Raw genomic sequence first — 64,703 nt, 5'->3', positions numbered from 1 at the left:
TGTCGTCGGGGTCGGCGGAGAAATTTACCTCGGACGGGTCGGCGGAGTCGGATTCGTCGAAGGTGGGCACGTCGTCGGGGCTGTTGATCTTTTTCCCCGCCGCCTTCCTCTCCTGCCTCTCGCGGTTCTTCCGATTCTTCTTCTTGCGCCGCCGCTTCTGCGCCTCTGTCTCGTGCGCACGCTTCTTGCTCGCCGGTGCAGCCACCGTCCTCTGGCCCCAAGCGGAGCTCGGATCCGGGGCAGCTCCGCCCGCCGATGAAGCCGCCAGCCGGGTTTCCTCAACCGCCGCCTCCTTGCCCTTCCCTCCTTCCCCTTCCCCCTCTCCATAGACGAGCGCGAACGAGCACGAGAGCGAGCTCTGCTTGTTCTTGACCTAGGGTTTTTTGCCCGATTTGGGGATTGCTTTTGCTTTGGATAGATGTGGTGAAGAGGACGGGGGAGAAAGACATTTATATGTCGGCGGTTCCGTCGTGGCCGCGCGTGGACACGTAGGCGTATAATACATAGAGGTATGGGTCATACGGGCTTGTACGTGGGCTGATACGAACCCAGCCAAACCCGAAGTCCACAGGAAATGACGATCATGCCCCCAGACCCGAATCGGTATGACCGAATCCTAACCGTCCACGTGTTTTCGCGGTTTGGCGAGTTTGTGGTGGGTGCGTACGGAAGCAAAAACGACTGAAGCCCACCTGCAATATTCTTGTATCTGCATGGTTGCATCTTATGGGCTGAGACCATCTCCTTCTACCAAGGAAAGCTTATCAGAGGAAGATAGAGAAGTCGCAACAGCCGCGCATCCTTGCTTATTCACACGAGATACTAGTATCTCGGTCACATACTTTGTTTGTGTAAGATGCGGCCCCTCTGAGACCTGTACACCTCAAAACCGAAGATCACCTAAATCCTTAAGCACAAACTGATTAAGGCCATGAAGTAGTGCTGCGACGGCTGTGGAGGAAAATCCTATGACAATGATGTCATCAACATACATGAGAACATAGATCACAACCACTCCATCAATCTTCATAAACAGTGATACGGTGAGAAGCCAAGTTCCTGCAATCTGGAGATAAGTCTTGAGTACCAAACCCTATAGATGCATGTTTTAATATACATTGCCTTGTCTAACTTGTAGACAAAGTGAGTATAACTCTTCTACTCATATGGGTATGGTAAAGAACATAAACAAACAAAAACTACACAACTCCTAAGCTAAGCCTTCAAAAGAAAATACCACACATACACTCGTCGATCTCGGAAATTTAATTCCCCAAGACCAGTTTCGATCCACCACTTTCAGCAAGGACACGACACATGTGCGTTCGACATATCCTGATCGCATACTCGTCGATGAAGCCGCCTCTACCATCTTTCTTTTCGAAAGGAATACAGTACATGAAGCCCCTACAGTGTTTTTTTAAATAATAAGAACCCAAATCTGTCTTGACATATTGCACTAGCAGCCCCGGCCTCTGTTACTCACCCTAGCAATGTATTAGCTTATGAAATCAAAGGTGGACGGACAAAAGACTTAGCAAAATTTATGGGGACATTGCCTACCCACACAAAATTGCACGCTAGAAGAAAAAAAAAAGGCCGCCCCAGATTCCATTTTGCAAAACGTAGACAATAGTAGTATTAGCTTGAGAAACCACTGCCGTCACCTTCCAAGAGGCGCACATCGTGTAAGAGATTAGAGAGAGAGGCAAGTATTAGCGTATGAAACCAAAGGTGGACGGACAAAAGACTTCGCAAAATTTATGGGGACATTGCCTACCCACACAAAATTGCATGCTAGAAGAAAAGAAGAAAAAAAAGGCCGCCCCTGCAAGGATGACGGGCTATTTGGTTAGCTTCCATAATTCATCAGCTGGGCCGCTTGTGTAAATCATAGAGAGTACTAGTATTTACCTGATCTAGAGAATCCTTATCGCAGGGGTTAATCGCATATGTTTTTATTTGCTGAAACCGTGCTTGCCGCACGGTGTGAAGCAGACTCCCGAACCAAACCTTTTAAGAGCATCTCCAGTCGCGTCCCCCAAAGCGTCCCCCAAAGGGATTTGGGGCGCGCCGGACGAAAAATGCGTTCCAGCCGCGTCCCCCAAAACCCTTTTTTGTCCGGCGCGCTCCTATACGGTGTCCGGCGCCCCGAGCCCGTCCCCGTCCCACAGGGGACGCTCCGGGGACGCCGGACACAACGAAAAGCGAGGCGGGCTCCCACATGTCGGCGACTATTTGCATAAACCGTTGGTTCGCGCCTCTTTTCTCGTCGCTCCTTCCTTCCCGCGCCTCCCACCGCCACCGCTGGATTTCCCGGCCGTTTGGGCGTCGATCTCTGCTGAGAGTCGGCACCGTTGTCGCGGCTGGGGCTCCCGCCGGTCGTGCCGCCGCCGCCGCGTCGCCAGCGCGTCCCAGAACGCGCCGTCAAATCCGCCCCGCCTCCGCGCACAGAAGGTGCTCGACGACTTGCCAGGTTGGCGCGATTGGCCGCTGTTTGTTGCGTCGTCTGCCTCGGCGCAATTTTAACCATTGATTTTGCTTTAGCCATGGACAGCGACGATGAGATGGTTGCCCTGCTGCTGGAGGATGAGCAAGAGTTCGACGACGACCTGCGGGAGCATTTGCTGATCATCGCGTCCCTCCAGGACATGCTTGACGCTGAGGCGGAGAAGAGGAAGAGGCCGCGCCGCGGAGGATCAAGGCCGGGAAGAAGGAAGTCGAAGCCCCGGCAGAGGATGGAGGGGCATGCCATGCTGCACAACGACTACTTCGCCGACGATGCAACACAGGCCGACAATTTTCGGCGCCGGTACAGGATGAGCAAGGGGCTGTTCATGAATATCCTCCACGGCGTTCGAGAGTTCGACCCCTACTTCAAGCTCAAGCTCGACGCTGTAGGCGTTCTCGGGTTCTCGTCGATTCAGAAGTGCACCACCGCCATGAGGATGCTTGCATACGGAGCACCTGCCGATACACAGGACGACTACCTTCGCATGAGTGAGTCTACTGCCATTGAGTGCATGTACAAGTTTTGCCGAGCTGTGGTGGAAAAGTTTGGCAAATACTACTTGAGAGGGCCAACTGAAGAAGAGACTGCAAGGATCATGGCACAAAATGCTGCGAGAGGATTCCCTGGAATGCTTGGAAGCATCGATTGCATGCACTGGGCATGGAAGAACTGCCCGTTTGATTGGCAAGGTATATACAAAGGCCGTCAGGGATATTGCAGTGTGGTGCTTGAAGCTGTGGCAGATTATGACCTGTGGATTTGGCATTCTTTCTTTGGCATGGCGGGATCACACAATGACATCAACGTGTTGCAGCGGTCTCCGGTGTTCAGCAGACTAGTGGAAGGGCATGCTCCACCATGCAACTATGAGATCAATGGCCACCAATATATCAAAGGCTATTATCTAGCTGATGGTATATATCCAAAATGGGCCACTTTTGTCAAAACAATCTCGAATCCATCAGGTCTGAAGAATTCTCACTTTGCTACGCGATAGGAGGCTTGCAGGAAGGATGTCGAGCGGGCATTTGGTGTGCTTCAAGCACAATTTGCCATTGTCCGGTACCCTGCTCTAAGCTGGTCTCACGACCAAATGTGGGAGGTGATGCAGGCTTGTGTGATCATGCACAACATGATCATCGAGGATGACCGCAAGAATCATGTTAGGTCACATGTTGGTCCCTATGAGTGTCAAGGCCCTCTCGCGGAGGTTGATCATGAGTTGCCTGCAGATTTTGCTGATTTTCTCGCCATGCACGCAGAGATCCGTGACAGCAATGTGCATGAACAACTTCAAGCTGATCTCGTTGAGTATTTGTGGAGGATCAAAGAAAATACCGTGGCACCTTGATGTAGCATCTAGTCCTATTTATTATATTTGATTACTTGTTTTATTGTTTGTTGTAATTTAATTTGAAAACAGTCCTCGCAAACATTTTTATTCATATGTTACATTTGATATAAATGGTTTATGTGTTAAAAAAATTATTTTAAATATTTGGGGGCGGCGTTTGGGGGACGCGGCTGGGGAGCGACGTCCCCCAAACGCGGCACGAATAAACCACGTCCCCCAAACGCGGCGCGCTTTGGGGGACGCGGCTGGAGATGCTCTAACCTAACCTTTTAAGCGGCTTCATGTAGCTGTGAGTTAGCGATGTGGTACTAAACAAACATAACACACCCCTAGCCCCAGATACGGCATTTGGAGGGAGGAAACGCACTCATGTTCCAGCGAGAGCCGCGTCGCGCGCCTGCACGGCTGGCAAACTAGGAACCGGTCGCCGTCAGTGGCGGCCTCGCCCTATAAATCCATTTTGCAGCAAAATATGCGTTACGCTGAACTTATCATAAATTTTGACGTGGCATTATGGCATAGCGTAGGAGTAGGAAGGAAACAAAGTTAGCCAGACAGTAAAATCGCCATAACCTGAAACATAATCCATTATTTCTTCCTCAAATGTATCCCCACTCGTCTACCCGACTAGGCCCCCGAGCGACGTTTTTCCAATCCGGACGGCGTTATTCGGCCCAGTCGCGCCCCCGGTTCCTCGATTTCGTCCGGATTTGGGCCTAAATCCATCCGGCGAGCCCACGCCATCCCCGGTCCCCCGAGGCGCGCTCGGGGACTCCGGACGAAAGAATTTGGCGCGAAAGAGTCGTGTGGACCCTCGTAGTCGGCGACTGGACCGCCAAATCCTGTCGATTTCCCTCCAATTTGCTTGCATATCCCCATTCTCTCCCGCCGAATTTGTGTAGCCGTCTCCATTCCCCTCCTCCTCCTCCTCTTTCTCGTCCACCACCATGCCGTCGAAGCCGAGGAAGTCGCGGCCGAAGAAGAAGCGGCCGCCGGGTGTGTCCAACGCAGAGTGGGCGGCGGACGAGCTCCGGCAACAGGTCGAAACAAGCGCCAGGGCGGAGAGAGAGAAGAAACTCAACGCGAAGAGGGTGGCGTTGGCGGCGGAGGACGAACAAGCGAGGAAGGTCTCCATGGCCATGAGCATGGGCCATCCTCGCGGCGGCGGCGGCGCCGCCATGTTCCCCGGCCACTGGCCGATCCAAGGTACAAGCACTTCCCCGTCGGCTTTCTCCCCTTCGAGCTTCTCCCCGTCGTCGCCTGCCATGTTCCAAGAGGCGACCTACGGCCAACCGTCCAGGTTCACGCCGTCGCCGCCCGATCTCGCTGGCGGCAACCTGAACGAGGGCTTCTCGCCGGCCCTGCGACGAGGGCCACTCCCGTTCGGTGCGACGGCGGCGCCGAATGACGAGGTGATGAACGAGATGATCGACTCCGGCTCCGCGGCCGCCGCTGCGAGCCCGGGGTTCTTCACGCAAGGGGAGGCGAGAGCGACGGCAACTGTCGCGGAGCGCAACCGGTGTGTGGAGGATGTGGCCGACGGAAGCCAAGCCATCAAAGAAGAAGAAGAGGAAGAACCAACCCAAGTCGAGGTCGCCGACGACAACCCGCCGCCGAAGGGAAAGAAGAAGAGGAAGAAGGACACGCCACCGGCCGAACCGCGCATCAAATGGACGCCGAGCGAAGAGGAGTGCCTTGCCGAAGCTTGGATGACCGTGTCCATGGACGGCATAACCGGGGCGAATCAGTCCTCCGACACGTATTGGCTTCGAGTGAAGGCGGCATTCGACGAGCGCAAGCTCGTCGATCCCTACTTCAACAAGACGATCATGAACCGGGGAGACAAGGCCATGGCCACCCATTGGGGGATCATACAGATGGCGTGCAGCAAATGGCACGGTATACAGGAGGAGCTCAAAAAACGCCGGTGAGCGGCGAAGACTTTGAAGCGAAGGTATGCATACGCCGTGCCTCCTCCGTCGACCCTGCGTGTACTGATCGCCGTGAGCTGACCCATATCGCCGTCCTCTTTTTCCCAGGTGCGTCGGGCTTTCGGCATGTACCACGACGACACCGGCTCGCAGTTCAAGTTCCTCAACGTCTACTCCCGTATCGAGAAGTGCGAGAAGTGGACGGAAATCCGCACAAGCCTCTCGAAGAGCAAAACCGAACAGTACAACCCCGACGCTCCGCCGCCAGGCTCGTCGGATGACCGCCCGGAACTCAGCCAGAAAAAGCTCAAAGATCTCAAAAAGATGGGCCATCCCGCCGAGAGGATGCAGGCGTCGTTCGACAAGTGCTGGGCCGACGCGAGGACGCACGCCGCCGGGAGGGACGACAAGTTCGACGGCAGGTGGAGGGAGATGCTCGCCAACCAAGGCGCCCGGATCGCCCTGCTGAAGATGACGGCCGCGGCGAAGAAGAGGAACACAGACTTGGCGTTCCTGATGGGCGGCAACACGGAACTGATGGACGAGGAGACGAGGAATTGATACGAGGGACATCGCAGCGACATCCTCCGACCCACTCCAGCCAGTTCTTCGTCGTCTCCGGCACCTACCTCGTCGTCCTCCTCACCATCTACAACGTCGACTGCGGCCGCTGCGTCGGCCGCCGCTTCGACCACGACGTGTGACACCGCCGTGCCAGACGGGACTGCCGACGTCCCTGTTTCAGTGTAATTTCCCTCCGATCGCCGATCTGTGGCTGATCCTTTTGCCGATCGAATTTGTAGCGGGACGACGACTTGTTTGATTTTCAACTTTGTCCGCCGAACTCCGGGTGGACGACTGGAAATATTGTTCTCCCCACGAATTAATTTCGTCCAATCCAGCGGTTGTTTCGTCCGGATTTTGGCGTAGGGAGGCCAAACGAGTGGCTCTCTAAGCGGTAGCTTTCTTCCCGACTTCAGATTCTTGCAGAAAACTTGAAGACAAGGGCGGGAAAGATGCAGTGTTTCACTGCTGTCTTGTGATATGATCTGTGCCTACTTGGAGAGGACTCAGAAAAACTGTTATGCCCCAACAAAATGCCGACTATTTGAACTGCATGTACACGAAATAAGAAATTCCCAATGCCAAATTTTAGCAGCTCTCCTAACATTGCTCAAATCTCGAGGGTCACAACAAATTATATCCCCATCAGAGGTTGGCTTTATATAAGACGAAACATACCTCTCAACTCCCTAGCTATTTCTATCAGGCTGGCAAAATGAGGACAAAAGAGATCTCAACTTAGTTTAGGGCTTTAGGATTTGATTTTGAACAGTACAATATTAGACAGGAGTTGACATGTCTCTAGTTCATACCTTCCAAGACCATCATTGGTAACCATCTCTAATCTAGAAAAAAAACAGGCCTACTACATGAACTGCATTGTTAGTGCAGCTCTACTATTCTTTTTTCCTTTACAAAATCCTTATAAAGCAGAATCCTACAGCGAAAGTCAAATATGCCTTTGAGTTGCTATTATCTATTCAAACTGACAGCCTGACGTAAGAAATGTAACCACATCATGAACAAAATACAGCCACATATGGTTTGTGCCTACTTGGCGAGAACTCGTAAAACAGTCATAGTGCATTCCCAAATCCAATACCGAACCTGTATGTTACAAAATAGCATGTTTCAATCTCCAGTTTGAATCTGCCATCACAAATCCCAGCAACTTGGTCACTGAGTACGTGACAAATTCTCAGTAACATTCTGAGAGAATATAGGGGGATAATAGAAAAGGGCAGCACATTTTATTCCCATCAGAGTGGGTGGTTTCATCTACTGATTTCCTGGAGAAGGCTACTGCTGCTTGCTTTAGCTGTTACTAATATCAACCATTAAGATTCACGGCGAAGATAATATAAGCAACTGAAAGCTAAAAACAAACTCGCTGAGAAAGCCGGCAAGTGTGAGGCAATTTTAAAAGAGGCATCGTCATCTTGGCCTACGCACCATATATATTAGACAGATGACATCTGTACTCCACATATTTTTCTATCAGAGAAAGCTAGCAAGTGAGGGCAAAAGGGAGATCAACTTGGTTCAGGACTTTAGGGTTAAACATATATTATTAGACAGAAAAGGACATGTCTCTACTCCACAAATTTCTATCACATGTTTACTACTCTTGGATGTATCGCAAATCCAAGCATTTTACATACAGGCAGAAAACTCACTGTCACCAATCTGTGACCTGAAATTATGCGCATACTTTCCAAAACCGTTGTCACTAACCATCTACTAATATAGCAACAAAACAAACCTGCATGTTTGCTATCTTTTTATGATCCATCCCAAAACAGCATCACAATCAGTACGTGTAATGGTAGTGGGGACATATTAAGGGCAACACACTGCAATAAAACAGTGCCTTGCCTTGGCAGGGCAGAAGGTGACCTAACAAAGTTTGGCCAATGGGTCCAAAATATATGCCAAGGAAGAATCTTCAAACCAAACAGCTGCATATTAGGGTTTAAGGATGCTTGGTGCTTGCATTGCATGAATTCTGTTGTTAGTGCAGCTCTACTCCTCCTTTTTTCCTTTGTTAAATCCTTATACTAAAATCGTACAGCAAAAGTCAAACATGCCTGTTAGTTACTATTATCTATTCAAACTGCCAGTCTAGCTTCAGGAATGGAACCATGAGATGAACACGATAACACCAAAATACATTATCAACAACAGGCATGACATGTTATATACGCAATAGAAACTACAAATGATCAGTCCTTCGCTGAATGTATTGACAAGAGTGCCTCCAGGTCCATGTAATACATTGGATGATCATGCTAACTACTGACCTATTGCTTGGCAAGAAGTGGTCTCATTCAAACAGCATACTCACATAGCGACAATCCGTGGCCATACCATACTCTCCGACCAGCAGCATCTATTACCGGAAAATCTTTGAAGCACGGAAGAGAAGAGCAAGGATGGGACAGGTTTGTTCCTCAAAAAGATCTGGAGGGCATAGATGGACCAGCTTGCGCTTGTTCATCACATCACAACCCTGCACGGGAAACAAAAGGAGGCAGCCCTAAATTCTCTTTGCTAACAGAGCCCAAGAAGCAGTGAGTTACACTTAATGCTAATTTAAATAATACTATGTTGCAGAGCAAACTACTTCGGCGGTTGAGTTTAACAACAATCAAGAAAGGCATTAAAGATTACTATAGCAATGTACATACAGAAACTGTGACACTAATAGCAACATATATGCGTTTTCACTCTTTTGAGAAAGCAGTACAACAACTTGCATTCAATGATAACACATCTACCAAGTGAGAAAATACATTTGATCAATCTGATAACAATATAACAAGAACGAAAGATTAAAAATTCCAATTTAATGAAGTATGCAACTTTATTATTTAAGTGCTAATTAAAGCATACATATTTCCGAATTCCTAAAACTCCCGCATTTCTTATACTATGTACACTCCACTCAGAGACAAACTCTCTCAACACAACACCTAGACAGAAGATTAGTTAATTCAAGAGTGCAGCAGCAAGTGCACGTCTTCATACCTCATCATCTCGGCGTATCCGACACCCCCAAAAAATGGCGGGTGCTGCTGGCCTAGTCACGTAGGATGACAGAGTCCGCGATCTGCATGAGCGGCTCGAGGCACTCGGGGGCGAATTTGCGGGCAAACATGTAGGAGTAAGTGGCATTGGACTTCCTGAGCTCCCTGATAAATCTTGCGGACACCTCCCCAGGACGATAGGTGTGCGGATGGCCCTCGACTTGATCTGTCCAGTTGACCCTGGTGAGGCTATACTTGGTGCACCCGTCGGGGTCCTGCATGTCGAGCAACGTCGGGAAGTAGTGCTCCTCCGGATAGCACGAGTCCTTGCGCTCGATCAAACAGGGCAGCTTAAACTTCTTCCAGAGCCTCATGTCCCTGACAACCAGGATGGCATGCCTCCTGGTGAGCACGAAGAACTGCGACCCGGAACGGAACCGGTCGTACGGCACCTCCGGCAGCATGACCTCGTCGCCGCGGGCGTAGTACCTGTCATGGAGCACCCAGTCCTTGTCCTTGATCTCTATGAAGCTGCGGTGGCGGCCGTGGGGGCCGGCATTGTCGGAGAGGAGCGCGTTGTACATGGTGGGGAAGGGGTGGAGCGGGATGCAGGACTGCGAGAGCAGCGCGAAGAACTGGTTGGAGGGGTCGTCGAGGAGGGCGGTGGCGAGGAGGCGGCGCGCGGCGGAGATGAGCGTGGGGGAGGCGCGCTGCGTGGCCTTGGCCGGCACGAAGCGGCCGCGGAAGGTGGGCGTGAGCGGCAGGTCGAGGACTGAGGAGGGGTCGGCGTGCACGTAGATGTTGAAGAGCTGGCGGTGCCCGCGGAAGTACTTCTCCCAGAGCGGGGAGAAGACGATGTCGGAGTTGGTGAGGAAGAGGAACGCGACCTTGGGCGTGGGCCGGCGGTGGAAGAAGGAGCTGGTCGCCGGCTTGGCGGCGGAGGTGGAGGAGGAGGAGAGGATGGCCCGGCGGAAGAGGGCCAGGTCGTCGGACTCGTCCGCGTCCGGGATGGCCGGGAGCGTCTTGGGCGGGATGAGGCGCGGCACGAGGAGGAAGACGGTCGGGATGGAGACGAGCAGGAGCAGCGAGAGCAGTAGCGGCGAGGCGTGCGTCGTGACCGACGGCGTCATCTCCGGCAGCTGCGGAATGCGAGCGGGTGGAGGGGGATTGGATCTTGGTGCGAGAGAGTAGGGGAAACAAGAGAGGATTTTTAACGAGGGCAGAGATTGAGAGCGATTGACAGGGACAGTCCCTCCGGAATCGGTTGAGAGGAATGCCCCGCGAATTGGATCTTTCGATCCGGGCTTCGGAGAGGACAAAAGGGCGAGGGGGGAATCGGGAGAATTCTCGTCGGGGAGGCAGCAGGCAGGAGCCAAAATATCAATCCGAGGAGCAAGAGCGGGGCACGGTGTCCCCCCTCCTCGGAATCGAATCAAATGGCGAGTGGCGCCGGCGCCCTAGGCCTCCAACCCCGCCCGGAGCTCGCCCATGCCAGCTGGGTTCCTCGCGAGATCCGGTAACAGCAGGAACGGGCGGGAACGGAGCAACCGACGCCAACAACCAGATGACGCGGCCGGGGGGGAATGGCGGCACGGGGGGGCTGCCGCCGCTGCTGGCGGCGGGCGGATCCGAGCCGATGCCGCGCGCGGGAGGGAGTGGCGTGGAGACGGGAATCGCCGAAGGCGAGAAGTCGGGAGATTTTGGGAGATCTTTGGGTGATGTGAGGCGGGGAAGGGGGGCAGGTTGAGGTTGGGGAAGAAGATGGGAGTGAGGAGGAGGAGGAGGAGGAAGAGGGTAGGAGAGGTGCGTGCGTGGCGTGACGGAGCTGGTCGTTGCTGTCAGGTGGGACCCACTGTCCAATTAATTTAGGAGTGTAATTTGGTGACGCGTCAGGCAATTATGGTTAGTGGACGCCACTGTCTCTGTCCTGCCTGCTGTTACATCGGGGCGGTTGGGTCTGCCCCGAGCGTTGATCTTGATGCACCCAGCGCGTCTACAAGACCTTTTCTAACTAGTGTGCTAAACAAATGTTGATCGACGATTCACGAAAATTCTAAAACAAAGGAGAGGAGTGCATAATTGACAACAAAAATTATGCTTGCCAGTTCCACATGTCAATGGCCTGATACTACTGCAAGCTCGCTTTCCTCAGATGTAGCAAGACAATGCGAATAACAAGCCACATTCCAAGTGTCACATAAGCATAGATAGTGAGTTGGCATGCATGTTCATAATTGATGCATACTTTAATCTATCTATCGCAACTTAGTTACTCTTGGAACGTTGGATATCTAAGTTGAGGTGGTGATTAATATTTTTTTTTCTTTTCTCCTTTGTGTCGTGATCTTCTTGAAGGCTCTCCAAGTGAAACATATAACATAACTAATAAATTTCACTAACATGAATCCACTTTACTCGATCTTAGGGGCTTTGATGGCCGCCACCAATGCGTATCTTCCTATTAAAGGCGCATGTAAATGCATCCGTCCGTGAGATGATATAAATAAGCTCCCGCAAGAACACTTTGGTGCAACCTAGGTAGACAAATAAATCGTGCAAAGCACTATGCATCGAGTTGTGCCGACGGGGGTATACCAATGGGTTTGGGAAGCATCAAGAATTCAACTACCACAAATCTGTCTAGTGGTGCTAATCGTAACCTCTGCAATTTGGTGAATCCATAGTGCAAGCAAAGTGATGTTCAACTGCAAGGTAGACCTGCCGCGGGAGCATGTACGTGTTATAACCATTTTGCATGAACACAAGGGAGCAATGAGGTAGAATGTAAGCAACTGACATGACCCTGAGGAGTCCTTTGTTCTACCTGCAAGTTCCGAGTTACAAAATCCCAAAACAGAGCTGGCAATATTATGGTTAGTTGACCAACATGATTAAGAGCTCAACGAAATTTGTTTGAACTTATGTCACTTGTTTGGCCGGCCTCAAAGAACTAGGTGGAGCCTCTCGGTGCTTACACGTGGCAAGCAATCTAGCCAGCTAATTGTCTAATGAGAACCTTTTATTTTCGTATACATGTACCAATGGCAGTGGCAAATTGGCAATGGTTAATGATCGAGTTGTACTTGGAAGCTTTTTTCTGTTACATCGGGGCGGTTGGGTCTGCCGGGAGCGTTGATCTTGATGCAACCGGCGCCTCTACAAAACCTTTTTGTAAGTAGTGCTAAAAAATGTTTAGACCTACTTGATAATTCACAAAAAATCTACTAAAACAAAGGACGCATTCAGAGTACTAACGAATCATATAAGAGTAGAGGAAATACTGTACATAAATTGGCAACAAAAAATAATGCTTGGCAGTTCCACATGTCAACGGCTTGATATACTACATGCTCGCTTTCATTAGATGTAGAGAGTAGTAACTAGCAAGACAATGTGAATAACAAGCCCATAAGGATGGTGAATTGGCATGCATGTTCCGAATTGATGTATGCTTTAATCTATCTATCGCAACTTAGTTACTCTTGGACGGTTGGAGACCTAAGTTGAGATGGTGATTCTCTTTTCTACTTTTCGTCGTGATCTTCTAGAAGAGTCTCCAAGTGAAACATAAAACATGGCAAATAAATTTCCCTAACATAGATCCACTTTACTCAGTCTTAGAGATTTTGATGGCAGACACCAATGCCTATCTTCCTATTAAAGGAGCATGTAAATGCATCCGTCTGTGAGATGATATAAATGGCTCTCAGGAGAACACTTTGGTGCATCTTAGGTAGACAAAAAGAAACGTGCAAAGCACTATGCATCAAGTTGTGCCAACCGGGGTATACCAATGGGTTTGGGAAGCATCGAGAATTAAACTACCACAAATTTGTTTAGTGGTGCTAATCGTAACCTATGCAATTTGGTGAATTCATAGTGCAAGCAAACCAAAGTCCATCCAGTAGGTACGGGTAATGTATGGGAAGCTACGTATTGATCCCATTGTGCATGAACACAGTGGAGCAATGAGGTAAATAATAGACAAATGGCATGAAGTTGACAACACCCTCGTTCTACCGATAAGTTCCGAGTTGCAAAATCCCAAAACAGAGCTGGCAGTACGATGTTTACTCGACGAATTCTGAAAAACATGTACACATCGATGGCTTTTAGCTCAGTAGGAGATGCAATTTGTTATTGTGGCTGCTCCTACTATACAACAATTGTTGATTAAACATGAAAATATTGATTAATTGAAAGAAAGTGACTATGTATATATCGTGGGATTGAATTATTTTGATAAAGATGAGGATTATACCTGAAGAAGCATGAGCCACACCATAAACACAACTATCACTTTCAATTCGTATTATCTATAGGAATAAAACACTAAGAAAATTTAAAATTGTCCCAAAATGACAGTTTACATGTCAAACGGGTGTGTATATAGTTGTTTTATGATCAATTAGCATATAAACAGTCTCTTTGAGCATCAGGGGTATTACGGACATTTCCAATCAAACCCGCAGTTCACAGTTAGTACAACCAAACAACTTTTGGAAAATCCACAGTTCTCACCTCACAACAGCTTTTTCACAGTTCACAGTCCACAACAGCCTTTTCAGAATTCACAGCTCAACAAAATTTGATTGAACTTATGTCACATGTTTGGCCGACCTCGGAAGAACTAGGCGGAGCATCTCGATGCTTATACGTGGCGAGCAATCTAGCCTGCTAATCATCTGATAAGCACCTTTTCTTTTGCTAGACATGTACCAATGGCAGTGGCAGATTGGCAACGTTGAATGATCAAGTTATAGGCTGGAGCTTTTTTGTGGTTTGCATTAGCAGATAGAAGTAGTCACTCTTTACCTCGGAATTTCATTCCATGCTTTACTTGCGGATAGAAGCAGGATGTTCCCGCACCATTACTGCTATTTGGTTACTAGTAGTCTCCACTTGCTAAACTATGTATATGGTAAGAATCCGGGGGCATATGCTTTGAACTAGCTCCTTCAGGTGTACTAATGTACTAGGAAGCAGAGGACCATCCGATTATGTACAAAACGTGATGTTTGATGGGGGCGGACTGCATCTCACTTGGTTCGAATATTTTGTGAAAACCGCCCCTTTGGAAGCTTGGGATTTGTTTGGTCGCCCGTATGGGATTTTCCCCTTTCCGGGTTTTAGCCCGCTAGCTATTGCATGAGCAAAAACCGAGTCTAGGCCTGTTTAAGCACTCCGAATGCGCCATTTGAGCCCACTTTGATTGGTTGGCAACATTTCAGGATTTTAGGCTATCCTGATGCGACGCGCCTGTTTGGAAGGTTGCGTATGGCCCGTTATGGTCACCACACATCTATATTTGGAATTTTTGTAAGGATGCCGAGGTGCTAGTTCTGTTTCACGCGTTTTTGGTTCCAGAAAGGCTGTTCGGGCAATATTCTCGAATTCAATGAAACAAAAGCCCAAGGCCTTATTTTCCCGGAATGTTCCGGAACAGAAGGAGAGCCGGAGGGGCCAAGGGGGACCCACACCATAGGGGGGCGCGAGTCCCACCCTGGCCGCGCCGCCATGTGGTGAGGGAGCCCTGTTGCCCCTCCGACTCCGCCTCTTCGCCTATAAAACCCCTCGTGACCTAAAAACCCGACACCAATTGACGAGACTCCAGAAAGACTCCAGGGACGCCGCCGCCATCGCGAAACTCCGTTTCGGGGGACGAAGTCTCTCGTTCCGGCACGCCCGCCGGGACGAGAATCGCCCCGGAGTCATCTCCATCGACACCACCGCCATCTTCATCGCCATCGTCGTCTCCCATGATGAGGAGGGAGTAGTTCTCCCGAGGCTGAGGGCTCTACTCGGTAGCTATGTGGTTCATCTCTCTCCATGGTGTGATCTTTATGTGATCATGAGCTTTGTATCACTATTAATCTATGTGCTACTCTAGTGATGTTATTAAAGTAGTCTATTCCTCCTCCATGATGTAATGTTGACGAGTGTGTGCATCATGTAGTACTTGGCGTAGGTTATGATTGTAATCTCTTGTAGATTATGAAGTTAACTATTACTATGCACTCTAGAGGTTACTTTAATATGAACTCGGAATTACTCTCCACGGTGTGATGGGTGACGGTGTGCGCATCGTGTGTGATTCCTTTATGAAGTTGTGGAGCTTGTTTACTTCCGGCTTGAGGGTGCTCTTGTAGCCCTACACAATGAATGGTGTTTGTTATCCAACAAGAGAGTGTGAGAAAGTAGCACAAGTGAAGAGAAGTTATTTATTTATGTGATCATTGTTGAGAGTTTCCACTAGTGAAAGTATGATCCCTAGGCCTTGTTTCCAAATATCGAATCACCGTTTACTGCATGTTTACTTGCTGCCATATTTATTTTAAATTGTTATTACCACTCATATTCATCCATATCACTTGCATCTTACTATCTCTTCGCCGAACTAGTGCACCTATACATGTGACAAGTGTATTATGTGTGTTGGGGACACAAAAGACTTCTTGTATCGTAATTGCAGGGTTGCTTGAGAGGGATATCTTTGACCTCTACCTCCCTGAGTTCGATAAACCTTGGGTGATTCACTTAAGGAAAACTTGCTGCTGTTCTACAAACCTCTGCTCTTAGAGGCCCAACACTGTCTACAGGAATAGAAGCGTGCGTAGACATCAAGCTATTTTCTGGCGCCGTTGTTTGGGAGGTAAGGTAAAAGGTATTCACATCCTCCGACTACTAAGCTATTTCCTAGCACTGTTGTCGGTGTGTGAGTGCTCGAAGTTATTTCCTTTAGATCCTGCAATTGCATCTTTTTGTTTCTTGTTTTTATTTTTCACTAGTTAGGCTTAATGGAAAACAACAAAAAATTAGAGATCTTTATAGTATTTATCTTGAGTTAGGACATGAGGTGTTTGAAGAGAAAATTAAAAAACCAATGGAACTTTATATGCATGATAATGGCAATGTTATTAGTATGAATGCTTTGAACACCATTGTTGCTAATGCTATGGAAAATTCTAAGCTTGGGGAAGCTGGTTTTGATGAGCATGATATTTTTAGTCCCCCAAGCATGGAAGAGAAAATTTACTTTGATGATACTTTACCTCCTACATATGATGATTACAATGATGACTATCATATTTTCAGTCCACCTACTATTGAGGAGAAAATTAATTATGATTACAATATGCCTCCTATATATGATGATTATGGTGATGAGAATAATAATGATAGCTATTTTATTGAATTTGCTCCCACTACAATTAATAGTAATGACTATGCTTATGTGGAGAGTAATAATTTTAGGGATTTCTATTTTCGTGCCCTCGGTTCCTTAGTTGTGCTCAGTTTTCCCCAGCTCCTTAGTTTTTCCTCAGTTTTCCCCAAGTGCTTGTTTGAAACCCGCAGAAGGCAGCTCGGACGGCGAGATTCCCGTTAAGTTGACCGCTCCGTGCTGACGTGTGGGGCCGCGTCGTGTGGGCCCGCGTCGCGTGGGGCTGGTAGAAAGGGACCGCGTGGGACAGGACGAGATAGCGTTTGGTTGCACGTGAGCAGGAGCTGGGTTTTGTCTCTCTCGGCCATTGGCATTTCCCTTTTAACAGTACCTTTTTCGCCTCCTTCTCTCTGCCTTTTTTCACCTAATTAGTATCAAATCTAGAGAAGCTTGCATTTCTGTCTTTCTTCAATTATTATTTGTGCCTTTTGGCCCTCGTTGTTTGCCCAATATGGCAACAAATCTAGTAGGGAGCCCAATCTAGTACTCCATCTAGTCCATATGTATGTAGTTAAATCTAGAAGCAAATCTACAGGGAATGTATAAATTCACAAGGTCATATAGTAGAATAGGGATAGATAATATAGATAATAAGCTGCATTCAGCAACCAAACATAGTAGGGTTCGAGGTTCTTCACAGCAGTACATTACCATCATACTAACAACATAACAACGAGGGATCCCTAGCTAACAACAAAGGGATCCCAACAACAAAATGGAGGAGGCAGCAGCAGCACACGTCCAGGACTCCGCCTACCCCATCTCGCCTCTGCCTCCACTTGTTGCTCCCCTTGGGAGCCTTGGGCTTGAGCGGAGGCATGCGCCCGCCGGAGATCTCCACCGGCTGGATGCTGCGGAGGTGCATGCCGAGCGCCAAGTGCTTGGCGCGGAAGGAGTTGGGGTTCACCGACGCGCCGACCTTGGGGTTGGTGTGGCCGATGTTCTCGGCATGCGTGAGGACGCAGTTGAAGTCAGTGCCGCCGAGCCTCCTAGTGCAGAAGGGGCACCTGTAGACACCCTTGGCGACGTCGAGGTAGGAGACGTACTGGCCGACCTGCAGCCTCCGCAGCACCTGGCGAGTCTTGACGTCATGGTGCTCGTCGACAGCTGATCCATATCAAACGGGAATTTATTAGTGAATGAGTTGCAAACGTGCATGATAACAAAGTTAGGAAAAACATAGGCATCCTCAGTTAGAGTGGACACGATTATATGTCTACAGGGACGGTGTAAGCGAACCAAAGCTCATGCACAACAGATTTGTACACAGAAATGGTTCGTTGAACCCTCCCTGTAAAAATCACGGCCCACCGATTCATCATAGGCAAAGAAACAGATTTCAGATCCGAACTTGAACACATTCCAGATTATTTGCAAATTAAACGGTTGATATCTTTTGATTCGTGCATAAAATAACCGATTGAGATCCTATGATTACTTGCATAAATTAACCGATTGAGATCCCATTATTACTTGCATAAATTAACCGAACGGCCGAACCCCAAATCTTAAACGAAATCAAGGAGGGATCAAAGCAAAATGGAATAAAATCGGCGCAAATATTAGCCCAATACTCATCCATCCACAGATCCATCTACACCCGCACAAATAGGGTTCAAAAAGGAATGGGGAACAAAAAAAGGAAGCAAACCGTAGTTACCTCGTTCCATGGGTCCTCTATGGAGGTGTCGTAGCGGTTCGGGGGCGGGACGTACGGCACCGGCTCGTAGGGGTCCCATCCCGGCGGGATCTGGCCGCGACCGGCGGCAGCAGCCTCCGATGCATCGGCGGAGGCGGCGGCAACGTCCGTTGAGGGGACGGCGGCGACGTCCGTTGAGGGGACGGCGTCGAAGAGGGAGGCGTCGCGCTTGGAGCCGACGGCGCCGTGGACGATGGGATTGGCATTCTCCTTGTCCATCTCGCCGGCGGAGGAGAGGGAGAGGGAGAGGGTTTTTTGTTTTGGAGAAGATGATGGGACGTGAGAGAGGCGGCGTTGCGTAGGCGAGTGAGAGTGACGAGAGATAGTGGGAGGAGGCGTCTATAAAGGCAAGGGTGGTTAATGCGACCCGCGTCCTACGCGATCCACCGCCGCACGTCCGCACGTCTTGGACTTCGCAATGCGCCACGCGTCCACGATTGCACGTCTTCGACTTCGCACCGCGACCGGCGTCTACGCGTCAACAATTGCACGTCTTTCATTTCTGCACCGCAACACGCGTCCTCGAGTCTAACCCCGGAAATTTAGATATACTCGTGTATAACCTCGGCATTATACTAGCATTTTTTGTGTGCTCAGCTTTTCCCCTTGAGTGCTAATACCGGCTAGTGCAATATGCTCGGCTTTACCCTCAAGTAGTTGGTCAACGACATACCAACAAATGGGATTAACTAGTTAAATGAGTCATTTAATGTGCAAAAAATTCCGAAAAATAGTGGCACATACTCATGGAGTCTTTACCACAAATTGCCAGTTCTCAAAACATAGATAAGTCATAGATAAATCAAGTTTTACCACAAATTGCCACTTATCGAAGGCCTTCTCAAATCACCTAGTAGCTATGAAGGTGCATGGTTTTCCACAATAAGCCCTTCCCAAAACAGCTTTCCCCAAAACATACTTTGTCTAAATGAGGCCACAATTCTCACACTCATGTATATTTGTATTGAAAATAGTTTGAGATAGGCCAAGATGGGTTTTATTGTACAAAACACGCATTTTCCATTTTTTAAATCTCATATTTGAATCCCTTAGTCTGTTTTTACATAGGTGCCCTTGGTTTCTTGATACTACTCAGCTTTTGCCCCTCTCCCTCCACAAATTCTCTCACACGTGCAACATTGCCCTGATTGGTCTAGCCCATGTCACGCGGATCGTGCCCGCCAACCGTTGATCGTATGATCTAACCGGCAGGATAACCCCTCTCTCTCTCTCGTCGGCGGTTACCTTCCACTCTCTAAGTATGCTAAAGGGCGGTTTTCGTATTTATTTTCACGCGCTAAAAATTATAAACTCTTTTAGGCATTACTTTTCACGCAAAAAATGATAAACCATCACCGATTTGTTGTAGCCATAAATTTTCACGCAAAAAATGATAAACCGTCACCGATTTGTTGTAGCCATTAATTTTCACGAAAATCCCAAATGATAAACCATCACCGATTTGTTGTAGCCATTAATTTTCACGCAAAAAATGATAAACCATCACCGATTTGTTGTATCCATTACTTTTCACGCAAAAATTGATAGACCATTACCGATTTCTTGTAGCCATTACTATTCACGGTAAAAATGATAAACGAACCAATCTATCTATCTACTGTATTTGAGGTTTTGACCTGAAAACAAATGGGTATTATAAAGGGAAATAAAAGTTCAAAAAAATGTAAAAACGAAACAATCTACCTATCTTTGTATAGAAGATCGTCTGTATGATTTTTGAGGTCATTTAGAAAAGGTAGAAAAAAATCCCTTTTGAGAAGGTCGAAAAAACCTAACTTGTTACAAAAGCTGGTTTCAGTGAGACCTAACCAAATTTGGCATACATTATGCCATATCTATAACAACAAGGAATATCTAAAAGGGAAAGTTTCACAAAATTTGAAATTTATGGCGAAAATGATGCCATACATGATGCTGTTTTTCGAGGTTTTGACCTGAAAATCAATTGGATATTATAAAGGGAAATAAAAAGTTCGAAAAATATAAAAACGAAACAATTTATCTATCTATGTATAGAAGATCAGCTGTATGAAATTTGAGGTCATTTAGAGGAGGTAGAAATCACCTTGTTAGAAAAGCTGGTTTCAGTGAGACGAAATGGCATGCGTTTAAGCAAAGTGATTTTTTCGAACATCTCCAAATGATCCCAAATTTGCCATACATGATGCCATACGTGTAACAACAAGGAACCCTATCTAAAAAGTGTCAAAAAAGTTTGCCCAACCGTATAGCTCTATCAAAAAGAACCTCACCATGGCGCTAGTATAGTTTTGGGCTTAGTTACAAACTTTCGTTACCTAACCTTCAACACGAAACTTGTTTCAAATCACTTTTGGCGTACAAGAAACAAATCCCTCTTTGATTCGAGCACCACAGCCTCCAAACTTTTCCGATGCCGATATCGGCATGGTCGAAGCGGCTATGCTCGACGCCACCGCTAGGTCACCGTCGGGATGCACCCTCAATCCCGTCCCCTCATTCGATCACCGACACACCGGAGATACCGCCGAGGTCAATGCCGAACGTACATGCCGATGCCAATGCCGAACATGCATCCACGCCGACGTGGGCACGGCCACGCCGCCCGCTATCGCTCGGACGCCACGTGACCACCGCGAGGTCTTTCCCTTCGCCACCACACTCTTCTAGCACCCATCTATACACGCCGAGAAAGGAGAGACACTAGTTTTCTCTACATTGCTCGCGTTCGTGTCGGACACGGTCAGTCAAAGTTTTGAGGTAGTCGTCGATGTCGTCGACCATTTCTTCTCTTCTTTGCATGGTTAAACGCGTCTAGTTCATATCTATCTAATGCGTCTGGTCTCGCCTCATGCATTTCTTTGTGGACGTCGATCTCATCTCGGCACCCCGCAGGCCACCTCCTCCGTGCCATCGCTTGTAGAGCTCCGTTTAAAAATCTATTCCTACCCGTGTATTGCCCCTTGTATCAGCGCCATGGCCCACTTGTCATTCGATATACCGAAGCCCCACTCGTGCGTGTTTTGGTCGGGGATACGACGATGCTTACGGTCAAACAAAGATGGATGGTCCGACGTGTCTTTGCGGGCTCTACGTGGCCCCACTAGTCGAAGATAACGGTCAACCGTCGGGCAACCAGCCGTTATAGCATCTGTGATGGTTTCAGACAAGGTCTTGGGGAAAACTGAGGAAAAACTAAGGAGCTGGGGAAAACTGAGCACAACTAAGGAACCGAGGGCACGAAAATAGAAATCCCATAATTTTATGCATGTAGCTCATGATAAGAATGTTTCATGTGATAGTTATATTATTGAGTTTGTTCATGTTGCTACTGAAAGTTATTATGAGAGAGGGAAACATGGTTATATGCATCTTAATAATATTAAGTTTTCCCTCTTTATGTTGAGAATCTTGAAATTGCGCTTGTGTTACTTTTCTATGCTTGTTGCATTATGTCTACATGACTTGTTTATTTACAAGATTCCTTTTCATAGGAAGTGGGTTAGACTTAAAAGTGTTTATTATTTGATTTTGATGCTCTCTTTTGCTTCAACTCTTATTTCTTGTGCGAGCATCACTAAAATTACTGAGCACATCTTAATGGCTATAAAGAAAGCACTTCTTGGGAGATAACCCATGTGTTTATTCTGCTACTGTTTTGTTGTGTCTTGGAAGTTGTTACTACTGTAGAAACCTCTCCTTATCTTTATTTTATTGCATTGTTGTGCCAAGTAAAGTCTTTTATAGTAAGGTTGATACTAGAATTGGATTACTGCACAGAAACAGATTTCTTGCTGTCACGAATTTGAGTAGACCTCTCTGTAGGTAACTCAGAAAAATCTGCCAATTTTCGTGTGTGATCCTCAGATATGTACGCAACTTTCATTAAATTTGAGATTTTTCAAGTTAAGTGCCCCTGAAAAATTCATCTTTACGGACTGTTCTGTTTTGACAGATTCTGCCTTTTATTTCGCATTGCCTCTTTTGCTATGTTGAATGGATTTCTTTGTTCCATTAACTTTCAGTAGCTTTGAGCAATGTCCGAAGTATTAAGAATGATTGTGTCACCTCCGAATATGTGAATTTTTGATTATGCACTAACCCTCTAATGAGTTTGTTTTGAGTTTGGTGTGGAGGAAGTTTTCAAGGATCAAGAGAGGAGGATGATACAATATGATCAAGAAGAGTGAAAAGTCTAAGCTTGTTGGGGATGCCCCCGTGGTTCATCCCTGCATATTTCAAGAAGACTCAAGCATCTAAGCTTGGGGATGCCCAAGGCATCCCCTTCTTCATCGACAACTTATCAGGTCACCTCTAGTGAAACTATATTTTTATTCCGTCACATCTTATGTACTTTACTTGGAGCGTCTGTGTGCTTTTATTTTCGTTTTGTTATTTTCATTCTCTGAATAAATTCATGCTTGTGCGTGAGAGAGACACGCTCCGCTCGTTCATATGAACACTGGTGTTCTTAGCTTTACTTTTAATGTTCATGGCGAAGGTTGAAACTGCTTCGTTCATCGCTATTTGGTTGGAAACAGAAAATGCTTCATGTGATAATTGGTATATTATCTTGAATAATTTGATACTTGGCAATTGTTTTGCTCAATAGATCATGTTTAAGCTCTTGCATCATGTACTTTGTACCTATTAATGAAGAACAACCATAGAGCGAAATTTGATTTGCATGATTGGTCTCTCTAAAGTCTAGATATTTTCTGGTGAAGTGTTTGAACAACAAGGAGATAGTGTAGAGTCTTATAATGCTTGCAATATGTTCTTATGTAAGTTTTGCTGTACCGGTTCATACTTGTGTTTGCTTCAAACAACCTTGCTAGCCAAAGCCTTGTACTGAGAGGGAATACTTCTCGTGCATCCAAATCCTTGAGCCAAAAACTATGCCATTTGTGTCCACCATACCTACCTACTACGTGGTATTTCTCTGCCATTCCAAAGTAAATTACTTGAGTGCTACCTTTAAAATTTCATCCCTTGTCTTTTGCAATACATAGCTCATGGGAAAATAGCCTTAAAAACTATTGTGGTATTGAATATGTAGCTTATGTGTCTTATTTCTTATAAGTTGCTTGTTGAGCGGTAACCATGTTTCTGGGGACGCCATCAACTATTACACCTTTGTTGAATATCATGTGAGTTGCTATGCATGTTCGTCTTGTCTGAAGTAAGGGTGATTTATCATGATCAAATGGTTTAAGTATGCATGTTGTTAGAGAAGAACATTGGGCCGCTAACTAAAGCCATGAATCATGGTGGAAGTTTCAGTTTCGACATTAATCCTCAATCTCTTATGAGAATATTATCTGTTGTTGAATGCTTATGCATTAAAGAGGAGTCCATTATCTGTTGTCTATGTTGTCCCGGTATGGATGTCCTAAGTTGAGATCTATCAAAAACGAGAAATCAAATGCGATCTATCTCCTTGGACCTTTGTACAGGCGGCATAGAGGTACCCCTTTGTGACACTTGGTTGAAATATATGTTATGCAATGATAATCCATGTAAATCCAAGCTAATTAGGACAAGGTGCGAGCACTATTGGTACTCGATGCATGAGGCTTGCAACTTATAGGACATCTTATGCATAACACATATGAATTATTACTACCGTTGACAAAATTGTTTCTATGTTTTCAAAATGAAAAGCTCTAGCACAAAAACAGTAATCCATGCTTCCCTCTGCGAAGGGCCCATTCTTTTACTTTATGTTGAGTCAGTTTACCTACTTCTTTCTATCTTAGGAGCAAACACTTGTGTCAACTATGTGCCTTGATTCCTACATACTTGCTTATTTGCATTCATCATATTACTTTGAATTGACAATTATCCATGAGATATACATGTTGAAGTTGAAAGCAACCGCTGAAACTTATATCTTCCTTTTTGTTGCTTCAAAACTTTCTACTAAGAATTATTGCTTTATGAGTTAACTCCTATGCAAGTCGTATTGATGCTTGTCTTGAAAGTACTATTCATGAAAAGTCTTTGCTATATGATTCAGTTGTTTAGTCATTGTCTTTACAATTGCTTTGAATCACTTCATTCATCTCATATGCTTTACAATAGTATGATCAAGATTATGTTAGTAGCATGTCACTTCAGAAATTATTCTTGTTATTGTTTACCTACACGAGGGCGAGCAGGAACTAAGCTTGGGGATTCTTGATACGTCTCCAACGTATCTATAATTTCTGATGTTCCATGCTAGTTTTATGACAATACCTACATGTTTCGCTCACACTTTATAATGTTTTTATGAATTTTCCGGAACTAACCTATTAACAAGATGCCGAGGTGCCAGTTCCTGTTTTCTGCCGTTTTTGGTTCCAGAAAGGCTGTTCGGGCAATATTCTCGGAATTCGACGAAACAAAAGCCCAAGGCCTTATTTTCCCCGGAATGTTCCAGAACACCGAAGGAGAGCCGGAGGGGGGCCAAGGGGGATGCTGGCGTGTAACTCACACGTTCGTTGGGAACCCCAAGAGGAAGGTATGATGCGCACAGCAGCAAGTTTTCCCTCAGAAAGAAACCAAGGTTTATCGAACCAGGAGGAGCCAAGAAGCACGTTGAAGGTTGATGGCGGCGGGATGTAGTGCGGCGCAACACCGGAGATTCCGGCGCCAACGTGGAACCTGCACAACACAACCAAAGTACTTTGCCCCAACGAAACAAGTGAGGTTGTCAATCTCACCGGCTTGCCGTAACAAAGGATTAACCGTATTGTGTGGAAGATGATTGTTTGCGAGAAACAAGAAAGAACAAGTATTGCAGCAGATTTGTATTTCAAGTATAAAAGAATGGACCGGGGTCCATAGTTCACTAGAGGTGTCTCTCCCATAAGATAAAAGCATGTTGGGTGAACAAATTACAGTCGGGCAATTGACAAATAGAGAGGGCATAACAATGCACATACATGTCATGATAAGTATAGTGAGATTTAATTGGGCATTACGACAAAGTACATAGACCGCCATCCAACTGCATCTATGCCTAAAAAGTCCACCTTCAGGTTATCATCCGAACCCCTTCCAGTATTAAGTTGCAAAGCAACAGACAATTGCATTAAGTATGGTGCCTAATGTAATCAACAACTACATCCTTAGACATAGCATCAATGTTTTATCCCTAGTGGCAACAAGCACATCCACAACCTTAGAACTTTCTCGTCACCGTCCCGCGATATCAATGGAGGCATGAACCCACTATCGAGCATAAATACTCCCTCTTGGAGTTAAGAGCAAAAACTTGGCCGTAGCCTCTACTAATAACGGAGAGCATGCAAGATCATAAACAACACATAGGTAATAACTTGATAATTAACATAACATAGTATTCTCTATCCATCGGATCCCGACAAACACAACATATAGCATTACGTATAGATGATCTTGATCATGTTAGGCAGCTCGACAAGATCCAACAATGAAGCACAATGAGGAGAAGACAACCATCTAGCTACCGCTATGGACCCATAGTCCAGGGGTGAACTACTCACTCATCACTCCGGAGGCGACCATGGCGGTGAAGAGTCCTCCGGGAGATGAATCCCCTCTCCGGCAGAGTGCCGGAGGAGATCTCCGTAATCCCCCGAGATGGGATTGGCGGCGGCGGCGTCTCTGGAAGGTTTTCCGTATCGTGGCTCTCGGTACTGGGGGTTTCGCGACGGAGGCTTTAAGTAGGCGGAAGGGCAACGTGGGGGGCCACACGAGGGCCCCACACCATAGGTCGGCGCGGCCAGGGCCTGGGCCACGCCGCCCTATGGTGGCGGCTCCTCGTGGCCCCACTTCGACTCCTCTTCGGTCTTCCGGAAGCTTCGTGGCAAAATAGGACCCTGGGCGTTGATTTCGTCCAATTCCGAGAATATTTCGTTACTAGGATTTCTGAAACCAAAAACAGCAGAAAACAACGAATCGGCTCTTCGGCATCTTGTTAATAGGTTAGTTCCGGAAAATGCACGAATATGACATAAAGTGTGCATAAAACATGTAGATATCATCAATAATGTGGCATGGAACATAAGAAATTATCGATACGTCGGAGACGTATCAGCATCCCCAAGCTTAGTTCTGCTCGTCCCGAGCAGGTAAAACGATAACAAAGATAATTTCTGAAGTGACATGCCATCATAACCTTGATCATACTATTTGTAAACATATGTAATGAATGCAGCGATCAAAACAATGGTAACGACATGAGTAAACAAGTGAATCATAAAGCAAAGACTTTTCATGAATAGTACTTCAAGACAAGCATCAATAAGTCTTGCATAAGAGTTAACTCATAAAGCAATAAATCAAAGTAAAGGTATTGAAGCAACACAAAGGAAGATTAAGTTTCAGCGGTTGCTTTCAACTTGTAACATGTATATCTCATGGATAATTGTCAACATAGAGTAATATAACAAGTGCAATATGCAAGTATGTAGAAATCAATGCACAATTCACACAAGTGTTTGCTTCTTGAGGTGGAGAGAAATAGGTGAACTGACTCAACATAAAAGTAAAAAGAATGGTCCTTCAAAGAGGAAAGCATCGATTGCTATATTTGTGCTAGAGCTTTTATTTTGAAAACATGAAACAATTTTGTCAACGGTAGTAATAAAGCATATGAGTTATGTAAATTATATCTTACAAGTTGCAAGTGTAAGGGTACATTGCCCCTATGTGTGGTTTTGGTAATTAATGACAACCCCTATGGACTAATGTTTTCATTGAGTTTATATGAAGGAATATTCCATAGGTACTACTTGCTCTCCATGTGTTGGATTCAAGTATGGATGCCATGAAGATAAAGGTATACCTTGTGTATTGGCATCAAGATCATCGGTATGAAGATATATATGTGATATGATCAAGAAGAAGAAATGAAGATGGAGTTCTTATGTGGAACTCAATATTAGCCATGCTCTATCTTATGTGAGTATGAGAAGATACAAGGTTGAGTTGGGCAAGTTCAAGATGAGCATCTTGAGTGAATCACATGCTTGAAGCTTGCCGTCCATTTGGTGATAATTGATGTCTACGGGAGCTTCTATTCTTGTAGACAGTGTTGGGCCTCCAAGAGCAGAGGTTTGTAGAACAACAGCAAGTTTCCCTTAAGTGGATTACCCAAGGTTTATCGAACTCAGGGAGGAAGAGGTCAAAGATATCCCTCTCATGCAACCCTGCAACCACAAAGCAAGAAGTCTCTTGTGTCCCCAACACACCTAATAGGTGCACTAGTTCGGCGAAGAGATAGTGAAATACAGGTGGTATGAATAAGCAAGTAGCAACGGCACCGTAAAAGTGCTTTGCCCAGACAAGAAACAAGCAGAGAGTAACGCAACAGTAGTAACGCAGCGTAGTAACACAAGAAACAAGAAACAAGCAGCGATAGCGATATTTAGGAACAAGGCCTAGGGATTAGACTTTCACTAGTGGACACTCTCAACATTGATCACATAACAGAATAGATAAATGCATACTCTACACTCTTGTTGGATGATGAACACATTGCGTAGGATTACACGAACCCTCAATGCCGGAGTTAACAAGCTCCACAATAATGCTCATATTTTAGTAACCTTTAGTGTAAGATAGATCAAAAGACTAAACCAAGTACTAGCATAGCATGCACACTCGTCACCTTCATGCATATGTAGGAGGAATAGATCACATCAATATTATCATAGCAATAGTTAACTTCATAATCTACAAGAGATCATAATCATAGCATAAAACCAAGTACTAACACGATGCACACATCGTCACCTTTGCACACGTGCGAGGAGGAATAAAACTACTTTAATAACATTGCTAGAGTAGCACATAGATAAATTGTGATACAAACACATTGCAATCATAAAGAGATATAAATAAGCACCTCACTATGCCATTCAACAGTGAATAAGTATTCTGTGAAATATAGCCTAAGAGACCCACACGGTGCACACACCGTCACCTTTACACACGTGGGACAAGGAGTCTCCGGAGATCACATAAGTAAAACTCACTTGACTAGCACATAGACTAATAGTGATACAAAACTCATATGAATCTCAATCATGTAAGGCAGCTCATGAGATCATTGTATTGAAGTACATAGGAGAGAGATTAACCACATAGCTACCGGTACGGCCCTTAGCCTCGATGGAGAACTACTCCTTCCTCATGGGAGACGAGCAGCGTTGATGAAGATGGTGGTGGTGTCGATGGAGATGCCTTCGGGGGCACTTCCCGTCCCGACGGCGTGCCGAAACAGAGACTCCTGTCCCCGGATCTTGGCTTCGCGATGGCGGCGGCTGCGGAAGGTTTCTCGTACCGTGGCTTTTCCGTATCGAGGTTTTAGGTCGGGGACCTTTATATAGGCGAAGAGGCGGAGTCGGAAGGTCGACGAGGCGACGACACAATGGCGGCGCGGCCCACACCCCGGCCGCGCCGGCCTGGTGTGTGGGCCCCCGGGGCTCCCCTCCGGCGGCTCTCGGGTGTTCCGGAAGCTTCGTCCAATTCTAAGACTACGGGCGTTGATTTCGTCCAATTCCGAGAATATTTCCTTACTAGGATTTCCGAAACCAAAAACAGCAGAAAACGAGAACCGGCACTTCGGCATCTCGTCAATAGGTTAGTTCCGGAAAATGCATAATAATGACATATAATGTGTATAAAACATGTGAGTATCATCAATAATAGTAGCATGGAACATAAGAAATTATAGATACGTTTGAGACGTATCAAGCATCCCCAAGCTTAGTTCCTACTCGCCTCGAGTAGGTAAACGATAACAAGGATAATTTCGAAGTGACATGCTATCATAATCTTGATCAATACTATTGTAAAGCATATGAGATGAATGCAGCGATTCGAAGCAATGGCAAAGATAATGAGTAAACAAATGAATCATATAACAAAGACTTTTCATGAATAATACTTTCAAGACAAGCATCAATAAGACTTGCATAAGAGTTACTCATAAAGCAATAAATTCAAAGTAAAGGTATTGAAGCAACACAAAGGAAGATTAAGTTTCAGCGGTTGCTTTCAACTTCAACATGTATATCTCATGGATAATTGTCAACACAAAGCAATATAACAAGTGCAATAGGTAAACATGTAAGAATCAATGCACAGTTGATACAAGTGTTTGCTTCTAAGGTAGAAAGAATAGGCAAACTGACTCAACAATAAAGTAGAAGATAGGCCCTTCGCAGAGTGAAGCAGGGATTAAATCATGTGCTAGAGCTTTTTAAGTTTTGAAATCATATAGAGAGCATAAAAGTAAAGTTTTGAGAGGTGTTTGTTGTTGTCAACGAATGGTAGTGGGCACTCTAACCCCCTTGCCAAACAGACTTTCAAAGAGCGGCTCCCATGAAGGACGTTATCTCTACCAGACAAGGTAGATCATCCCTCTTCTCTTTTGTTTACACATGTATTTTAGTTTTATTTATGGTTGACACTCCTCCCAACCTTTTGCTTACACAAGCCATGGCTAACCGAATCCTCGAGTGCCTTCCAACATTCACATACCATGAAGGAGTGTCTATTTGCAAAATTAAGTTGCTTATCGATGAATCGAGCAAAACATGTGAAGAGAATTATTAATGAAGGTTGATTAATTGAGGCTGGAAACCCCGCGCCAGCTCTTTTTGCAAAATTATTGGATAAGCGGATGAAGCCACTAGTCCATTGGTGAAAGGCTGCCCAACAAGATTGAAAGATAAAACACCACATACTTCCTCATGAGCTATAAAACATTGACACAAATAAGGAGTAATAAAGTTTTGAATTGTTTAAAGGTAGCACATGTAGTAATTTACTTTGGAATGGCAGAGAACTACCATGTAGTAGGTAGGTATGGTGGACACAAATGGCATAGTATTTGGCTCAAGGATTTGGATGCACGAGAAGTATTCCCTCCCAGTACAAGGCTAGGCTAGCAAGGTTGTTTGAAGCAAACTCAAGTATAAAAGGTGCAGCAAAGCTCACATATGAACATATTGTAAGCATTATAAGACTTTACATCGTCTCCTTGTTGTTCAAACACCTTAACCAGAAAATATCTAGACTCTAGAGAAACTAATCATGCAAACCAAATTTTAACAAGCTCTATGTAGTTCTTCATTAATAGGTGCAAAGTACATGATGCAAGAGCTTAAACATGACTATATGAGCACAACAATTGCCAAGTATCAAATTATTCAAGACATTATACCAATTACCACATGCAGCATTTTCTGTTTCCAACCATATAACAATTAACGAAGCGGTTTCAACCTTCGCCATGAACATTAAAGATAAAGCGAAGAACACATGTGTTCATATGAACCAGCGGAGCGTGTCTCTCTCCCACACAAGCATTTATTCGGAGAATGAAAATAACAAAACAAAAATAAAAGCACACGGACGCTCCAAGTAAAGTACATAAGATGTGACCGAATAAAAATATAGTTTCAAGAGCGTAAACCCGATAAGTTGTCGATGAAGAAGGGGATGCCTTGGGCATCCCCAAGCTTAGATGCTTGAGTCTTCTTGAAATATGCAGGGATGAACCACGGGGGCATCCCCAAGCTTAGACTTTTCACTCTTCTTGATCATATTGTATCATCCTCCTCTCTTGACCCTTGAAAACTTCCTCCACACCAAACTCAAAACAAACTCATTAGAGGGTTAGTGCATAATCAAAAATTCACATATTCAGAGGTGACACAATCATTCTTAACACTTCGGACATTGCTCAAAGCTACTGGAAGGTAATGGAACAAAGAAATCCATCCAACACAACGAAAGAGGCAATGCGAAATAAAAGGCAGAATCTGTCAAAACGAACGATCCGTAAAGACGAATTTTAAAGAGGCACTAGACTTGCTCAGATGAAAATGCTCAAATTGAATGAAAGTTGCGTACATATCCGAGGATCATGCACGTAAATTGGCAGATTTTTCGAGTTACCTACGAGAGAATCATACCCAAATTCGTGACAGCAAGAAATCGCGTTTACGCGCAGTAATCCAAATCTAGTATTGACTTTACTATCAAAGACTTTACTTGGCACAACAAATGCAATAAAATAAATATAAGGAGAGGTTGCTACAGTAGTAACAACTTCCAAGACTCAAATATAAAACAAAATTGCTGTAGTAAAATAAACACATGGGTTATCTCCCAAGAAGTGCTTTCTTTATAGCCATTAAGATGGGCTCAGCAGTTTTAATGATGCACTCCCAAGAAATAAGAGTTGAAGCAAAAGAGAGCATCAAGAAGCAAATTAAAAACAAATTTAAGCCTAACATGCTTCCTATGCATAGGAATCTTGTAAATAAACAAATTCATGAAGCATAATGCAACAAGCATAGAAAGATAAAACAAGTGTAACTTCAAAAATTTCAGCATATAGAGAGGTGTTTTAGTAACATGAAAATTTCTACAACCATATTTTCCTCTCTCATAATAATATCCAGTAGCATCATGAGCAAACTCAACAATATAACTATCAAATGAAACATTCTTATCATGAGTCTCATGCATAAAATTATTACTCTCCACATAAGCATAGTCATTCTTATTAATTGTAGTGGGAGCAAATTCAACAAAGTAGCTATCATTATTATTCTCATCATCAAATATAGGAGGCATAATATCATCATAATAAAATTTACTCTCCATAGTAGGCGGCACCAAAAGACCACTATCATTATAATCATCATAAATAGGAGGTAAAGTATCATCAAAGAAAATTTTCTCCTCAATGCTTGGGGGACTAAAAAGATCATGAAAACCGAGCTTCCCCAAGCTTAGAACTTTCTATATCATTAGCAACAATGGTGTTCAAAGCGTTCATACTAATATCATTGCTACTAGCATGCAAATAAGATTCCATAGGTTTTTTAATTTTCGCATTAAACCATTCATGTCTTGACTCGGAAATAGTACAAAAAGCTCACAGATGTTTTCCATTATGCCTTACTAGTGTTTAACAAGAAACAAAAAGATGCAATTGCAGGATCTAAAGGAAATAGCTTCGAACACTCACACAATGGCGCTACAAAAGTACTTTTACCTGGGACCGGAGTATGAATTCCTTTTACCTTTCCTCCCCGGCAACGGCGCCAGAAAAGTGCTTGATGTCTACGGGTGCTTCTATTCTTGTAGACAGTGTTGGGCCTCCAAGAGCAGAGGTTTGTAGAACAGCGAGCAAGTTTCCCTTAAGTGGATCACCCAAGGTTTATCGAACTCGGGGAGGAAGAGGTCAAAGATATCCCTCTCAAGCAACCCCTGCAATCACGATACAAGAAGTCTCTTGTGTCCCCAACACACCTAATACACTTGTCGGATGTATAGGTGCACTAGTTCGGCGAAGAGATAGTGAAATACAAGTGATATGAATGAATATGAGCGAGTAGTAACGGCGGCAGAAAATAGCTTAGTGGCGTGCGGTTGATGGTAGTAATATTGCGAGAAAGTAAAGATGCGGCAAAACGAGTAAATAAGCGATGATTGCGGTATTTGGAAACAAGGCCTAGGGATCATACTTTCACTAGTGGACACTCTCAACATTGATCACATAAATAAATAAGTTCTCTTCCTTTGTGCTACATATACTCTTGTTTGATAATGAACACCTTTCGTTGTGTAGGGCTACGAGAGCACCTCAATGCCGGAGTTAACAAGCTCCACAACATTCGACATTCATATTTAAGTAACCTTTAGAGCATAATAGATCTTTGCAATTTAAACCGAGTACTAACATAGCATGCACACTGGTCACCATCACACTACGAAGGGGGAATAAATCACATCAATACTATCATAGTAATAATTAACTCCATAACCTACAAGAGATTATGATCATAGCCAACGCCAAGTACTACACGATGCACACACTGTCACCATTACACCGAGAAGGAGGAATAGACTACTTTAATAACATCACAAGAGTAGCACATAGACTAATAGTGATACAAAACTCATATGAATCTCAATCATGTAAGGCAGCTCATGAGATCATTGTATTGAAGTACATAGGAGAGAGATTAACCACATAGCTACGCAGTACAGCCCTTAGCCTCGATGGAGAACTACTCCCTCCTCATGGGAGACGAGCGGCGTTGATGAAGATGCGGTGGTGTCGATGGAGATGCCTTCCGGGGGCACTTCCCCGTCCGGCGGCGTGCCGGAACGGAGACTCTCGTCCCCCGGATCTTGGCTTCGCGATGGCGGCGGCTCTGGAAGGTTTCTCGTACCGTGGCTTTTCCGTATCGAAGTTTTAGGTCAGGGACCTTTATATAGGCGAAGAGGCGGAGTCGGAAGGTCGACGAGGCGACGACACAACAGGGGGGCGCGGCCCACACCCTGGCCGCGCCAGCCTGGTGTGTGGGGCCCCCAGGGCTCCCCTCTGGCGGCTCTCGGGTGTTCTGGAAGCTTCGTCCAATTCTAAGACTCTGGGCGTTGATTTCGTCCAATTCCGAGAATATTTCCTTACTAGGATTTCGAAACCAAAAACAGCAGAAAACGAGAGCCGACACTTCGGTATCTCGTCAATAGGTTAGTTCCGGAAAACGCATAATAATGACATATAATGTGTATAAAACATGTGAGTATCATCAATAAAGTAGCATGGAACATAAGAAATTATAGATACGTTTGAGACGTATCAATGAACGGCGCTGCAAACGCACCCTCGGCGTCGACGTACTGGTGGTGCTGTTGTGATGATTGTGGTGGTGATGTTGATGTTCCCACTGCATCCTCGACCTCGACGCCGACGGAACGGTGTCGCGGATGCAACCCCGGCATCGCCTACATCACCTACTCCCTAAGTATTTCACTATGAGCTATTTCCTCTCCATTACCCTATCTATGATTCCGTTGTCATGAGGTGTATAGTTTACTGCTTGATAATCCAGTGCTCCCAGTGATCGGTATGGTGGTTGTGCTTCCTAAAGTGCCTCAATTTGGATAATTAACTACCCTGGCATGTGTGTGAACTGCTGTTACTTAACACTGACGAACTGCACTTCTCTTTTCCATTGAATTCAATTATAAGATTTGAAAGAAATGGTCTGATAAGGATTCTAGTTTTGTTGGCTTTAGACTAGTAGCTCTACTTGTTGCTGTATATTTGTGATGCCCCCGGTTTGGATGATTTACTCATCCAGGCATAAAAGAATGACTCCTAAAACTTTGACAGTTCAGTTAACACTTGCTTACCCTTTTAGTGAGATATGCAAGATACAAGTATTATTGCTTGCAGATTGGTGCTTTGCTTGATGGCTTTATCGTGAGCTTGTATGTATGCTTCTATTGCTTTGATTAGTGGAGATGCTTACTGGATCATGTGCATACATGGTCCAGAACAAAGTTGTGCTGAAATACACCAAGTGATGTGCTGGCGTGTAGTTGACACACGTCTTATTTTAGAGTATTGAATTTTTTGTATTTGGATTTCTTGTATGGGACTTTCAATTAATTGTATAATGATAAATGTAATAAATATTACATTCTTTATCCATTGCAAATTTTACATTGCATTTTATCTTTAATATTTTATATAGTATTATGTTTAGAATTCAAATTCTTGTTTGAATTCTTATTTCATACACAATTCAAATTATTTCTCCCGCAACCAAAAGAATTCGCAAAGGTCATGTCGAAATTTGTCACACTCACATCGATGACTAACTCAATTCCACCGATACAAGAGAAACCTCGACCCCTTTGACAGTTTTAAACAAACGCGCGAAATTTCCTGGATTTTCTATGCATGAATGCAATGCACACTTTGGTGTTCTCTCATTTTGTAGCCTCCAAACCTGGGATATTACACAAATTACTCGTTATTATAAAAGGTACAATTGGGGAATGGACAATAGCTCGTCTTCTGCAAAATTTAAAAATGACCATTGGGAGTTTGAAAAAAATTGGGTAAAATTCTTTGGTGTGCATAATAATGAAACCTCATAGTGTGCAAAAAACCAATCCGAAATAAGTTGAATTTAGGATAAGCTTGAAAAATTGTCATCTTTGTAATTTGTGTGCATCCTAGAATATAAACTGAGATTTTGCGCACTAGTTGAGTTCAACATTATCTACACCTAATTTTGTGTTCTGAATTTTTTGAAACTCACAAATATCTATTTCAAAAGTTTCAAAAAAAAGGCCACCATGGAGAAGCTCCATTTGTTGTTTCCGGTAGAATTGTTAGTATAAGACAACTACAACTTCCTGCGAACAACGAAGTTAGCATGAACTCCATGCTCGGATTAGTCCTAATACAACCACCAACGATGATACATCGACAATACAACTATAAAGAAAAACAATCTGTCCTAAACTAAAATCACGTCTCGGCCGACGCCGATAACCGAACCACATCTTCCATAAACTTTCCTTGTTGACGCACCATCCACTCTTTATGTGTGAAAAGATGTGGCAATGGATTGAGGGACTTAAATAATCATGAGGAAGGCACTATCTTAAACTCATTGCCAACAACTTACAAATCTTAGACAACATCAAACACCAAAGGAGCACAACGTAGGACCTCCAAGTCGTGTCTCCAACACGACGCTCCCAACAAAGGGACGACATCGAGGATGCCGCCATCGTGTTGACTCTTCTCTGAATTTAGGATTACGCCCGGAGACAACTACAACCTCCAAGTGAGCGAGGGCGATGGCCACACACCTTATGAATGTGTATGGAGCCCCCATGTGTGGTTTTGATAATTAATGACAATCCCTATGGACTAATCTTTGCATTGAGTCATATGTGTAGGATTTGTACATAGGTGATACTTGAAACATATGTTGGCTTCAAGGTTGCAAATAGAAGAATGTGATGAATATCAAGTGATAAGTATTCTTGAAGAAGACGATTGGGTGAGTTCTCATGTGTATCTTCAATACATCAACATGATGAAGAATGAAGAAATGAAGTGCAAGTTCAAGAGGAGCCAACTCGAAGAGATCATATGCTTGAAGCTTGCTATCCATATGGTGATCATGAATATGTGAAGATGCGTCGAATAATAATCTCTTCCACAGTGAATTATGGAGGAGCACTCGAAAGACTTCATCAAGCAAGCATAATCAAGAAAGGTGTTCCACCTTGTTGCGATCAAGATCGTTATCATCAAGATCAAGTTGAATGCGCACGATTAATGTTTTGTCTTGATATGGTTTCTTTCTTACTGGTCTCATGGTTTAGTTGGGAGATCGGGTTATAGGTTAGTTGCCGCACTACCAAGGGGCAAGTGAGTAACTCGATCGTATCATTTGGGGTGAGCTCAAATCTTTGCATCCTTGCATCATATTTCTTGGTTGTTATTTGGATTTTATCCATGTTGTGTTTTAGAGCTTGTGCTTATTCTCATGACAAGCTCTAGTTCATCGAAAACAGATTCCACATGAATCAGTTGTTGCGTTTTCGATATTGGACTTTTTCCCGGTTCTTTGTATTGAGAGTTTTCACCTCTACATTCTTGGAAAAATATACCCCACTTGTTCTTAAGATTTTCACTCTTTGTGGGATATCAATTGTTCTCGTATTTCCAACAAAATTGGTTTCACCTAAACTCGAGTTTCCTAACTCAAGTTGTTGTATTTTCCATTTTGGAGGTGTTATCGGTTTGAGGTTAAACATTTCCCCGCTTTATCTTATGATCCTGTATTGGACTATGATGGTTCTCTGCATGATCTTGTAGAGTTTGTTCCTAGCTTCAAAACAAGCCCAAGATCATCAAAATCGGAATCTGAATGCTAAAGTTACGCCTATTTCAGTTTCAACAATTTCTATCTCTCCCAGGGCCGGAGACTCTATAGTATGGGGGCGGAATCTCCAAACCTCCAGGCCTAAAATACCTAAAACAGTCATATTTTGTGGGGGGGGGGGGGGACCTATAAACCCCCCTTCTTCCCCCTTGAGCTGGTGACTTCTTCCACTCTCTACTCCATTGTTAACCTTGAGAAGCTTCGTCTCCCTCTAATCCCTCCATGATTCTTGCACCTATTTAAGGGAAAAGAAAGAGGAGATCTAGATCTACATCTTAACCAATCAAATCCCTCTTTTTGTGAGGGGAATCCACTAGATTTTGATCTTGGAGAAATTTGGTGTTCCTCCTCTTATTTGTTCTTCCTCTCGTATTTCTCCAATAGCTTTTGTAGCTTTGTTGGAATTTGAGAGAGAAGGATCTGAGCATCTTTGTGGTGTTCTTGCCATTTCATTTGGTGCATCGGTTTGAGTTCTCTACGGTGATTCGTGGAAGTGAAAGCGAGAAGGTCGTTACTTTGGGTTCTTGGAACCCTAGACGACTTAGTGGTCTTTGTGGTGTTCTTGGGGCTTCCAATTAAGTTGTGAAGATTCCTCAAGCTTTGTGAGGCTTTTGTGGCGAACTTATCAGGAGCCTCCAATTTAATTGTTGAGATTGCCCCAAGGTTTGTGCGGGTTCGGTGACCACCCTTAAGGTTCCATATAGTGGATTGAGGATATCCCTTTTGGTGGGAATTCTCGAAGAGAATACGGTGAGGCCTTCGTGGGGTTTGGAGTGACTTGTCCTCCACACCGCACAAAAGGAGAGTAGCACTCGCAAGAGTGTGAACTTTGGGATTCATCGTTGTCTTCGCGTCACCTCGGTTATTCCTATACCCCAGCTCTTTACGTACTTATGCACTTTACTTCGTGATAGCCTACGTGCTTAAAGTTATATATCTTGCTATCACATAGTTACTTGTATTGCTTAGCATAAGTTGTTGGTGCACATAGGTGAACCCTACTTATATAGGATTTGTGCTTGGCAAATTAAACCCTAGTTTTATTCTACATTTGTTAAGCCATAATCGTAAAAGTTTTAAACCGCCTATTCGCCCCCCTCTAGGCGGCATCCGTGTCCTTTCACCTTAGTAATGCCTCGATGAAGGGGAACAACACCCATGGCCATCATCATCGCTGGCCCGACAAACGCGGGTAGGATTTTCATTCGTATAGTTGCTTATCTCCACACCTCCGAGGATTGGACATCAACATCCACGTAGCCTCGAACCGCCATCCCCGCAACACCTTGATGTCCTAGCTGCGAAGTCGTGACCTGCCCACACTTCGCACGAATTGGAGAAACGTTAATATATCCCATCTCCGACCCAAATGAGAAATTGCGGCCTCCCACCCTCTCTAGCATGGACTAGGGCTGCTTGCGATGGTAGTCACCTCCTCTAGGGGACAACCATGCGAAGACCCCAACCCCTAAGTCCCGTACCGGGAGCGTGTAGGCCCAGATTGAGCCCGCTCCTTTGCCTCCAACTCCCATACTAGCATCATCTAGAGGGCACATACGAGATCGCCCCACAACGCGAAGGTGGTCGACTGCCCACTACTCGCCACTATCCCCTTCCATGTTGAGCCTCCCCAGCACCGCTACCTCCATGATCGTGGGCCCATGCCGCCGCCTCTAGACCAGGCCTTCGCGGCAACATGAGCCAAGGTGTTTGCACCGTCGAGAGTTGTGGCAAAAATGGCTTTTTATAAATTTCATGAATTGAGTTAACTTTTTTCTGTTACTACTCAGTTATGTCAAGTTGATCTCAAGCCTTTCACTCCTGGGATCATTTGATCTCCTCTGTTTTCATGCAAATTTCACAAGCGAGTTTAAAAGATTCAAAAGCAATCTCGCATATAGATATTTGAGCAAGTCTTTCATGGATGATTTTTTCTATTGATTTATAGTGAAAATAAAACTAAGAATCTATAATAGCATCAGGTTGTAGAAAATGTTGTTTTTCACTGTTCACAAAGCAGTTGTGATTTCGAGGAAACTTAAATTATTTTTTCTATTGATTTACATTGAGTTGGATGAATGTAGAATAAAACATTGGATCTGGATCATGTATCTCGGCACCCTGTAGAAACAATACTGATTTATTTACATTGATTTTTTCGCAATTACAATTATAAATTGATTCTCGCATGATAAAACAAAACTTCCGCGAGGATTTGTAACTGCGAAAATCATAGGCCTGACCTGATACCTCAATTTCTCAATAATTTGCTAAATAAATATGCTAAAGATTTGACTTCAAACTGTAATGTCCACCTTAGAGCATCTCCAGTCGCGTCCCCCAAACCGTCCCCCAAACCGCGCCGGATCGAGCGTTTGGGGGACGTGTTTTGTTCGTGCCGCGTTTGGGGGACGTCGCTCCCCAGCCGCGTCCCCCAAACGCCGCCCCCAATCAGAAATTCAAATAGATGCATTCAAAAGAGATCGTTCCCGCCGATTCGTCGCGATCGAGTAGCGGCGATCGATCAAAGTACTGGGCGCGCGATCATATTACGGACCGGTGGTGCATGCAAATTAGAAGAAGGGGAAGGGGTTGGGCGACGGCGTCGTATCCTGAGTCGACGCAGGCCGTCGAGCACGATGACCTCGTCGCGATCCGCCCGTTGCTTGTGGATGGTTCGTCCGCTCCGTCGCCGACGCATAGGCCGACGCAGGTGTAGCGATAGAAGACGCGTCGGCCTGCTCTTGCTGCACTCTGCCGGCTGCCGCCGATGCCGCTGCCGGGGCCGCCGCGTCCGCCGCCGCCATTTTGGCTTCGATGTCGTCGAGGATCCGGCCTTTGAAGAAGTTGTGCGCCGCTCGCGTCCGGGGAGACATTCCCTCCGTCGACGTTCTCGGCGGGGACATGTCGTCCCTGCGTTTCTTGAGCTCCGGCTTCTCCTCTTGCCTCTTGAGAAGCTCGGCCCACCTTTGGTCGGTCTTCTTGTCGCGGGAGAGAAAGGTCGAGGAGACGTCGGCGAGGCATTTCGTGATCGACGCATGCGTCTTCTCAGACGACGCAGCGTCGGCCAAGGCGGCCTTGTTGCCAGTAGGACGCCCTGTCGAAGTTGCCAGCGGCGCGTCCAGATCAATGGCGTCCTTCCCCTTGGAAGGCGACAGGCGCGTCAACCGCCATTTCTCATTCACTTTGAGCTTGCTATAGCAATGCATCGGCGCGAACGGCTTATGCCCATCCGAGTGCCTCGAGTACATATCCATGGCCCTATCAAACTAACCAAAGGAAGCAGAGTCATTTCATCGAACACAATGTAGGCGCTACGGATTATGGAAGAAAGAGTCGTACCGGTTGGGCGACGTCGGCGCCGGCTGTCGCCTCCGGTCTCTAAGTCCCGATGGTACCCATGGAAGGAGTTCACCGACGCCTGGATGATGGCCCATCGCGTCGACATTGCCTTCTCGGCTCCTCTTCATTGGCACTTTCCGGTAGTCGCCGTTGATCGGCTTGCGCTCATCGAACTCGGCCTTGATCCTCGCCCAATACTTCCCGCTTTTTGGTTGGCGCCGATGATGGAGTCATGGCTCACCGTCGCCCACGACTCGCACAGACAAAGATCTTCCAGAACCGTCCACTTCGGGCCTCGTGTGCCCGACGCCTTCTTCTTCTTCTTCTTCTTCTTCTTCTTCTTCTTCTTCTTCTTCTTCTTCTTCTTCTTCTTCTTCTTCTTCTTCTTCTTCTTCTTCTTCTTCTTCGTCCTCACGCCGTCCGCGTCTACCTCCACGAGATCATCGTCACCGGCACCCTCGTCGTCCTCTTCCTCGCCGCCCTCTTCGTCCTCATCGTCGTCCTCCTCGTCATCCTCCACCCCGTCCTCTTCCTCGTCGTCCTCCTCCTCAACCCCGTCGTCCTCCTCAGCACCGGCGCCGTCGTATTCGAGCGGACCCCTGCGGCCGTTGAAAGGGCCGCCGTCCGGACCGGGTCCTGGCTCGCGCTGCTCGTACGCCGGGGAGTAGAGGTTGTTGGGGTTGAAGCCGCCGTGCGGCGGCGCATCCCGGTAGTGCGGCGACAAGTTAGGCGTCACGCACCGGGAGTGCGGAGGGGCCGTCGTTGTAGAAGGCGGATGACGACGGAGAGAAGACTCCGGAACGTACACCGGCACGTTCGTACTATATGGGCTCGCGTTGGTGGCGGCGATACGGCCGGCCATTATGTGCCGGTGCGGCGCGCCGCCGAGCCTTCTTCTCCGGCCTCCGCCGCCCTCCGTCCTTTCCGCTCCGCCGTCGATAGCTTCCGGCGCGGGCAATCTTGCTGCCATTGATCGTCGGTCCATCCTTCGGGCTTCTTCTTCAAAGCCGGCGCCTTCCGCGGCCTCGCGAACGGCGGCTGTCGCCCCTTTCGTCCCATTGCCCGGCGGCTTCTTGGCCGCTTTCTTCGCCATCTTTTTGGGGGCACGTCGGCGGCGCCATGTGGAGAGGGTAGCGCCGGCGGGTGGACGGCGGGAGGGAGAAACAAATCGGCGGGATAGGAGAAATGAATCGGCGGCGGGATATGTTTTGGGAGGCTCGAAATGCGCGGCGGTATAGGCGCGATTTGGTGGGAGCGGCGGGATTTGGCGGGAGTGTGAGACGAATTTTCCCTGTGCCGCTGACGGGTCGGGCCCGCGTCGGTTCGCCTCGCTTTTCGTTGTGTCCGGCGTTCCCGGTGCGTCCCCGTCCCAAAAAAGGGCTTTGGGGGACGCGGCTGAAACGCATTTTCTGTCCGGCGCGTCCCAAATCCTTTTGGGAGACGGTTTGGGGGACGCGACTGGAGATGCTCTTATACGGTTCGAAACATGGAGTACAACGCCCTTGTGCATGTAGGGGCGTTTTCTCACGGCTGTGTTGCGAGTGGCCGCATGAATCAAAGTGCATGATGATGTAATGGAAATTCTAACCATTCCTCGTAGAAACATGCACCAAACCTCAATTGTTTTACTCTAAAATCCCCAAATGCTAAGGAGTAAGGACCACACTATACTCCCTACGTCCACAAATGAATGGACGTACTGTTTTTCAAGACATATTATTAATTGAAGAGAAAATTGCATTTAAAAGATGAAAACCAACATCTCCTCTCTTTCATTATTTCACCTCCAATAAGGTATGAGCATGTATGATAACATGTGGTAAATATTATCGGGTTTGATTTCCGTGCTATGAGAGAGAAGTAATTTTTGCTAATTTAAAGTGCATTGGAAAGGTAAAAGTACATCTTTCATGGACAAAGTTTGAAGCTAAACATCCACTTATTTATTTACGGACGGAGGAAGTATTTGGCAAGTTTTGTCCAAGCATGCAAAATATGAACGACCTGCGAGGTCTGAAGTACGAATCCTGCTAATGAGCCATTAATTCTTCTTTGTCCAAGCATGCAAAATATGAACGACCTGCGAGGTCTGAAGTACGAATCCTGCTAATGAGCCATTAATTCTTCTTTGTTTTACCAAAAAGTTCTCCTTTGTTGTTCCTCAATCATCGCCGACGATGGGGCGCTGCTCTTTAATTAAGATTTATAGCCGTTTTGACTAAACTTATGGATGCGAAAATCTTGATTTGTTGATTTCCACAAAAGCCTTCCACGATTCGCAAGTTAGTACTATCTCCCTAGGTTAGTGTTTTCTTGTTCAGCACATTCCATTCTTTCTCCCTGCTCCTCGCCCATCAATCGCCATAGGCTCTTGGCTTGCAATGCTATTTTGGTTGAGATGTCATTTTCTTGGACAAATGTTGTTGCTTTGTGGGTTGATCATTGTCACCAATAAATCACGAGTAGTTTTTGTTATGTCCATTGAGAATTGAAAAATAACTATGATGTTTAAGTTGCTATTTTTAGAATATAAAAATCATCTTACTCGTATTCTTTGTATATAGGGGCCGGGACTATTTTTTTGTCTTGCACCCGGCCCGTGCCAGGGCCGGCCCTGAACAGGAGCAAGTCGTGAGAAATTCTAACCTTCTAGCAACAAATACCAACCTTCCCTAATATTGGTTCGCCCAAAAGTCCCAACAAAAAGGACGAGAACGCAGTCCACAGTTTCCTCTCCGAACGACCTTTATTTTATTTTTTGGTGCCGAGGTAAAGTAAAAATACATGAACGGCATAGCTAGCCAGCTTGCAGTGTGAACCCCGGCCGACGAGCCCAGCACAGCGGTAGCGTGCTCCTACTCCCACCTCCACCCACCCCCACCGCCCCACCCCACCCTACGCCACCCACGCCCGCCGACACGCGGGCCCATCGCCCTCCATACCCCACCTGTCCGTCCCCACGTCTACAAAACCAGACCGCAAAGCAGGTCCAGAACTACACCGACACTGAGCCGTGCCACCCAGCGAAATACCCCCACCCGGCCGGGGGCAGTTCCGTCCGCTCGCCACGGTGAAATTCAAAAAGGCGAAAACCTCCACCGTCCGATCCGTCCAGCTGTTTGAACCGGCGCGCGCTGGCCGTCGGATCTGGCCCCTGCCCCCCGCGGTGGTCCTCCTACGGCTATATATGTTTCGCCATGCCCCTCACCCGACCCTGCCGTTCGCTTCCCCTCGCCGCCACCACTCCCCACACTCCCACGGTGCTCCGTCGAGCCGGATTTCGCCAACCGTAAGTTTTCTCAGCCGCCTCCTCGCATTTAATTCCGGTGAATCCGTCTGGATCCGTCTGATCTGTTGCTTGGTGTGAATCGGTAAATTTTTTTTTTCAAATTAATTTGAAATATCGAGGGAGTTTTGGGGTGAGGAAGTGGGAAATGGGCGTGGATCTGGGGGGTTCTATCCTGCGATTTTGGGTCTGGGGTGCGTGGATCTGGAGGTTTGGTTAGGCGCCCGAGCTGTTGTTGGGTAGATTGGAGCTTAAAGCGGCAGATCTGAGGCGCGCTGTTTAGGGATCTGGCGGATGTGACGCGTCTAGGTCTGGAGCAGATTTATTACCGGTTCATGTCGTGATTCGCCCGCGCTACAGAATCTGATAGCCTAAATTTTCTCTGTATATTACTACTTCCAGTTCCCCGGGTTAGTTCATTTGTGAGAGTTATCGTCTTCAGATAAGGTTTGAAACACTGTCAGTAGGCCCTAGCTATTCGTTTGGTCGCATGGATCTGATTTTGAAATTTACTTCTCAGTTTTCACAAGCGCCTTGTCATTTTAAATATCCTAGGGCCATAGCTTGCGTTTGTTAATCTTCAGACTGTGTTCCCCAGTAGTGTCGTACAGACTTGGTTGGTTCGTAAGAACACCAGCTAGCTAGGCTGCGCTCCCTACTTGATGCTTTGGTTCAGGAAGCCAAACGAAGCCACTTCTTAATTTGTATTCAGTAAATCTATCTGGACCATGTATTTAGTGGAGTGTGGTACTGCACTATGCGAACCTCGCTCACCCTGTGCGGTTTTCTCATTTTCAGACAAGATGAGGGAGATCCTCCACATTCAGGGCGGGCAATGTGGCAACCAGATCGGCTCCAAGTTCTGGGAGGTGGTGTGTGACGAGCATGGCATCGACCCCACGGGGCGGTATGTGGGCACCTCTGACCTGCAGCTGGAGCGCGTCAATGTCTACTACAACGAGGCTTCCTGTGGCCGTTTCGTGCCCCGGGCTGTCCTCATGGATCTTGAGCCTGGTACCATGGACAGCGTCCGCACTGGACCGTATGGGCAGATCTTCCGCCCTGACAACTTTGTGTTTGGGCAGTCTGGTGCGGGTAACAACTGGGCCAAGGGTCATTACACCGAGGGTGCTGAGCTCATTGATTCCGTTCTCGATGTTGTCAGGAAGGAGGCTGAGAACTGTGACTGCCTTCAAGGTAACTCAACTTGCATTAAATTGTTGATTGATTAGAATCATTAGGATAGGTGATTGAATTATGTTTCATGCCTGTGTAGTTTTTTGTTGTCTCTGAATGCCTCTCATATGATATTCAGTAGTACTACTATCCTATCCACTTGGAATCATTACTTACAGTTTGTGTTTTCAGGTTTCCAAGTATGCCACTCTCTTGGTGGTGGTACTGGATCTGGCATGGGGACACTTTTGATCTCAAAGATCAGGGAGGAGTACCCAGACCGCATGATGCTTACATTCTCTGTTTTCCCCTCACCAAAAGTATCTGATACTGTGGTTGAGCCTTACAACGCCACTCTTTCTGTCCACCAGTTGGTTGAGAATGCAGATGAGTGCATGGTTCTTGACAATGAGGCTCTTTACGACATCTGTTTCAGGACTCTCAAGCTGACCACTCCCAGCTGTAAGCAAAACTTAGTTCCTTCTTTTACTATTACGTTTTACAGATGGCATGATATCAAGTAGATCATCGTAATTCTAACAATTTGTTTACTGTATATCATACTATGCTGAGCACAAATATGTATTGTAGAATTTCTATCGTTCACATTGTGCTTACTACAGACAACTGGAAATCAAAACATGCTGTAGTTCATTGGTTTCTTCAATTAATTGTCTTTCTGGAGAATGTTTATGCAAATTATTATTTTCAGAAATAGTCTGGAACCCAGATGAACCCTATTGCTCAAGTTAATTGCTCAGAGCTTTCATTTATCTGCACTTCTACATTGCTATGATTCAGATCTGTCTTAGTTGAGATTTTGCTTAAGCTAGACCTCTTTGAGTCACTGTTAGATATCCAGCTAATCTGAGGAACTGTTTCATCATGGATGCTGTTTTATTTATAGCTGAAACACATTAAACTAACCTCATTTTCGATTGCAGATTGTTTTGTTCTTTTTATGTTGCTTGATGTGCTGTTACAGTATTATCTAACATTCTGTTATTAATGCAATTTCTGCAGTTGGAGATCTGAACCATTTGATCTCTGCCACCATGAGTGGAGTAACTTGCTGCTTGAGGTTCCCTGGGCAGCTGAACTCCGACCTCCGGAAGTTGGCAGTGAACCTTATCCCGTTCCCACGTCTCCACTTCTTCATGGTGGGGTTCGCCCCCTTGACCTCCCGTGGCTCCCAGATGTACCGCTCCCTCACGGTCCCCGAGCTCACCCAGCAGATGTGGGATTCCAAGAACATGATGTGCGCCGCAGATCCTCGCCACGGCCGCTACCTTACCGCCTCCGCCATGTTCCGTGGTAAGATGAGCACTAAGGAGGTTGACGAGCAGATGATCAACGTCCAGAACAAGAACTCGTCCTACTTCGTGGAGTGGATCCCCAACAACGTGAAGTCCAGCGTCTGCGACATCGCGCCGAGGGGCCTGTCCATGGCATCGACCTTCATTGGCAACTCCACTTCCATCCAGGAGATGTTCAGGAGAGTGAGCGAGCAGTTCACAGCCATGTTCAGGAGGAAGGCTTTCCTTCACTGGTACACCGGCGAGGGCATGGACGAGATGGAGTTCACTGAGGCCGAGAGCAACATGAACGACCTCGTCGCAGAGTACCAGCAGTACCAGGACGCCACCGCCGATGAGGAGGGTGACTACGAGGACGAGGAGGATCTGCAGGCTGATGAAGAGTGAGGTGTGTTCTGTTCTGTGTGACGGTTAGGGGCCATCTCTGATGGCTTTGTGGCTAGTCTGCAGCCAGCGTGTGCTACTGTGTGTGTGTGTGGTTGCCCATGCTTGGGCACTAGTGGACTTGGTTGATGCTTTGTGAGTTTGTGTAGTTGTGTTTGGTCGGTTAATTCGTAGGCAGTTTGTGATGAGTTTATGGTGAACTTGAGATTTAGATTTTAGAACCGTAGCAGAAGTCCCTTTCTGTAAAATGGTTCTGAATCCTAATGCATCGTTTGCTGTTTCACTTAGTTGGTGTGAAATGTGAAGTACCAGTAGACAGACGTATTGGTCGCCTAGGTACACGAGATCTGTACCATTGTACTAGTTGCTTCCTGGTTGATCTTGCTAATGTTTTTTTCACCTGCTATTTGTGAGAAGCTGTGCCATACTGGGGTCTTGTTTGCTGTCTCTCGACTTCAGACGTCTAGTGGCGATATCAGGTTGGACATTAGACGTGGTGAACTGGCCACCCTACAACGACAGCTCTCGTATTCGTACCGTATTAACCGTACTATAGAATCAACTCGAATCACAGAAATCGTTTTCATGTCCTCAGTCACCATCCCAGTTCTGATTTATTTATCTCTTACTGAAAGTGAAGTCATGTGCTGCAGAGATTTCCATTCGATTCAGGACGTCTGGTCAGATTCTGCTTTTTATGAACTTTGCATCACATCACTTGTGCCATACGCCATGGGAGACGTGAAGTTCGGCGAAGGGAAAAAGTAGCACCGTCACCTCTAACAAAGCAAAACTTACAGTTAACATGTCATGCTTGCCTTGCAAGAAAGATGCCAGGCCACAGCAACACCATCACAGGTTAAATTAAAACAACACCGACAGAGGCCCTAACAAAAAGGATAATTTACAGGTGTGAGGAGAAAAGCCTCAAATTAGCTATACACAAAAAAGCTAAGCCACGAGTGCTAGCTACTAGAACATCGACCGTTTTTGAGGAATTAGAACATCGACTGTGTAAGTCAATGTGCATTGAAGAGTGAAGACTCATACTGGCTTGTTGCCGTGGTCGCGGCTTCTGCCCCACAGCGTCGGCCAGCAACCGATGGCCAGAGAAGCTTGTATCCTGCAGAAAGATTTTGCACGCAATTTAGATTGATATGACATAATTAGTTAAAAGCGATCGATACTGAGCGTGCGAAAAGGTTCTGAATATATGTCTAAATTTTCCTATTTACGCGCACTTTGGTCAGATTGTCATCGCCGCTGATCCTTTTCATTCCTGGTCACACACATGACACATGGGTGGTTGTTCATCGTTTCTGAATCTAAAGCCAGCAACGTCAAAAGGTTGAACCATGTGGTCTAAAGCAGGGGTGCACTTGGAATTGTCAAAGAAACCGACATCCCGAGGAAAATGCATATAGTAGTATACTGTGTACACAGTACTGCTGATTATTGTTTGGTCCTTTTCAAAACAATTTGCTGGACAAAAGAATGTTCGTTGCCATGCACTAATTGTGTTCAGGAAAAGCTTGTTTCAAAAAGATTGTGTTCAGGAAAATGTCATGATTAAGTAGCACTCGTGATAGCTGCAAAGTACTCTAATGCAGTTGCAGATTTTTTCGGTGCAATCATACGACCCATGATGCACCAACTAGGTAGCTAAAAGTCTACAACTGCTAACGCTCACGCATGACCCGAAAAGATTAGGACATGACACTAGCAATTAGTAACATCTCTTTCGTGGGTCGTCTCTACTCTCCAGTGGACTTCACGACCAATTCTGCGAATCAAGATGACTAGCAACAGTTGATGGCATCCATGGTGTGCAAAATTTAAGCTCGGCAACTTGCACAAGAAGATCGACCGCAGCTCACCTGGATTTTCCGGCAGCAACCTTGGCCGGCGGCCCCCCTGCAGCGGAAGCCGGCAGCGTGCCCCGGCCGTGGCGCGGCGCCGTCATGCTCCTGGTGAGCAGCCCCGGCACGTAGAAGTTGAGCAGCACGCCGTCGCAGCTGCCCCCGCAGCTCCCCCGGTTGTCGCTCCGCCGCCTCCGCAGCCTCCTTTGCTTCCCTGCCGCCGCTGCCGCCTGCTGCTGCTGCTGCTTCGACGCCGCGGTGTCCTCCTCTGCCGGCACGGCCGCTGGAAGCGCCTTCGGGACGTGGCCGGCGTTGGGCGGCCTGCCGATGGCGTCCACGAGGTCGGAGAAGGAGAGCTCGCGGTCGGAGTCGTCGCCGTCGCAGGAGAAGTCGGCCAGGAGGCCCAGCATCTCCTCCCGGCTCCTGGCGATCCGCCGCGCCCGCGCCGACAGCGGCTGGCCACCGGAGAGAGTCTCCATCACGCGTACGGCGTACCTCGCTCGTGCTGTGCTGCGGCAGCCGAATATCCCACAACTATGTGCGGCAGCGACGCTGGGAACTGGGGTTGTTTGCTGCTCTCTCAGGAAAACAACGCGCGCGCTGCCGTTGCTTATGTAGAGAAGACGCTAGCTAGCCGTGGTGCTTGCTCTGCTGCTCGCGCGCGGCCCCCCTTTTCTTCTGGTCTTTCTGAAACTATTTTTCTTCTTCAGTTCAGGTCAGGACTGATCAACGCGCGCGGTCGTTCGATCTAGAAGGCTAGGGTTTGAAGACGTGGCTTCCCCGCTTACTGCTTCAGTAGCAGCTTCTTTTCGAGAGTGGATATAATGAACCGGGCGGCATATGGTCCTGGCGTAAGTCGAGATCCTATTGGTCCAGCTGGTTCGGTAGACTCAGGTATTGTTTCCCAACGAGTAAAAGAAAAGCATGTATAAATAACCAGTGGTCCCTCCCCCATGTGGCCCTTTCTCTCACGCGTCCACGCGAGGCCATGTCTCTCGGTGAGATTACATAGTGGCAGCAGACACCTGACAGTCTGACGCAATGCAGTGACTCGGCATTACAAACACCAGCAGAGGTTGCCGGCGGCACTGCGGGGCCACCCCGAGGCAGAACGAGGAGTAGCATGTCCTGGAGATAATTAAGGTTCTACCGAGATTTTTGCCGGCGTCGGGCAGTCCGTCGGCGTACAGGTCCGGCCAACCAGGTGATCAAGAAGAAGCAGGCGCCGCTGCGGCACGTCCTGGACCAGGTCCTCTCGTGCGTCCGCAGGGAGAAGCTGATGTTTGATCCCCCGTCCAAGACGGCCAGCCATGTGTTCGTCGTCGACCAGGCCGTGCTTGCCACCTTCCTGAGCTTGTGCCTTGTGGTACTACGAGAGGATCAAGGACGCGTACGGCACCGGCGGCAGGGTGCACGTGCACCAGCCCAGCCACGAGGGGCGGCAGAAGGGGGGCGACAAGACGCACGGCGGAAGGGCGCTGGGCGAGATGTATCTGCTCATCACCTGCGACGTGCTCGTCACCACCGCTTCTCCACCTCCGGCTACGTCGCGCAGTGGCTCGGCGGGGTACGGCCCTGGATCATGCCCGTCACGCCCATAGATGGGCGACGCAGTGCTTCATAGGTGCTGTGGGGACGCCGAAAGATGGTCAACGGCGGCAGCAGGGTGCTGGAGATAGCGCCGTCGTATTGTAGGCGTATCCGGCAGATCAGCGCGGTCGACGGCGGGACGTTGTGCGGTACTACGGTGTCCTAGTGCCTACACAACGCCCGATCACCGACGGCGGCGACCTCCTCTCGCTACGACAACCTAGTTCGCGCTCGTCTACGCGCTCACCGCTCGACACCGTTGACTCCGACACATCTCGGCGGCGGCGACATGGCCGGCGGCCGACACAACACGGCGACGGCGACACCACGGCTGCGACACGGAGCGGCGGCGGCGACACAATCGGCCGGCCGAAACCGCGCAGCGGCCGCGGCACTATTGAAAGCGAGGCCGGGCACTATGACACGGGGCGGTGTCCTTGAGTGAGAGGAGAAGCGGCGCACCGCCGCGGTGGCTCTAGATGTTCTTGGTCGGGGAAGGGCGGCGAGCGCACGGACGAGGGTGGCTAGGTCGACGGCGAGAAGCTCGTTGCCGCTTCTTGTTGTGCGCGCGCGGCGTGGTGCGGGATCGCGGGCGTGCGGCGAGGCGGCGAGGCGGCGAGTGCGCTCTAGAAATTCCTCACCGCCGTCCCTCGTCACACTGGGCAGTGATGGAGAGCGGCGCACGGAACATCTGGCCGGCGCTGACGGGAGCGGCGCTACCGCGGGGAATCCTTCCGAGCGATTTCTTTTATCTGATTCCATGTGGTAGCATTAATTGCGGGTCCGCACAACGTATACTCGTCCGTATTCTCAATTTTGTATTAAAGTAGGCTTGTTTCTCTGGTTGGTCCACAAACTACACGGACCAATAGGAGGATGACTTTCGCCCGGAGCAAATGCCCGCCGGTTCAACAAGGCATTTTCCCTTCTTTTCCGGAAATGCACTTTTGATTCCATATGCATATGCTTCCTTCACTGGGAAAACATTCTAAAATATATAAGTTTTCTAAAATATTAAAAAATGTCAAATAGTAAAAAAAATTGCGCGTACATATCAAATATTCTAGCTATGTCGATATTCTATGTGCACGGTCAAATTTCACCGAAAATCAATTATTTTTTTGTGTCATGTGTAAAGAAGATATAGAAATGTTCTCGTGAAGAGCTTTTTCATACTGAATTTTGTATTTTTAGATATGACACAAAAAATATTAATTCTTAAATCTTAATGATAGGTCTTTACAACTACATAGAACATATATATATATATATATGCCATATTTTATCAAAATATTTTAACACTTGAAAATGTGCTTAAAACGATTTTTTTTAAATAAGGGCATATATATGCTTCCAGGTCTAAAAACGTCTTGGTTATTCTTTTCGCTTGGGTCGCTGTCTCCCTTTTCTCTTGGGAGAGAAACTGTACCTGCAGCAAAATGCATCTATGTCTGCCATTTGGAGCCTCATGCCGTCATGCGACGGACGTATTCCAGAAGAATCCCCTCTTGATGCGGTAGCGCAGCCGTGTGGCTGAATGCCTGAATCTCGCTCATCAAGATGCACTTTTCTGCGCTCGTAAATAATTTCACTGATTCAACGTCGGTCTCCTTCAATCCTGGGTGACTTGGGTAGTTGGGTGCACCTGAGACTGAATATATTGAACCGGCCGACATGTGAGCTTGGATATCCTGCCGCAAAGATGCCATCGCGATCCGAGCCAACTCTGACACCAGAAACTTATGTTCCTTTTCATATGAGCCGAATACGAGCGCCGGATTCGGTCTCTACGTGGGTCCAGCCGCTGCGACGCCCGTGAATACCGGACACCAGAGCTGCACACTGGACCCGTACTCTAGACCGTGTCGGCAGGTAAGTTGGATTCGTTTACCGTCCGCTGGCACTTTTACCCGTTATTAAGGCTGATAGATCAACTCCCCCCCGCCCTCGTACCAACCAGCGCTCTTTGCCATCGTTAACATTCATCACAGCCCAAAAAAATCCCCTTTCCAACAACGCACCCCACCCAAACCCCCTCCTTGCCGCCGTATAGATCTTGAGCAGATCAGCGCCTGTGTGCATCTGTGGAGGAGGGCTGGCCTGGATCCACAGCTTAGCTTGATTCATCCCTAAGTAGATAGCAACCGCCTGAGCTAGGATGTCTGATCTGGTCTCGGCTGCAGGGGAGGCGCACGCCCATAGCTCGTATCCGTCGATACAGAACGGGCACGAGTACAGTCGCGGGCTTGCCGTCGGTTCCGCCGAGCCTTCCTCTCTCGACGGCTCAGCGGTGGAGACCAGCTGGCTTACCTTGGCGGGGTCGGTCCGTCGGTGGCGTGTGTGGAGCGCGCCGAGGCTGCCCGACGGCTCCCATCGCCACCGTCGGTCAATGGCCCGAACGGGCTCCTGGGCAGCCCATTTGACTCGCATCAGCCGGACGCGAGCGACGTTCCGGCCGGCTCCCCCGCCCCCTCATCGTCGATTGAGACCCAGCACCGGATCCTGATGTTCCCGCAGCGCGGGCAGTTGATGAGCGGCAGCGGGCCTAGTGGTATGCGGTTCCGTCGAGCTGATGAGGAAGACTGCGACATGGCAGCCGAGCTTTGGCACATTGGCTGGCGAGAGTGGCTGGTGCGAGCTGCCGGCGAGGGAGACGTCGTGGCTGTTGGAAGAGGGCTAGCTGGCAGGCCTTGCCCTTCGAACTCGCCATCCACGTCCTTTTAAGGTCCTCGACGGTAAAAATTAGCCGTTGCGAGCCGTCATACAGTGCCCTGGAGTGGTCCATCCCTCAACGGTCATTTGCATCCCGGCATACTCGCCGACGTACAGTGTCGCCGGTCCAGCTGCATGCGCCACTTGCTGTACAATGAGGTCTAATATACGTGCTCTATACTTCAATTAGCTGATCGTTTCCATTCGGTGGTCCACTATGTGCACGAATCTTCGCGTACTGTCAGCCTTAGATGCGGCGGGTTCACGTGCCGTGCGGTTCAACTCAGAGTTTTCCGGTGCACCTACTCTAAAATCAGGAACCGAGATGACCGCCTCCATGTTTCCAGAACCGTTTGAACCGTAAAACCGCCGCGTACGTTCAGCACTACCACTGTCGTCGCCGTCGGGCCGAGGAGTTCGCCGCTACAGCCAGCGTACAGACAAGGAGATCATCGGAGCACTGCGCTCGATCAGATGTTGATTTATTACCCGCTAGTTTTTGTGGGTGCGACGTGCTCCTTCTGTTCCGAATCAAATGTCGCAGAATTCTCTACATTTACTTATATATCTGTAAACTTTTTTCGATGAAGGAGTATAGCTCCAGCCTCTGCATCCAAAGGATGCACATAGCTTTCTCCTTTATTAAAATATTCGCAATGGCTTACAAGGAAAATACAAAGATCAACTCAAAGCCTCCTTCCTAGCGATAACTCGCTATACCTACGATGAAGGGGGACCATGAACAAGGCCATACTTCCTGACGGTACACCAACACACATCATCTAAAAAGAAAAACCCTGAGGGTGTGCCATTGCACACGTCGCAGAGTTCGTAACCGTCATCTATCTCGAACCCATCTCCAAGCGAGATCAACACATTGATCGTGCCAGGTCTGCTGTCGATGTCACCATACCACCAAACAGCTCCACCATCCTGCCCATGTTCAGCAGTCCTCGCCCGTCTTTGATACTCCGCAGCTCCACACCACTGAGAATCATCGACGATAACGTGGTAGATAAACACCACTCCACCAAAAACCACCTCCATCCAGCCGTTGCTCCAAAAACGATGCCCCAAGTGGTAGCACGATGCAGGGAGCGCCGTTATCGTCTGGTCCTTGCTGGATCTAGGGTTTCCCCTGGAGCAGCACGAGTGCGTTCCCGCGGACTGCGACGATGATGCCTTCAAGAAGGAAGCGACGCTTAACGCCGCCATCGCCTGCCAATCTTGACACGGTTTTCACCGACACCCGCGAGTCCCCAACTCGGCGAGAGCAAACGGAGAGGCCAGCAAAGATGATGCCTTCGCAGGGAACGACGCCAATAGCCACCGCCATCATCCGCCAAGAACGAAGTCAAGGCGCGGTGTTCACCGGTGGCCCCTTCGCCGCTAGCTCGTCGTCGACTAGATCTTCATCGCCGGTGTAGAGGGATCTCGTGATCCGCCACCCCAACAACCAGCCAACCTCCTCCAGCGAAGAAGAAGGCCGCCTCCACTGTCAAACCCAAGGCTGCTGCCCCGGGCGACCTCGTGTCGCGGGAGAAGCCCGAGACCATCTCCATGCACCGGTGAGAGGCCGGGGGAAAATGGCGCATACCATGGGCCTGGCCGCCGCCCACCACCAGCCCTTGCCGGCGTGCTGCGGGGGAGCCGACGGGAGGAGGGAGTCTGCAGCGCCAGGCCGTCGCCGCCCATCCATCCACGCCAACCGGTCGCAGCGTCGAGGAGGAGGGAACTCGTCCGCCGTCCACTGCACTACAACGAGGAAGGGCCCCCGCCGCCGCCACGCCCCGAGGTCTTTGCCCCGGCGGGAGGCGGCTAGGGTTGGGAGGGTTGGGGGTGCGGGAGGGTTGGGAGGGTTGAGGGTGCGGGAGAGTCAAACTGGACTACTGTAAACTAGAATGGATCTAGATAATTCTACCACAGGTAATTCAGGACAGAGTAAGCACTAGAGTACTCTGTTGACACATTTCAAAAAAAAAAAAAGAGTACTATGTCGACACATAAAAGACTCGGCAACGCATGCACCTTGTAAAATGTAAAAGCTTCTTCGGGGTAGCATGTCACGTGTATCTTGAACTTTTATTTTATTGGTATGCAATATATGTTGCAGATTTATCTATATTTGCATGTATCTATACATCAAAATGTATCTAGATAACCTGGGATTACGCGATAAGTAATCCAGGACATAGTAAGTGCTACTTGGTTAGAAGAGTTGGCAACACATGCACATTGTAAAATGTCAACGCTTCAGGGAAGTGTCACATGTATTCCAAACTTTCACTCTGTTGGCACGTAAAACATCTTGTGGCATTGACGCGGTGACGTGGAAGTATGTCACATGTATTACAAACTTTCACTTTGTTGGCACATAAAACATCTTGTGGCGGTTGACGCGATGCCACCTTATTCATCCTTTTCCCGTAAAAATCGACCCTATCTTTTCTTAGATTAGTAGGGGTGCCAACTTTTCAGATCCGTTTTTATACTTTGAAAACAAATATAGATACAAAGCGGTGTTTTGGAACATGGGTCCATATGCTCTCTATATTTCGAAATGCTTCTTACATACATTTTAAATTTAGAAAAAATTGAAACTAAAAATTCGCACGTACATCTTCACGTGCTACGCGCTCACAAAGTCGTTTCACAAAAAATCGACTTATCATGTAACATGTGTAAAAAAGACAAAATTCAGTGCTAAAAATAATGCTTTTCACAAGATAAACTTTCTCTTTTTTATATAGACCACACAAAATATTGGTTTTTCGTGAAACTTGACGAACGCACGTATATTATGAAGATGTACATGTAGAATTTTTTGTCCAAATTTTTTGACATTTCGAAATATAATTTTTTAGTAGAGGGAGCATACGCACCCGGGAGCCGAATTGAATTTCCGCAAATACGGATGCTATTGAATATGAGACGCGGATCGGATATTACTTATTCTAGGACACCCCTCTTGCATGGTAGGTTATTGAATCACCTTTTCGTTGTGATACCGTCCGGGACAAAAGACCAGGAGCACATAAAAGTGAAAATGGGAGAACCAATGACCCGAGCAAACGTGACATATCGGGATACCAACTGCGATCCAGTGCCAATCACACGTAGGGGAAAAATAACATGAGCTATCCGATGTGTGACACATCGTCCACGATGGCACAAAATCTCGAGGGTGGAGTTGTCATACTTACCTCGTGCAACATCGCCTTTTCCATCGAAACATTGCATCTATATATGGAGAGACAACACCAATATCTACAAAACTTAGAATGTAGTTCTATGTTCAAGCCCGCCCCTCCCCTCCCCTATCTTGATCAGTTGAAAATGTGTCTACTTCTCCGCTCACTTTCTAATCATTATATTCTCTAATTATTTTTTTCTCCTATGAATAACTTAAATTTTTTTTTCTTTCAAAAACTCGAGTTCTCCATTGCATAGGATTTTTTTAAACAACAAGAGGAAAGTATGTGTGAAGGTTGGCAATGCGAGGATTTTATGTTGCATACGTTTGCTCAACATGTTGCATGCTTATTTTTGGTTCGATGTATGCACACGAGCGATACGCTGCAGTGACTATCCTTTATGTGCAATCCTTGCTCCTTATGTTGCATATGTGTGATGGTATTTTTGCGAACAATGGGAACTTGTTGCATGCAGTTTACATGTACCGCAGTCTGCATATTCTTTACCTTTGTTGGAGGTGCTTATTTTGCCGCTCGCTTCTCCTCTCCCTATTTTCTCTGGGTCTTTCTAAAACTCTTTTCAGCTTTCCTTTAGTTTAGGTCAAGACTAGACTGATCAACACGCGTGGAACATTCGATCTAGAAGGCAACGATTTGAAGACGTGTTCTCTCATGCATTGCTTTCGTACTCCTTTCCGCCTAGGTTAGTTGTCACCTTTTTCTCTTGCGAGAATTTGCGCTACCAGAAAATGCATATATGTCCGCCAATTGGAGTCTATTGCAACGAACACCAAATAATCTCTTCTTGGCGCGGTATTGTAAGTGTGCACAAAATTCACGGATTTACCACCGGTCTCCTTCGTATCAAGGTGACTTGGGTAAGTTGGGGCATCTCTACGTAGTAAAATAAGGAGTTGAGATAACTGCTCTGATGTTTCAAGAACTTTTCTGTGTCTAAATGTAAAACTGCCCCGTACGTTCAACACTATCACTATCACCGCCTCAAGGAGTCCGCCATCATAGCGGCAGTCAAATCTCTCGTGTTGTGTTGTATTTATTTTTGAAGAGACAAAGTTCATCAGAGTAGTGCGCTGGATCGGATGATGATTTATCATCCACTTGGTAAGTAGACAAGATAAACCGTGCTTGTAAAGACGTGGCAAATTAACTTACTTCTCAGTTAAATGACATCACTTTTCCGTATTGAATTGATGCACTAGTCAAGTTTTTCAAAAGTTTGAATAATTGGAAAAAAAATTTGGCTATATATTTTAGCATAGTATTTCGCGTTAAGGTTGGGCATATGGGGATACCGTAGGCATGGAAAGACCTTAGACATTAGATCAACATACAGGGAGATGGTAGGCGTGGGATGGAAAGACTGCAACTATTTTTATAATAAATATTGCGTTACCAGTGGCATGAATTTGAGACCTCAAGGCTCTGATACATATTGAATTGATGTAATAGCCAAGTTTTCTAAAAGTCTGAACTACTGGAGAAAGTCCAATATATATATTTTAACATATGTTCATCCATGCTTGTCTTCTATTGATAACTTGAGAATATGTCTAGTTTTTCGATCACTTTCTAATGGTTTTGCCTTCTAATTTTTTCATGCTCTAATGACTATTATTCTAGAGCTAACATTATATTTGACAAAACCCGGAGTTCTTTATTTTTAGCATATGAAAGTTTTATATATAAAAGGATGAAAGTATGTATATTTTTTATTTCTCTAATGACTATAATTCTAGAGCTAACATTAGTTTTGACAAAAATCTGAGATTTGAGGATGTTGCATTCAAGTTCATTTTTTGAGTTTGCCATAGCCACACAAGTGATATGTTGCAGTGACTCTAAGTGTTCTACATATATAACTTTTATGCCACAAATGATTTTTATATTTGCTGCATGTTCCTTTTGTGTTTGTTGCAATCCATCTTCCTTATGTTGCAAACGCTTGATGATGTTTTTGGAAGATATTACTGTGACGAATGGGGATTTATTGCATACATTTTTTTCCTGCATTGATTCATTTGAAATGCTATTGCACTTTTCATAATTGTAGCGTACCGCAAGCAGAAATGGTGCAAAACGTGGAAATAAATACTGTGCCTATGGGAAATTGGGGATTATACTGAATACTGAAACGATCCTATAGTAGAGATCTCACTTGTTTAAGTGAGATCTGATTCCTCTCTTTTTTTTTGAGGGGAATCTGATTCCCCTCTTCATTTTAAGATAGTGCTGTCTTTTTATCTTACCAACCCGTTTCCTTGCAGGCCCAATCCGTGCCGCCTAACCCCGGCCGTAGTATTAGTGGGCCTGATAGCTCACAGCTTGACCAGAATGAAACAGAAAATAATAACTGGGCCTCATCTCGCTATTTCTGAGAAAAAAAAGCTGGGCTGAACGCCCTTCCCCGTGCCACCTCGGCACTCACCGGCGGCGCCGCACCGCGATTCCGCTCCGGCTCCCTAGCCCATGGCTATGGCGTCGTCGCCACCGCACCGCCCCGTCGAGCGCTACCTCCTCCTCGCTGCGCTACAAACCGATGACTCGGGAGGAGAAGAGAAGAGGGCACCGATCAAATTCGCAACGGCCCCGTCGTTTTCGATACCGTAAGTTCATGGATTCTGACAAATTGTTTCGGATCGATACTTTTAACCCAACGATGCATGCTGCCGTTTCCATAGCCTTAGCTTCGTACCATTGCCATTAATTTGAGGAATAAACTATTGAAAGTTGCAGTGGCACATTTGATTTGAGCAACTGGGTACAATGGCACATCAAAGGGACATCAAAAGGTGATGTAATCTGCAGGCCATGCTCGCAGGAGATGCCAGATTTTGATACCTTCAATGCACCTTCCGTTCTAATACAGGAGTAGATTGTTACCGTACTAAACAAGGCAATTATACAACCATATTATCTTGTTTTGGTGGGTCACTTATACTCTTGATGATACTCTATCTGCTACTGAATTCCATATTCCGTAGTGGTACATAATCTTGAAAATAGCCTTTGGTATTGAATGAGGGGGTCATATGAAGGGGAAAAAACGAAGCTGCCTTAAAATCATGAATGAATGACATGTATTTGGGAACTAGAGTATGCAATTACGCAGACACAAAGACCTGCGTTTATTTTGTCTAAGAATGAAACAGAAGATATAACTATCTGGCGATGACAGTAATGTCTTGTTCGGTGTCTGAGAAACAAAATAAGTCCTTTTGACTTTCTCTGGAAACTACAAGATTTTTTTATTCAAAATTGATTCAGTTTTCTGGCCTTTCAGTTGCAAGTTTTGTGCATTAACTGAGTCTTCTGATGATAGGTGGGCCGTTAACTGTAAAGTGCTCTTGAAATGTCGTCATCATCCAAACATCAGTTGCAGAAGAATCCAGATGATAATCTGAAAATCAAGAAAAGAAAGTGCACAAGTGAGTGCCTGAACCTTTTGTAAGATTTTTTTTGTTTTACTTGAATGAACTGCATGCATACAGGGACGTACACTAACTTCTAATAATCAAGAATTGAGATAGTTTAATCTATATTTTGTGAAATTTACCACTCTGGATTTTCCTACTTGGAAACTAATTTAACAATATTGTTGACCGGAAATACTTGCTCTATTCATGCACGGACGGTGCATGGACAAACTTTCTCGTGTCACAGCTGAATTCTTAGGTTATGTTTTCTGAACAGATATGGCTTGACCACACTTTTTTTTTTCCGATAAAGGGCTTGACCACACTACATGATTGATCCCTGCGAATTTTTTGTGAGCATGGAAATTTAGGCTTTGATGGTTTATTTTTGGTCACATTGTTATTATCCGAATTGGAAATTCCATCAATTTTTCTTCATTCTTCTTTGAATGCAAGGCTTGGCTATACGTTGTGGCTGCTGATGTTTACTATAGTTTCCTAATGTATGATTTATTGTTTGCTACTCCCTCCGTCCCAAAATATAAGGCGTCTAAGGATTAGTCAAAAGTCAACTTTTTTTAAGTTTGACCAAGTTTATACACAAAAAATATAAACATTTATATATATTTTCTTAATATGTATATTCGATATTGTAGATGTAAATATATTTTTCTAAATATTTGGTCAAAGTTAGTAAAGTTTGACTTTTGACCAATCCTTAGACGCCTTACATTTTGGGACGGAGGGAGTATTTGACATACAAATTATTTGAATCTTACCATCTCCATGAGCTAACATGCAAACTAGTTGAAATAATTAATAGAAAAATATCCTTTAGAGGATTGGCTTGAGTACGCAGTTTATGGTTAGTAGACAAAACATGTCTATGCAAAAGAAACAGCAGAAAATGCATCCAGCTCATACCATTTGTGTTGTACTGCCGTGACGTACTCAGGATAATCTTCTTCGTATGCTCTTGTTGGGTATGTTGGTATCATCATCGATCTCAATGATTGGTACATGAGCGATTTTACGCCAATCTCTTCCATTACTTTCTTGGCAACTCTCCGTTAAAAACGGGCATTCTTTGATGTACAGTTCTTTCAATGACTTTGTAAGGCGTCCCGGCAAGCATGGTATGAGAGGACATTTCAAGATGCTTATAGCTGTTAAACATGGTGCATCTTCTAGACCAGCAGGCAAGTAGCTCAGGTTACTGCAATTGAGGATCTCCAATTTTTCCAGAGTGACAGGGAGCTTTACTGGAAAAGAGTTAAGGCTAGGACAATCAGCAGCTGCGAGATGTGTCAGTGAGGAAAGCTCATTAAGTTCTCGAAGAAGAGGGTTAATAAGATCGGCGCATGAGCTGATGCGCAAGTCTTCAAGCTTGGAAGGCAGCAAACTACACTGTCCAGATGGTGCTAGCCTTGGACAATCATAGATGTGAAGACTCTTAAGAGCAATTAGGGATCTGAATCCTTCAAGCGGCAGGTCAGCTAAATCTGAGCAGTGAGTGATGGTTAACTGCTGGAGAGCCAATAATTGCTGACTAAGCAATCCTTTCTGTAAGGATGTGAAATTTGGGCAATGATGAATCTGTAAGCATTCTAACGATGATGAAATCTGAGAGTTTGGAATATGGAATTCTGGAAGAACAGCGAACCCTGTTTCAGAAAGTTTGAGCTTCACTAGTGTTGATGGGAGGGGTGGAAATTCTGTTACTTGAGGGCAGTCCATCACTGCAAGTTCTGTGAGGGACGGAAGAAATTCACCATCTGTTACAGAAGCCCACCTTTTGAGATTAGTCAAGTCTTCAAATAAGAGTTCTTTCAGTGCTGGAAACCCCTTAAGCTCATTGGAACCGGAAAAATCTTCGTGGATTTGAATAATGGCTGGAAAACCACCAATATCTAAATACTTGAGTTGAGGCAGCTCTCCCAGTGCTGGTAGAATCGAACACTTCATGCAATCAGACAGGTGGATGGTTTGCAAGTGGGAAAGACTACTTAACCAATTTGGAAAGGAGGAGCCTGCAAATGCCTTGACAGTTAGTTCCTTGAGTTCGTGATGTGGCCGAAGGACTTCAAGTATCTCTCTGTCGTCATTTGGTCCTTCTGATGTTAAGTTCCTGTTATCGGACCATATAAGGTCTAGAATGTTGATGAATGCCTTCTCGCTTAGAAAAGCTTGACTTGCCTCCTCTGTGCTAGCCACACTCTCTATATTCTTGATAGAAATATGCCCTCTGATCTCCATCATTTCCTTCAATTCACTGATCTTGTATCCTTTGTCCGTGCGGACCACAAATTCATCCAACTGTTGAAGACAAGTTAAGTTACCTATTCTGGCTATGCCTGTGACCAACTCTGTTCTTGCTTCTAGGCATCGGAGATTTACAAGATTGGTTATGCTTTGTGGGAGGTTATCTAACTCATGGCAGTTTGTCAACTTAAGTATTTGCAAGCTGAAGAGCCTACCAATTGACGAAGGCAACACTGCTATACTAGTGCCCGAGAGATTCAAATATCGGAGCATTTTTAAGCTTCCAATAGAATCGGGCAACTCAGTAATGTCCTGTCGGTTCAAATCGAGCACATGGAGGTACCTTAACTTGAGGAACAGATCACTGGGGATAGAACTAGTCTTTGATTTATATCCACTTAGCAATAAAAGTGTCCGTGCTCTCTTAAATCCAAGAAAGGCTTGAAATGAAGTCTGGCTTCTATTTTCACAAGAGAATGAGAGGTGCCTGGCACTTCTAGCAGAGCTGCTACTGTTTGGAAGGTCATCCAGTCTGAGACATTCATGAATTGAGACCGACTGTGCTAGTTCATGTATAGCATCATGCATCACATATCCACCTTTGTGATGCTGGAAGAAGGACCTGCTTAGTAACTCATCAAAATAGCTACTTCCGATCTCTTCCATTCTTCTCCTCCGCTGAGGCTGAATAAAGCCAAAGGCCATCCAAATCTGGACCAACCTGTTCTTCTCAAACACATAATCTTTTTGGAAGACTGAGCAAAATGCAAAACATCTCTTCAGTACGGCAGGCAAATGATTGTAACTCAACCTCAGAGCTGGTAATATATTGTTCTTATCTGATGGCATTTCCCATATTTCACTCCTTAACACATTTTTCCAGTCTTCCTCAGTACCCTGGGAAGATAGTAAGCTGCCTATTGCTTTTGCAGCCAGTAGTAGGCCTTTCAACTTCTTCACAATTTCCTTGCCTATTATTTCCAAATTTGGGTGTGCATTGGAGTTACCATCTACAAATGCATAGGTCCTGAACAAATACCAGCAATCATTGTCGGATAACTGATTTAGATAGTATGGAGTCACGCCACCCATTAGATTCCCCACATTTTTGTTCCTTGTGGTTACTACGATTCTGCTTCCCTTTCCCCCAGTAACTAGAGCACGACGATATGTATCCCACTTTTCTGGGTCCTCATTCCACACATCATCAAGTACTAGAAGAAACCTTTTACCTTCTAGCTTTTTTGAGAGGTCTTCTTGAAGCAAGTTCATGTTGGTCGTGACCGATGAGACCCAACTGACGACTGATTCAAACTCACTAGCAACTGATTCAATGGTTTCCTTGGTAAGCTTCGTTAGATCAAAATTTTCAGAAACACACAGCCAAACCCTTAACTGGAAATGATTCTTTATTCTTGTATCATTGTAGACTAGCTGTGCTAGAGTCGTCTTCCCAAGTCCACCCATACCCACTATGGGAAGAATAGAAAGGTTGGCATGGTTGGAGTTGGAGTTTTTTGTATCGAGCAACATCTTGACAATGATCTCTTTATCTTCTTCTCTTCCGAACACACTTGAGTCATCAATTATTGAACTGGTATCGGGCCTCTCTTTTATCTCTTTCCTATCCATCGTACTGACCATGTTTTGGCCAATAATCTGTCTTTCTTTGACAAGCCTATCGAGCTTCTCCTCAACCGCCCTTATTTCTTGCAATATCTTGTGGTTAAATGAACAACTGTTCAACCAAGAGCAGCAGAAATAGCTCCTAACCTTGTTCAAATGGCTGCAGTTGGATGGGTCTTCTAGTTTGGATCGAAGGGTCTCAGCTGCATAATCATCGATTAAGTCATCCATCTCATACGCGACATCCTTGAGCTTGGCAAGCCAGCTTCGTGCTGCCTTATCCTTGAGTTGCTGCTCCTCGGCATCTTCAACATGAGCTTGAATGGTGGACAGACTGCTGGATAGTTTCTCCAGCTCCTCTGCTACATCTTGGGGCAATTTCAGCTCACCAAAAGCGGTAGAAATCACCTTTTCGAAGAGTGCCTGCATGAAGGCAGACAGAACAGCTTCTCCGATCGGCATGGTTTTGGTTGTTTGGTCTCCTAGAGATGCAAACTGGAAGAAGACTGGAACGACAGGTGAGGAGGTTTGTGGGAACAATTGGTTATCTCTCAACCATTGACTCCAAAGTCGGTCTTCTTGGTCTCAGTTGAAGCTGACGGTAGTACACTTCTAGGAAACAGGGGTCTTATTTTTTCTCCACTGACTTGTTGCATTAAAGCACTTGGCCCTGCCTTGCAGTTTCCAAAACAATTATCACTCAAACACGATACCCAGTTGAATTTGAATAGAGCCTAGGCACCACTTATTTTCATATTAGAATTATCTACTTGACACATAACTGTTTGCTTCCTTATATGAAAAACATGGTGAATCTAAGCCTGGCGATTTCCTGGAAAGGTTGATGATGGGAACATGTTTGTTAGATCTCAGAAGGGAAGAAGTGAACACGGTGAGTTGTTGTGTGTGTGCCACTGTGTAGCACACTAGCACGTCCTTTTCTTGTCATTAGGGCATGTACAATGGTGATGACTCAGCTGTCTGTAAGAGGTGGTTATAGGTGATTTTGGTGATGTGGAGGAAAGAGAATGATGAGAGAGAAGGAGGCTGTCTGTAAAGTTACAGACAGTCTGTATTATTACAGACAGCTTACAGACACCATTTTTGCTGTTGTACGAAGGATGTCTATAATTTATAGACACATCTAGCTATGACTAAAAATAGATAACTTACAGACAGACTATTGTATACACTGTCTGTATCATTGTCTATAAATGACATGGAGTAGTCTAAACCAATGTACATGCCCTTAGTCTTACGATGTCTGGCCGTTATTGGATGGAAAATTTGGAAGGTAGCCACCAAGGATGACTGATTCAACTTTGTTACTGTAAAGGTAAGTGGCTTGTTTTTTTTTTTTATATTGAATACTCAAGTTTACAATCAGTGTTCAAATCTGCTGGAAGTTTAAGATCTGAGTTCGATTCTGTAGATGTTTGTTCTGTGTCTTCTGAAG

At 46.1% G+C, this 64,703-nt stretch overlaps 4 protein-coding genes across 4 annotated transcripts; 1 reads left to right on the top strand and 3 right to left on the bottom strand.

Moving 5' to 3' along the window:
- Positions 1 to 8,508: 8,508 nt before the first annotated feature.
- Positions 8,509 to 10,949, bottom strand: LOC124650534 (glycosyltransferase BC10-like). The gene is made up of 2 exons (XM_047190045.1): positions 9,389 to 10,949; positions 8,509 to 8,870 (listed from the first exon to the last, which is right to left on the bottom strand). The coding sequence occupies exon 1, from the start codon at positions 10,515 to 10,517 to the stop codon at positions 9,441 to 9,443; it is 1,077 nt and encodes a 358-aa protein (XP_047046001.1). The 5' UTR covers positions 10,518 to 10,949; the 3' UTR covers positions 8,509 to 8,870; positions 9,389 to 9,440.
- Positions 10,950 to 43,634: 32,685 nt separating this feature from the next.
- On the top strand, positions 43,635 to 46,851 carry LOC124707722 (tubulin beta-1 chain-like). Its single transcript, XM_047239401.1, has 4 exons — positions 43,635 to 43,697; positions 44,493 to 44,891; positions 45,063 to 45,332; positions 45,894 to 46,851. The coding sequence occupies exons 2-4, from the start codon at positions 44,498 to 44,500 to the stop codon at positions 46,571 to 46,573; spliced, it is 1,344 nt and encodes a 447-aa protein (XP_047095357.1). The 5' UTR covers positions 43,635 to 43,697; positions 44,493 to 44,497; the 3' UTR covers positions 46,574 to 46,851.
- Positions 46,852 to 47,383: 532 nt separating this feature from the next.
- LOC124706091 lies at positions 47,384 to 48,908 on the bottom strand. Its single transcript, XM_047237749.1, has 2 exons — positions 48,448 to 48,908; positions 47,384 to 47,693 (listed from the first exon to the last, which is right to left on the bottom strand). The coding sequence occupies exons 1-2, from the start codon at positions 48,906 to 48,908 to the stop codon at positions 47,615 to 47,617; spliced, it is 540 nt and encodes a 179-aa protein (XP_047093705.1). The 3' UTR covers positions 47,384 to 47,614.
- Positions 48,909 to 59,026: 10,118 nt separating this feature from the next.
- On the bottom strand, positions 59,027 to 63,772 carry LOC124650532 (putative disease resistance protein RGA3). Its single transcript, XM_047190043.1, has 2 exons — positions 60,284 to 63,772; positions 59,027 to 59,343 (listed from the first exon to the last, which is right to left on the bottom strand). The coding sequence occupies exon 1, from the start codon at positions 63,707 to 63,709 to the stop codon at positions 60,311 to 60,313; it is 3,399 nt and encodes a 1,132-aa protein (XP_047045999.1). The 5' UTR covers positions 63,710 to 63,772; the 3' UTR covers positions 59,027 to 59,343; positions 60,284 to 60,310.
- Positions 63,773 to 64,703: the final 931 nt, after the last annotated feature.

This window comes from Lolium rigidum, chromosome 4 (genome assembly GCF_022539505.1).
Source record: "Lolium rigidum isolate FL_2022 chromosome 4, APGP_CSIRO_Lrig_0.1, whole genome shotgun sequence".
Lineage (NCBI taxonomy): Eukaryota > Viridiplantae > Streptophyta > Magnoliopsida > Poales > Poaceae > Lolium > Lolium rigidum.
Note: the sequence above shows the minus strand (reverse complement) of the source record. Positions and strands in the feature narration are given on the sequence as shown.

Coding starts and splice junctions, on each gene's coding strand:
- LOC124650534 (XM_047190045.1), bottom strand. CDS start 10,517: ATGACGCCGTCGGTCACGACGCACGCCTCGCCGCTACTGCTCTCGCTG.
- LOC124707722 (XM_047239401.1), top strand. CDS start 44,498: ATGAGGGAGATCCTCCACATTCAGGGCGGGCAATGTGGCAACCAGATC. Junction 44,892..45,062: donor GAACTGTGACTGCCTTCAAG/GTAACTCAACTT, acceptor TTGTGTTTTCAG/GTTTCCAAGTATGCCACTCT. Junction 45,333..45,893: donor CAAGCTGACCACTCCCAGCT/GTAAGCAAAACT, acceptor CAATTTCTGCAG/TTGGAGATCTGAACCATTTG.
- LOC124706091 (XM_047237749.1), bottom strand. CDS start 48,908: ATGGAGACTCTCTCCGGTGGCCAGCCGCTGTCGGCGCGGGCGCGGCGG. Junction 47,694..48,447: donor GTTGCTGCCGGAAAATCCAG/GTGAGCTGCGGT, acceptor ATCTTTCTGCAG/GATACAAGCTTCTCTGGCCA.
- LOC124650532 (XM_047190043.1), bottom strand. CDS start 63,709: ATGCCGATCGGAGAAGCTGTTCTGTCTGCCTTCATGCAGGCACTCTTC.